This window comes from Lissotriton helveticus, chromosome 2_1, assembly GCF_964261635.1.
Source record: "Lissotriton helveticus chromosome 2_1, aLisHel1.1, whole genome shotgun sequence".
NCBI classification, from domain to species: domain Eukaryota; kingdom Metazoa; phylum Chordata; class Amphibia; order Caudata; family Salamandridae; genus Lissotriton; species Lissotriton helveticus.
The window spans coordinates 2,134,708,512-2,134,780,600 of record NC_136059.1 but is presented as its reverse complement, the minus strand read 5'-3'; positions in this window follow the sequence as shown (position 1 = coordinate 2,134,780,600).

Here is a 72,089-nt window from a genome sequence, read left to right as displayed (position 1 = left end):
AGTCACCCCTAAGGTAGGCCCTAGCTCGCCCTATGGGCAGTGTGCACTGTAGGTAAAAGGTAGACTTAACTGTATGGCATGTCCTAGTAGTGACAAACAGCCATTTTGGTTTCTCACTACTGTGAGCCTGCCCTCTCATAGGAATACATTGGTGATTCCCTGATATGTGTTGCTGTGGTAATTCCTGATTTGAGAGGGGTGGCGTGATCAAGTTTGGCATGCTTGGAATAGTGGTAATAAATGCTGCGTAATGGTATTTGCAGATTTATTATCACTATTTTAGAAATGCCACTTTTAGAAGTGGGCATTTCTGTGTGCTATGTGCCTGCCTGTTGTGTATTGCATGTCTGGCTCAGGATGACAGGGGCTGGGGAGGTGCATTGGCTCCAGAGGGGCTGGGTGAGTCAGTGCTAGGCTGTGCTAGGCTGAATAGGCTGATCTGCATTTGGAGCAGTGGGAGGAGTAGCACCTGGCCCCGAATAGGACTGTACCTGCTTTACACTATGCTGGCTCCGCCCCCTGTGGTCTGTCTGAGGCCAAAGTCTACACTAAGAAGATATATATATATATATATATATATATATATATATGATATGTGTGTATGTTTTTAATGATATTAGTGTGTAACTATAATTGTTTTCAATATTCTTGTACTCACTATTATAAGGATAGGAAATTGATATTTTTGTAAGCAATGTCTTTGACACAATATTATCTTTTACACAATATTATTGATTTTGTTATTATGCCAGTGATCTGAATAAGGCTCTTACTCCTTTTATTGTGTGTTAGACTACTTTAAAGGGGCAAGGCGGGATGCTGAAGCCTGCGACTCCCCCAAAGTCAGAAATGCTAAGCCCACATACCCATAAAATATGTTTGATTTGGTGCTCTAGCTTCAAGCAGGATACACCTAATTGTCATGCCCACTGCTGGAGTGACTTTAATGCCTTGTCCCCGTCCCTAATACAAAGTTAGGATTTTGTTTATTTTTTGATTCTCAGATATACCCTGCAAGGCAAAAGACTGTAGATAACAAGGGCTCCACCGGTGTCAAAAGTTGTCCAAAGATGTGAATCCGCTGAGAGTTTCTGCATTGCAGACTTTTTCTGGAGATACGGTACATTATCATATCTCACAAGAGAAGGAAGGGTACAATGGGAAAAGGGGAGAGAAAATGGAGGAGCACTTGCTGTTGCAGGTTGGTGATGGCAAAACTTCGAGCTGCTGGCGGAGGGATCCATCACTTGCTCTTGAGGTTAGATTGATTGATTGATTGATTGATTGATTGAGCTGAAATAGTGTGTTAAAGGTAGGGTGGTCAGTAAGCAACATATTATATCATTGTAACTGAAGAGGAGACTTCAGTCCTGGAAACTGATAAGCCTACTGTAGTAAATTATCCCGAAAACATGTCAACATTGGCTATATTCTTAATTTGCATATTTAGCTCACTTCAGCTTATGGACTTATGCCCTTAGTACATGGTAATGTGGACCCAGGGCTTTAACGGTAAATGTCACACCCATTGTACCCCCCAGTACACCAACAATGCAAACATGACTGCAGGCCTGCCACCGTAGCCTGTCTACGTAAGTTTATTGTTAAACATGTCCTTACAGTGAGAATGCCCCAAAAGCTATATTCACTGTAGCAGGTTTAGCTGTCCTCTAGGAAAGCTTTGGGATACCATATTTAAATTAATAATGTTATCGCTGCATAGGAAATACCTATAATGTTAATTTTTGGACTTTTTAAAACTAACTTTACAAGCCCAATTCAGTGGTAAAGTCTGATTTGTAATGATATTTCACAAAATGTACTTTTATAAAGTCACCTCTTCCTTGCGTAAAGCCTATAGAAGCCCATATGCATGGCCTTACAACTGTCATTGAGGAGCTCAATAGGCCCCTTGATAAGGTGTGAGCTTGCTCCCAGAGCTGAGACAAAGACCTTGGGTGGGAGAAGTGCTCTATTCCTCTGGCAAGATGACAATCTGGGCTCTACCAAAGAATGCAATTTACTTCAAAGAGGCCCACCCTGTCTCAGGCTGACTGGACCTGCCCTGGACCCTGTTGGTGGTTTTTGCTGTAGTGAGTTTTGACCCCCAAGTACTGTTTTCAAGATCATGGGACCTTTGGTATCTAACATCATGGATCCATCTTCTGCTACAGCTTGCAGCCCACCCCGCAGGAGGAATCTAGGCTCCAAAAAAGTGACTAAGTCCAAATGTAAAACCCTTCACTGAGTGAAATCTCCAAAAGTATCTGGCTGGCGATAGACCTTCCTTTGATGTAAATATTGATGACCTTATTTATGAGAAGTGTTACATCGCTGCGACAAAGCAGCAATGCAACACTTCTCAGTGCACCCTCCTTGAGACACCATGGATGCGCCGTATTTACAGTACGGCGCATCATGTCACAAGGAGTTGCAGATACGTCAGTATTACTGATATATCTGTAGTCGTAAAATTGACACATTGCTGGTTTGTGTCTGAAAGAGCCTCCATCACCCTTACTTAAGGTTTTGTTGCAATGGTGTCCTGGAAGTGGCGCTCTGAAATTTTAGAGATTTCAATGAGCTACTTTTACGAGGCCATTGCATCGGGAATGTCCACCCTGCATATATTATGCCTGATGCAGGGGTTTATGAAGTGATGCATCTGCCTAGATTTGTCACTTTGTCAATATGGCACAACGTGGCACATTATTTATGCTGCTGTGATGCAATGATGGCGTAAATGTGATACAGGGTTTCATAAATAAGACCCTGAATTTCTCCTGCTCTGAGCTTTCTCACCAAAGGTCAATGGCTTCATTATGGAGCTGTGCTCGACCCCAGGCTGGTTCCTTGCCCTGCTGAGGATTTTTTACTTCTATGCCAGAAGGTAAAACTTCTGACCAGGACAAAGCTGGTTCCTGTATCTGACTCACATTCAATTGTGGTTGACTTTACATCACGTCAAGGTAAAATTAATTTCTCTAGTTTACCTTATTAGATTTGTTTTGTTTGTGTAATTTTAGTCATTGAATTATTCCATATTTTTATAAATTAAAGTGGGATTTTTACCATGTTGTGTTTTTTTACTTTTTAACTGTTTTGGTACATTTTAATGGTTTACTCATTTTCTTAACTCATGCCTGTCTGCTCTGTGCCATTGCTACAAGGGGTTGAGCTCAGGTTTAAATTATTGAACGCGTTACTAGACCTAACAAGAATAGTGACATAGATAGACTAGAGTAGTCATGAGAGCAGGCATCAGCCAGGATACTGGTGATGCTCCCCAGGATGCCCAAGCATTGGAGACCACAGTGTAACAGCAGATGGTAAAACACCTGATACAAAGAAGAATACAAGCACAGAGACAATGCAACTACAATGCTTTGCGAGGTTAAATAAGCTAGGGAGTAAAGTTATTAAATAACCTTCTGGCTCTATTGACTCAGAAGAACATTGCTACCCCAATGGTGTTAAGTGGTCTAGTTTGCCAACCTTCCAGGAACCTTCGTCCACAACCTCTATGTCCTTCATGTTGGAGTTTAGTGATCTCTATGCCCGATGCCATGCACCTCACAATCGGCACCATACTTTGGATTTATTTCTGTCACAACGTTGTAATAGCCCCAGGTGGATCTATTTCTTTTATACAAGTTTTATTTTGGAAATAATTGTTTTTAAGTGCTTTTTTATTACATGTATGTTGGAGCTTTGTTGTTTTGGTCTTGTTGAGTTTAGATAAAGATACTTTATTTCTCTAGACTGGTGTGGTATCCCTGTGTGATATTTTCGCTGTGTTACTGTGTGTCTTGAATACAGATACTTTACACATTGCCTTTAGAATAAGCCTGTCTGCTCGTCCCAAGCTACCAGGGGGTTGAGCAGGGATTATCTGTAATGTTTATCCCTCTTACCCTGACTAAAAGCAAGGGTCCTTACTTGGACAAAGGTTCCTAATTCTGCCAATTAGAGACCCCCAATTCTAAGAAGTACCATGCGCCAAACGTGCAGGAGGGCGATTCGCTGTCTTTGTGTTATGCAGATTTAATTCTGATAATGAGTACTGATGGGTGTGTCCTCTACTTCCCTTGCAGAATTAATCTGACTGGTGATTTCTCTATCAATCTTGGGGCCGTAAACAGGCCTACAAATTTAGATGAAAATGTGTATGAGGCCTCAGAATAGTAAGTAATCTATTGGAGAGCCGGGCCCTGGCCCCATGTGGTATGAAGGAGGAGGCCAGTGGTGACATTCAGCACAATGTTAATATTCAGACTTCACTTTGATTTGATGTTGCTGCGCCGTCTTCCTAACACCTTCTCTCTGATGAAATAGATAAGAAACTCAAGACAGAGTGTGACTGGAAGCATGCAGGCATGTCTACCATAAGTGTAGTAAAAGAGAAACAAACCTTAAGAGCTGTAAAGTGATTTTTATGCAAGTTCTGTCAGAGTTGAAAACTGAACCCACTCTGCCTGATGATTTGTCAGAAAGCTTCAAGGATGTTGATCAATTGCCTTACTGGCCTTCTCTGTGTACCTAACTGTCTTCAAGTGATAGCTGGTTGATATGAAATAGTGGAAACTTAGACACTTATTTAGAGTTTGGCAGATAGGTACTCTATCACAAATGTGAGGGATATCCCATCTGCCTCATTACAAGTGCCATAGCCAATATTTTAGTTGTAAAAAGGCAGGTGGGATATTATTTGTAAACCCATTGTAACAATTAAAAGTGCTTGAATCCAGTATATAAAAATAGGTTTGATGGATTGAAGCTTAGTTCCAGGTTAAGTTAATATTAAAGAGATAAGTAGGTGGAATTGTAACCCCACCAGGAGCAGTTCTCCTGTCACTCAGCCTGCCTGCCATTACCTCCTCGTTAGTCTTCCTCGCCATATGACTAACAAAGTGAGCTTCAGCTCCACACCAGAACCCTCCAAAGCAAAAAAAGTCAGCCTCCCATGCCTCCCATCCCTTCCCAATATGACCGACTCATTACACCCTTGACCTCTATAAGAGGTGGGCCGGCCCAACCCTACAGTCTGTTTTTTTAGTTCTGCGCTGCAGATCCTCCTGTGCGAGTCTTCAGGTAAGTGGTTCCTGCTGTAGCTGGGACTGGGGTCCCTGATTGGTGGCCCTGCTCTAGCGGGCCCTAGGACTCTGGGGCCTTCCTCCTTCCTTCCCCCGGTGTCTGGTCCGGGCCGGTTAGGCTCTGCTTTAGCGAGCCATGGGTTTACAGGAGGCCGGACAAGGGGGGGCTGGCCCTTTTCTGGGCAGTCTCCTGTCCCCTCGTCCGTGTGGGCAGTGTGTGTCAGTTCTCTTTCTCTTACCCCTGTCCTGCTCTCCCCCCCCCCCCTGGCTGTAACCATTGCCCTCCCTTGGAGGGGTTTTGGTTGTTTGGGCTGCTCTTACCCTGTTTTGTAGCCACTGTAGGCTGGCCTACTGGTCTTGGGGGTCTTTGGGGGGTGGGGTGCCCGGCAGTCCGTTCTACAGTACCAGGGCACTCCTCCGCTGCCTTGTTGTATTGGTCCGGGTCCCCTGGGGGCTTTCCTGCAGCCTTCTCTGTCTCTGTTCCGGGGGGCTTGTGGTGTGTCCATACCTGTTTTTGCTCCGGTGCTGGCTGTTGCAGGGCTGCGCTACTCCTTGCGTGCCTTGGTTGGACGCTTTCGGTCCTGGTAGCTAGTCTCCTGGCGCTCGGCCTCGATATGCCTGTTTGGGTTGACCCGGTGCTGCTCCCCCGGGCCAGTGTTGGCGCGTGTACTTACGGGGTCCGCGCGCGGCTGCGAGCTGTCTGGTGCTGGGCGCGGCGGCACTTGGATCTTGCACTCCTGGTCCCGATTTTGCCTCAAGCTCTCCCTTTCCTCAGTCCAGGGGCGTGGGGCAGGTGGTTTTTTGGTGTCCCTGGAGTGACACCGTTCCCTGGTGGGTCTCTTTCTGCCTCTTGGCTCGGCTTCAGTCTGTAGCTTTCCGGGGTTTCGTTTTATGTGTTTTTCACACACGCACGCGCGTGCTTTTCCCCTTCTCGCACAGCTGGACTATACGGCGAGTATTAGGTGCGGCTGTGCATGGGTATTGGTTGTGGTGGGAGCCCGCGTCCTAGTGGTTACGGTCTGGGACTCTCTGCCTCATGGTTGCATGTTCTAACCCCGGTGTTTCCATAGGTTTGGTTTCTTACGTAGAACTGGACCCATGGGTGTTTTCCCTGGAATATGTTTTATTTTGCATTCTCTAATCGGCTCGGCTTCAGTCTGTCACGAGTTGTCTGAGGGGTGCTTTTTACTCTGGGTGACAGCTATTTCTCTGTTTTTGGCAGTTCTGGCCTGCTTCTTGGCCCGCTATGACTAAGTGGGGTTGGTAATGGGGCTCTCCCTGCCTGTCGGCTCCTGCTTTTGCCTGCTCTCTGTAGTTGAGTGACTTCAGGCCAGGTTGGTCCCTTGTGGAGAGACGGCATGGGGTTACCAGATGCATAGCGCATTGGTGTTTTGTGCTTTGTCTGTTGGTCTCCCCATGTGACTTGTTATTGCATTCTGTCTTCTTTTCTTCCCTGCTGGTCGTTGCTGTCTGTTTTTTTTGTGTGCGTGGTAGTGTTTTCGGATGACAAGGTACTGTGGCCTAGTGGTTAGGGTTACAGGATCTTACCCTGGAGGTCATGTGTTAAAATCCTGTTTTTGGGTTCTCAGTCGTGAATTAAAGTAATTGTTGTAATCTCAAAGAAGAGTCTCTCTCAGTGTCAGAAGAAGGAAGGTACATTTATTCCAGTCATCCACTCTCTCATGAGTGGTAGAACAATCTCTCAACATTCTAATGCGAGCTCCCGGACATACCAACAGGTAAGGAGATAAAGGGGGGGAAGGGGTGGAATGTACCAAGCGAAAAAGGTATGATACAACACTCCTCTATACCTAGGGGGGAAATGAGGGAGAAGAGGGAAGAGGGAGAGATGGCAGAGCAAGGTGCAAGGAGGGAGCAGATAAGGAACAGAGAATTGAAAGGGAAGCGAGTGATCAACAGTTCGTGGCAAGTCTATCTCCGCGCCAAGTTTGCCCATCATCCAGTTGCACTACATTCCTCCTAAATTTCCTTACATTCTGGGGAAGGAAGTATTTGCTCTGTCCGAATGGTGTATGGGTAGGTTTTTTCACAACCACTGGAGTACCATTCATAATGTTTAAGTCTCTCACCCCATGTTTGCGGTCGTACCAATTCTTGTAGTTGGCTTGGTGTTGACGGACTTTCTGCTGGCTCGCGTCGGTGTTGACTGTAACCGCTTTTCCACCGTCTAACCATAGAGGATTCAACTTGGTGCCTGGCTCTCTTCCCCTTAATGCCACGAAAGGAGAAATACCATTGACAAGATTAGGAGCAGTGTGATAGGCCCATAAGCAGTTCCTGAGGGAGTCCTCAATATTGAACCCGATGGATATTGCCAGTTGGATATGCTCCTTGATCATGCGATTGGTTCTCTCCGCCAAGCCGTTAGCCTTAGGACAATAGAGTGCAGTTTTTTCATGTTTGATATTTAAATCTTTGAGGAACGTAGTCATTTCTTCTGAAGTAAATTGCACTCCGTTGTCCGTCACGAGAATTGCAGGTACACCTTCAAAGGAGAACCGATTTTAAGAACAATATAAGGTTTTTAGTTGATGGTGTAAATTTGGTATTTATCCAGTGAGAAGTGCAATCCACTAGGACAAACATAAATTTTCTCTGTGTACCTAAGGCTTCCATTGGACCAATTGTATCCATTGCGAGCTTTGTCCATGGTACGGTTGGGACTTCCACTGGAGACAACGGAACCTTGTGTAGTATTTTGTTTTTGTAACTTTTAGCACAACTAATGCACTCCTTGACTTTTGCTTCCATCATGGAGTCAAGTTTGGGAAACCAAAAACTATTTCTGATTTTGGATTTAGTAATGCTTCTGCCCAGATGACCTTCATGGGCAAGGTCTATGACTTTTCCTCTGAGAGTTGAAGGTGGGACGACTTTTTTGTTACAATTGATTCTGTCGTCGATGATAGTAAGTTCGTGTCTTACATCCCAAAAGTCTCTCATGTCCTCTGGGACATTGTGACATTTTTCTGGCCACCCATTAACGATCAGGTCTTTCAATGAGTTCATTACGGCATCTTTCTTCATTTCTTCATCCCATTCAGTTTTGGGGAGGGCGGGAAGTTGAATAGTTAAAATAGGTGCATCCAAGGGATTCTTCCAGTGGTCAATCGTAAGTGGTGATCTCGATAGATAATCAGCAACTATGTTTTCATGTCCCGGCGAGTATTCTACTTTAAAGCTATAATTTTCTAGGCCTAGTATCCATTTGGCTATTCTTGGTGAATCACAGTGTGCTTGCTTAGCTGAAAAAATGTACATCAAGGGCTTGTGGTCTGTGCTGATCGTAAATTTGGTTCTCAAAGGAAAAACTTGAAATGATTGATGGCCCAGTAGCACGCCTGGGCTTCTCTTTCAATTACAGAATAGTTCCTTTCTGACTGATTCAAGGTGCGAGAAGCAAAGGCGATGATAGTTTCGCCATCTTTGCTTTTCTGGGAAAGAGTAGCTCCCAGTCCTTTGTTTGAAGCATCGGTACTTAAAATGGTCTTTTTATGATCAAAAGAGCTAAGTGCAGGAGACTCTGTAATTTCTTGCTTTAGCCTGTTGACAGTGATGTTGTGTATTTCATCCCACTTGAATTCCTTTTTGGCCTTCAGAAGTTCCCGAAAATGTTCACATTTATCAGAGAAATTGGGAATGAACTTGGCCATATACTCGATTAGACTTTAGGTCTTCCTTGTTGGTGGGAAAAGGTGCCTCCTTCACCGCTTGTATTAAGCTATATTTAGGCCTGATCCCTTCGTGTGATATTCTATGCCCAAGGTAATCCACTTTAGATGCTTTAACTTTGCATTTGTCCAGTTTGACTTTTAATCCAGTCTCCGACAATCTGACACAAATCTTCCTGAACACCATGTCGTGCTCCTCTTCTGTTGCCACATATATTAGTACATCATCTTGGAAACACGTACTGTTCGTAATACCCTCCAGCACTTGCTGCATAATTTTTTGGAAAACGGCGGCAGCCGAAGCAAGGCCAAATGGCATTCTTCTGAACATATATGTGCCAAATGGGGTCGCGAAAGCCGTCAAAGGTCTTGATTCTGGGTGAAGTTCTACTTGATAGTATGCCATTGAAAGATCAATAACCGAAATAATTTTCGCCTTCCCCATAGTGCTCAAAATTTCGTTGATGTTGGGGAGGGGAAATCTCTCAACCCAAATGTTCTCATTGAGGCTCCGAAGATCGATGCAGAGGCGGATGCCATCGCCATTGGCCTTTGAAACGATGACAATGGGCGCAGCCACTCGCTAGAATCAATGGGTTGAATGACTCCAAGATGGCATAATTTATCTAGTTCGACTCTTAAAGGCTGTCTTAGAAGAAGAGGGACTTGGGCTGTTTTGTGGGTGACCGGTTTGGCACCAGATCTGACTTTTGTTTTATGTTGGGAATTCTTCAGTAGACCCAGGTCGTCGCAAAATAGATGTGGATATTTGTCACAAAGATTTGTTCCAGGGTCAAATTTCTCCACTAAGATGACTTGCTCTCTGTTGTTAGGATCAAGAATGATGCCAAGCTTCTTCTGGTGCTTCCAACCCAGAAGGTTTGAGCCTTCATTCACCAAGTAGATCATCCCCACTGTGGATCTTCCCTTAAAATCAATCTGAGCTTCTATTGTTCCTACTAGGGAATGGGATCCTTGGTGTAACCTTGCGGGGAGATGTCTGGTTTAATTATTTTGGTAAATGGTGAGCAGGAATCAGCAAACATTTCAAAGGCTTTTTTTGTTTAGTAATATTTTGCATTTAGGGCAATCCTGGGCAACCCCGTTACAAGTGCTTTTCACTTGGAAAATACATTTCTGGTGATCATCGCTTTCCACATTAACAACTTTTACTTGGCAATTATCATTGTCTCTACACACTCTTGCCAGATGGCCTCTCCTATTTAATTTCTTACAGAACGCATTTCTTGCAGAGCATAAAGGATTGTTTGCCAAATGGTTACTGCTGCCACATCTGAAACATTTAAGGTGCAATTGTTCTTTAGTATGCTTGTAGGGAGGTTCTTTCTTGTTTTTTATTTTTAAGACATTACTTGATGGTTTCTCCACTTGTACTGTAGCTACTACCTCCTCTGATACCTTTATTTCCTTCATGCACTTGGCAGTGTGTTCGATAGATTGAGCGATGGCCATCGCTTCTTCTAAAGTTGGATTCTTTGCCAATAGCTATTCCTGAATGCGACTGTTGCTAGTACATCTTATTAACTGATCACAAATTAAAGAGTCATTTAGCTCTCCAAACTCACACCTTTGGGTGAGACCTCTTAGCACTGCAATGTAGCTTTTTACAGACTCATTTTTGCCTTGAGCTTGGTTGAAGAATTTATGACGATCAAGTACAACATTAATCTTGTCGCCAAAGTGAGTGCCTAATTTTTGTAATGTAATCTCGTAAACATCCATTTCCTCATCATCCTCCAATTCTGGTTCTGGTAAGGTCTCATACACTTTACGGCCATAAACACCTAAGTTGTGAAGAAGAATATGCTGTTTGCGCACTGCAGAAAACCTTTCTCCCCCCCATAGCAATTAAATAAGATTCAAACAGTTTTGTCCACTCCTTCCAGTGGATCTCAGGTTCCCCACACTCATTTAGGAATGATGGAGGTTGACTAATACCCAGAGTACCCATGCTGGTGTGAGGGAAAAGAGCAGGGGATAATTGCAAAAGGTCCTCTTAGCACTTGAACCGGTGATGTAAGAAGAGGGATAGTGTGGTGCTAGATAGTGGGGTAATGGTGGGAAAAAGGAATAGCAGCTATATGTTGAAGGTGGGGATGAGCAAGACAGCAATTGAGGCACACATTACATTTCCCCAAAAATGTAATTATAGATAAGTAAGGCAGATGATAACAAATAATGCACAATGGTACTAGGAGGAAGGGGTCTCCAGAGGTAGAATAAACGATCACTAGTAAATTGGCATCCTACAACATGAAAAGGGGAACACAGGTAATATGCTGAGGAGACAAGGCATAGTATCTGGGAAATAAAATCACTCCCCTAGGAATCAATAATATTAAAGTAAAGGCAGCACATATTCAAAGAATGAATTAAAAATGAAGGTGGCGTAACCCTTTAGAACTAAAGTCCCGGTCAGTAAGGACATAGACTAACGGAGTCCCGGACCATCAATGGCATATGGAACAATACTACAACAATTCAGGATTCTGTGGAAAATTTAGTCAGCTGAAACGTAGCCCTCTCACAACTTGAGTCCCAGACAGCAGAGTCTCTTACTAACAGAGTCCCGGAGCAGCCTATATGATAACATGAAACACACTTACTTCAGGCAGTCCGGGGCTCTGGGGAAAATCCAGTCAGCAGGAACTCAGCGGAAATTCTGCGCGGCCAAGGGCAGAGGCAAAATGGTGAGAAATGCCTCCGGTGCTGACGAGGAGGTCACAATGGGTTAATTGGAAGTGGCCGGCTGCAGTGAAGAGGCGCTGAGATGGTTAACTCCGGCTGAGGCGGGCGCTGGGTGGCTGGTACGCCGGGAAGCAGGAAACAGCTGAGGCGGCAACCAGTGGGGAAGATGGCACGTCGCAGAAGGACATACAAAGCTCCCAGCACACAATCACCGGCAGAGAAGCATCGGCGCCCCCACCGCCTCAGTCAAAGCAGCCACAGGATCCGGGTATGCTGACAGGGACACTGGCAAAGCACCTCTTCCCAAACGACGTCGAGGAGGTGCGAGTCCCTGAGGGAGAGTGCCCTCACCAAGCAGCCGCCGTAAAAAGTAACGCCCAGAGGACCAGAGGGGCACGTATGGGCAGAGTGTCCTCACCAGCCAGCCACCGTGAAATTTAATGCCCCAGAGGACCCGAGTGGCATCCACAACACTCGATCCACAAGTACAATACTCCTGACGGATCTCGGAGCCACACAGAGATCGACGGGAATATCGAAGACGGGGGTCAAGTCACTTGCAAGTACCCGATGGGTACGATTCAGCAAAACAATGTACTCCACGACAGAAGCGGCACCCAGCAGCGGCAGGAACGTTGAGGTGAGGTGAAACACTCCGGTAATCCGCCAGCAGAGGGAAAGAAATGTCCATTGTGCTTTGCACGCGTGGGTTCGTATCCCATCCTCGTTGCCAGTGTTGTAATCTCAAAGAAGAGTCTCACTCACTGTCAGAAGAAGGAAGGTACGTTTATTCCAGTCATCCACTCTCTCATGAGTGGTAGAACAATCTCTCAACATTCTAATGCGAGCTCCCGGACATACCAACAGGTAAGGAGGTAAAGGGGGGGAAGGGGTGGAATGTACCAAGCGGAAAAGGTAAGATACCACACTCCTCTATACATTAGGGGGGGAACGAGGGAGAAGAGGGAAGAGGGAGAGATGGCAGAGCAAGGTGCAAGGAGGGAGCAGATAAGGAACAGAGAAGTGAAAGGGAAGCGAGTGATCAACAGTTCGTGGCAATTCTAATCAGGGCCGGACTGGCTACCGGGCAGTTTGGAATCCTGCCAAGCTGCTGCCTGATTTTACAGCAGTGGGGGCTGATTTCGTCCGTGGAGACCTGCGTGTGTTTCGAAATACTGAAAGGAAATGAATTTCGATTAGCTCCCGCAGGTCCCCATTAACCACATTGCTGCTTGGTAGTTTCCCCTGCTGTGCTGGACAGCAACGAAAATGGGTGTGGTCATGACGAGCTCAGCTCGTCATGAGCACCTGAGAGGTATATGCCATGACGAGCTGAGCTTGTCATGAGCATGGAAGGGGATAACGAAATCAGCCCACCTGCTCAGCAGCATTCCTAACTGCCCGGTAGCCAGTCCGGCCCTGATTCTATTGCGAGCTCTCGGACATAGCAACAGGTAAGGAGGTAAAGGGGGGGAAGGGGTGGAATGTACCAAGCGGAAAAGGTAGGATACAACACTAATGTTACTATCTTTAAGATACAGCGTCAAGTTGTCGTGCTAACCATGTCTCGTGCACTTCATGACGTGTCATTGGGCCCTCTCTATCTTTCTTTCTGCCTAGGGCCATACCACACTTTTACCCCCTGGTCTCGTCTGTTCTCAGGAGTTACGCAGGTTCGGGCCCAGTTAGTGACTGGATGGGGGTCGGCCAGGGCCTAGCAGATGTTGAAGGTTTTTTAATGACTTGTCTTCTGGGTCCCTTTTGGGTGGACCTACGCGCTTCCAGTGGGTGCGTCCTTGTTTGCCATTAATGTGCATACTGGTGGGGCTCCTTCTTTTGCCTGTTTGACCGTTGGGCCCAGGGCCTTGGGACCCTGTCACACGTGGTCTCCTCTGCACTTAAGGGATTTCACAGGGTCGGGTCTGGTCGGTTCCTGGATGGGGTTCCTCCTGGGTTTGCCAATGTCTGTAGGCTGCTGTGCGTGTGTTCCTGTCCTGGTGTTTTGCGTGGCATTTGGGGGTGTTGCAGGGCCATGGCTACCCTTGTTTGCTGTGTTTGCCCGCATCACCTTCTCCCTTCCGGCTTTGGGCCTGTGGTCCTTGTGTCCTATGGTCTCCTGTTCCCGCCTGATCTCCGTTGTTGTGCGTGGTCTGTCCCGGTCATTCCATCATTGGTCATCCTCTGGGGGTTACAGGGGCTGTGTCCTGATGCGTGTCTGTTGGGCGCGGCTGCGGTTGGCACTTGCCGGTCCATCTCTGGGCTGCTTCGGTGGTCACCTGGTGGGCTCTAGCTTCTGTTTCGGCTCCGGGATGCTTCTCTGGGGCCGCGGCTTGACGCTCCCTCCTCCTCCTGCTCCCTGTCTCGGCAGGCTGCTCTTGCCCCCCTCCCTGGCCGTGCTTCTCCTCGCTTCCTGGGGATCGGGGTTCTGTTTCGGGTCTTCTGTGGTGTTGTCCTGTGTGGCACGGTTCCTTGGGTCCTGCCTGCTGCCGGGCCGCTCCAGTTTTTGGATGTTGGGATCCCCTGCTCCTGTCCTTAGTGCTGTGGCTTTTTGGGTGTTCTGCTTCCTTTGGGTGGTGTCTGCTGGGTGGGGCCTGGAGTTCGGGGCTCGCCTCTGCTGGGGGGTGGCTTTTGGCCTCTTGTTGCGGGTTCGCTGTTGGGCGTTCTCGCTGGTCCTTTCCCGGCGGGTCCTGTTCTTCTAGGCCGAGTAGCTGTATCTCATTTGTAAGTCTTGTGACCTCTAAGGCACAGCCTCTCACCGGGCAAGGCTTGATATCCTCAGTTGGGTAACTTTTATTCCAATTTGCCAGTGGGTGTTCCCCCTACTGTTCTGGTTTTCTGGTTTTTAGTTGCCTTCTTCCTGGTGCCTGTCCCCCTTCGGCTGGTTTTGTTTGCCCCCGTCTGTTCATGTTGGGGTTTTCGGCCTTGGTGGGGTTTTCATACGGGGAGTGTTTTTGGGCGTTTTTTTGTATATGCCTTGTTGACTGGTGGTGCTTCCCCTGCCTGTCCTTTGAGGATCCTCCCCGTCCTGTTCTCTTTCCCCGGTTGCTTGTGGTGCCTCCTTCCCAGATGTGACGGCCTTTGCCATCCTGTGTGGCTTGTTTGGGTTCCCGGCCTGTCCTGGGTCGGTGGGGACTCCTGCTGGCTGTTTGTCGGTCTGGCTTCTGTTGGAAGTTCCTGGGATTGGCTGGGGTTTGCCCCTGCATGACTGGGGCTTCTGGTTGCCACTCTGGGCTTTTTGTCCCTGCCTCGTTGTCTGGAGGGTTGTGGGGTTTTCCCCCTTGGCATTTTGGCACGGTTGTGCTGTCCTTGTCTGGTGTGCTCTGGGTCAGTGTGGGGTTGACTCTCTCTGCTTTTTTGTCCGGGCTGCTGGATTTGCACCTTCTGTGGTCCCCTTCTTTGATGGGTTCTGCGCTTGCTGGGCCTGCCCGGGTCATTTGTCCAGTTCGTGGTCCTCACCCGGGTGCTTCTCCCTTGGTTACGGCGGTTGGGCCTGTGGGATGTTGCTCTGTGGTCCATATTGTGCTTTTGGCCCTGCTTTTGGGGTGCTGGGGCCTTCTAGCTCGGGTTGGCTCCCTGGGCCCATCTGGGTGCTCTCTTCGGCGGCACCTTGCTGCACTTGGTGGGTTGCTGGCCCACTTTTGCTTGTCCCCTGCGCGGGTCTGTCTCGCACATTCAGGCTGTGTTCCCCTCTCTTCCAGGTTCGTTCTGCTTCTTGTGCATGGTGGCCCCCTGTGGGCATTCACATGTTTTTTCCTGGTGGCTCGGACTTGGTCCTGGTCCCTTCCGATCTTAGGCCTCCATGGGGGTCTTGTGGGCTTCCGGCTTTATGCGGTTCGTGTCATTTGCTGCGGCCTCATGGGTCGGTTTTGCTTTGTCCTTACATGACTTCTCTCATTGGTGTCGGGCTCCCTTCCGGGGGGGCCCTTTGTACGGCTGGGGTACGGGTCCCACCTGTTCTCTCCTTGCTGGTGGGATTTAGGTGCCCTTCATTTTTTTTGTTCGGTTGGGGTGCTGGTTTCCTTTCTGCGCCTACTTCCGTTCTTCTGGTTCCTTCCGGTCTAGGTAGTTCCCGTCTGGTTCCTCTGCTTCGGTTCATTTGCCGCCTGGCCTGGTGGGTTTTTGTTTCCGTCCTACCTTCCAGTCTTGGTTTTGGGGTGGTTCGGTGGCTGGTTTCAGTAAGACTGTGTCTCTTGCCGCTGTGGTTTCTTGTGCTGCCGCTGTGGTGGGGGTGCTCTCTCTTTTCTTCGGTTCCGAAGTCTGGGTTTCAGCTTCCTTTGTGTTGGGACCTTTTATCTATTCTCTATTCTGGGGCCTGTTGTTGCCTTTGGCTCCTAGCAGTTTCCTCCCGGTCCTTCTCTGTCCTCTTCTGTCATTGGTTTGGTTTTGGGCCTGCTTCTGGCTGGCCTACTGGTCTCGGGGGTCTGGGGTCTCAGCCCTTCCGATGTCTATTTCCCGGGCTGGTTCTTCCTGCTCGTGGTTGCCTCCCTCTTGTTTTTTTTTTTTTTCCACTTGTTTGTATTTTCGGGTTTGCCCTCTTTCGTGGGCATCCCATTCTGATCCATTGGTTTCTTGTGTGTTTCCATGAAGCCTCTTGCTTAGGTACGTGCTCACTTTGTTAGTCATGTGACGAGGAAGACTAACGGGGAGGTAATGCCCCGGTTACTTACCTGTAATCTTCATTACTCCGAGTATAGTCTTCCTCACCACATGAGTTCCCATCCCTCCCTCCCTGGCTATCGGCTCCATGTTTATGCTTGGTAGTTTCAGGCTGTAGGGTTGGGCCGGCCCGCCTCTTCTAGAGGTCAAGGGTGTAATGGGTCGGCCATATTGGGAAGGGATGGGAGGCAAGGAAGGCTGACTTTTTTTGCTTTGGAGGGTTCTGGTGTGGAGCTGAAGCTCACTTTGTTAGTCATGTTTCGAGGAAGATTATACTCAGAGTAATGAAGATTAACGGTAAGTAACCGGGGCATCAACTGCCACTACACACACAGGCCAGGAACCCAACATTCCATGACGTCATCAGGCATTCTACCACACACACACTAGCTGAGCAACAGGGAAGTAACAGCCAGGGAAATGAAAGACACAAGTTAGATATAACACCCATCTTCTAAACTCTAAATCAGGCTCCAAGACTTTTCATTAATTCTGTCTAAAAGTGGACTGTGAATAGGCACACTCTATCTGAAATTATGGTTTCTGAAAGGCCGTGAAGATGTAAGATATTGTTTAGGAATTATTGGGATAATTCTACAACAACAGGTAAATATCTAAGAGTAATTAAGTGACCCAACGTTCGAAAAAATCTATAACAACAAGACTTCTCTCGATAATCTTGAGAATTTGGCAATTTTAAAATACAATCTGGACAAAGATTTAGATTTTGGTTGTCCAGTAGCAGCTTTGACATTTTATTGAGAAAGCTTAAAGCAGGCTAAATCGGCATTTTTTCGCCAATGAGGTTCCACATTTCAAAGGGAGCTGTCGTGCCTCACACCAATCCTCCAGAGGCCAGAAAGTACACTGTGCCAGTTGTTTATTCAGTAAGAAAGCCTTGGCAAACAGGAGCGTGGTAACAGTGCTGTTAACAATAGAAGGTGAATGTGTGCAAACTTTATTTATTTGTTGGTGACAGCTGAATACATCATTCAGGATCGGCTTCAACTGATTCTAAGTTAAAGATCTGTTTGGGGCAGAAGAAAAGTTACAAAGACAACCTGCAGAATAATTCAATTTAAAAGTTTTTAAAAAATTAGGATTGGAACTCCTGCTTTGCCTTGAATCTATGTACCAGAAATACTTTTCTGGTGGGCACTGCCCAGACTATATAGAAGGAGGTTGCCTGCTTTGAAACCTCTATCCTTATGACTTGCTGGTGAATACATATTCTTGTGTTATCAAAAGAGACTAGCTTTGATAACACATGTAAACTACGGGGACTCGGACTAGCTTTCTAGTCCTCTCTCTCTCTCTTGATACGCAAATACATATTCTTGGCATCTACAATTTCTATGCTGCTCCTTGTTAAAAAAAAGCTTTTTGCATAGAAATCTGAGGCTCCAATGGGACAGTGAAACCAAAACAGCCCTGAAGAACCTTGTTTGAGCACAGATATCTCATTGCCCGACTGATCGGTTTTGTTTTCCAGAAATGTAGCTTGATTATGAGTGGACTTTGACTGGGCCCATCATAATTATTAGTTGTGGTGTTTCACACAAACATTTCAGATGCAAAAATCAGCTAAAACACTGTGGGAAACACTTAGGGAAACATTCGATAGTCAACACAGAACCATGGATTCTCGCTTGTTATTCACCAAAATTCGTTCAATCTCTTTTATTTTCTCAACCCTGGAATTACTGGTATCTCTGGTAAAGGTAATTCCCAGCTGGGTAATAAGAGGACTATTCTGAGTCTCTGAACTTCCAACCTTTACCAGAGCTTCCTCGATGGCTGGTATATGCTGGGCATCCATAAATCCAAGGTAAATGAGTTACCTCAACTCTATCATGCTCCATGGCCACCCGGCCTTGGAGGATGACATGGCCAAGTCAAATGCACCCCATTGGATGAAATTGGATGTTTACTTTTCTCTTGTTTTCAATGGGCATTTTCCAATACTTGTAGACATTCTATTATTTTATTTAGTTATTTCGGTGACATTTTAATTATTACATTTTTTTTATTTAAACTAAATGGGTTTGACTTATTTATTTCTTAGTTATAATCTTGTTTTGATGTTGCTATTCGTGTACCATACATGTTTTTCTCAGAAGACAGCATTGCTGTATGTGGAAAACTTTCAAGAGTAAGCTCAGAATGTCTTATAGAAAAATATTTACTTAAGGTGGATTAGATGCTTGTTGGTTTTGTGGGAACCAAGCTAGGTATATAGTTTTTGCTTCATCTTGTTTAGAAAGTCCGAATGCAAGCTCGAATTCAGAAACCGACTACCTCAGCACACTAGTACTATATCAGGTAGTGGTGCTTCCAGCTTATCCTTTGCATCTGTTTGGCATGTATGTTTATGATATTTGGTTATTTTCACTACAACTTAACATAATTATTGTAAGGCTAGACAAGCTTTTAGGCAGGGCCGCCTCGTTTGGGTTTTCAACGAATTTCTTTAATAGCTTAAAGGCATGCCACTGCCGGTTTCTATAGATAAACTTTATTAATATGCCTTCATATAGTTTTCCATCTTCCCCAAAAGCCCGCTCTAATTACAAATTCGTTTATTAGCCTCGATACGCTCCCTTTCCTCAATGAAGCAAAGCTTCTTTTCAAATTTATGGCTTAACATATATATATTGATAATTCACCCGCCCTTGTATTAGACTTTTGATGTAAATTCCTTTGTATTATTATAATTTATGATAATCTGCTCCCCAAAAACTCACAAAGAACTATTTTCATGACAGAATACTCATTTGACAGCTAGAAATTAAGAATATAAATGGTTTACCTGTGTATTGGTCTGAGTATCCTCTCTGGTTTTACAAAGTACTGACGTGTTCCATGTGATGGTTATTGTCAGCTTAATTCGAAAGCTCATCCTCCTTTTTAAAGTAGTGGGCGCTAGGACCACCTACTTAGTAATAATAGGTTCACACACACAGGTATATAGTTCTGGAACTGGCCCCAAGCATGTGCCCTGGGGCTCTTTTATTAGCAGGGTCACCTGACCGGTGACTCCTGTGTTGGATAGGTGTGGGGGGTGTAAGGACTGGCCCTTGAGGGAGAGGCTGGTAAGACACTAGACTCTGTCCAGCAGGACACAACATCCTTTTTTTATTTCAATAGAAGTTTATTAAGCAAGATACATAAGGCATCAAACAAAATACAATAAAAGAAATATGGGGAAAAAGGGGAGGGAAGTGGGAGCAGGGAAGGAAAAATCTGAAGGAACTTTATGGTTTGAGGAGAGGGCAACAAAATTATCATGGGCGTTAATAAGTAAGAAGAAGGAAATAATGATTACAATAAAGCAAATGCAAATGGGAATACGCAAGTAACAATGTTATAAGAGAAAGGGAATGACAAGGGCATCAGGGGGTTTGGAAACCTCCTGCTGAGCAGGTCGTGGGCAAAAAGAGCGAGTTGTACAAATATCTAAATAACATAACAGGAAACCACAGATCAGCCCGTTTGGCTGCCAACTGGGCAGGAAAAACGAAAGCGGTATCATGCCTGTGATTATAACATACATTATTCCACCATGCTTTGAAAGAAATGGTAGAGGCAGACTTCCAGTTAATAGTAATCTGTTGAAACGCAACAGCTAGTAATAAATCCACAATACGAACATTAAGGTCAGTGACGTCCCAACAAGGGGAAAGACTCCCCAAAAAAGAGATGAGTGGGAGACAAAGGAATATTGGTATGAAAAATAACATTGATTTAAGCCCAAACCTGTAACCAAAAGGCGTGCACATGCTGGCAGAGAAATAACATTGGAAACAGGGTAGCATTAGGCAAGGAGCAAGACCAACAAACATCCTGAGTGGCAGAAAATCACTTGCTAAGGGTAGAAGGAGTGAGGAGCATACGATTGTAAATGAAAAGCATGGACTGCGTCAAAGACGCCGCTCTAGATGTTTTACGGACCTTTGTCCAAATCTTGTCCCAAAAGGAAACCGGCCAAGACATGGAGAGGTCTTGTTCCCACTGCTCCTCAACCTTAGACTTGGGCCTGGGAGTTGTATGTGCATGAAGATGTTTGTAAAGGACACAACATCCTTTAACAACGCATTCTTCTAAAGGGTCTCTCCACATTCTCATTTGCACATTTTGCAGAGCCATATTTCAGTCCAAGTTTCTTAATTTCATGAAGTATCTCACTTTATTGAAAATAGAAGTGTTCCTTTCTGCTGGATTCCACTCATCAGCTGTTAGATCTTTTGGTGATCAAATAAAGAAGAGGAGAATTGACGGGTGTGAAGTTGGCAGAGGCAGACAAATACTTGACTCTTGTAATTGTACAGAAAAACAAACTGTATACCCTTGACCACTTGATCAAGGGAAACAGAGATACTGGAGTTCCTGGACTTCTCACCCATTATGACACTTTTGATCACATTGAAATAGCCAGTGCACTATTAAATGAAGTGAGAAGCAAAGTGGAGTGAGGCCAGGAATATTAATTTGATTGTGTTCTCTTAAATCAGAAGTTGTTTTTTATGATGTCCTCTTTTATGGCTTGGAATGTAGCCGAATAAAGATTTCTGACTGACTGACTGGAGTGAGACATAGGATTATAATTTGAATAACCATACCAGTGTTACTAGTAACCTGAGGCAAATGAAAATCAGGATTTTGCTGCTTTTCTGAAGGGCAGGTGATAGCTGATTATCCTTATTTTCTTCAGGAGGATGTTGCTTACGGTTCAAGTATGAACAGAAAACCAGGTCCTGCAGATGCAAATGGTGAAAGTGTAATGCTTAACATATGATGGACGTGTATGAGGCCTGGTCATCAGGAGCATCACAATGCTTTCAAGAAGACATTAATGTTCTTGCTTGCCTTCCTTTTAATATTGTTGGGATTTCCATACTCTTCACTAAGGAAAGCAGAGACTGCAGTTGTTAAAAGTGTCTACACAGTAATGACAGTTTCTCTCACTCTGATTTCTATTAGAGAGTTCAGCTGCCAGATAATATGCAAATGGTGCTATCGACCTGTTTAGCTGTCAGGGGCCGGTTTTCTACTAGGGCAGGGTGCTGTGTGTCTGTCCTGTGGCTTGGGAGATGTCTGTATAGCAGTTATTCTCTCGACACCAACAAGATCGGACTTTGGCTCATCCCACACTGACTTGTGCCCAAGACAGCTCTGCCCAATTTGGCGGATCTCTTTTATCTCTCTGGACCTTGATGCCTATGCAATTTAAAAACTGTTGTAGCCTCCATACAATGCAGGCAGATTGGTGAATCCTCTACTACTCTTGTACCCCGTGGGAGCATAACCTGTCTTATTTCCACAGTCTTCCTGGACTGGTCACATGATAAATACATTGAGGAACATCAATGTCCAGTTGTAAATGATTGTGGAAATGTCCAGCCTTGGAAAAAGGTCTAGTCCCGAGGTCTTCAAACTGTTCACCCCCTGTCTGTCCGTGGATGGTTTCCCATCGAGGAGCAAATGCCACTGCAAAGACTTCTAAATGAAGATGGCCTGGAAGCAAGTTCTTGATGTATCTCTAGGCTGTCTTCATTTGCACACAGCCTTTTAAGAGCATAAAAAAGGAAACTGTGATATGGAGTGCTGTGGGGCTGAGTAGGGGGGGAGTCAGTGTGGTGGTGGTGTCGAAGAGCTGACTAAAAAGAAAAGAACATTATAGTTAAAGTATTTTGTGGCTTACTCTTTCTGGTAACTGCAGGTAAAATATTGTGCAAACAGCTTAATTGAAGAACAAATGTAAGCTAAACTAACCCGTGGTAAATGTGCTCCACTGCAGATATATATGTGTGTGAAACCTAAGAGAAACAGAATTGCCCACCAATTGGCACATTGGGGAATAATGACTTTCGTATGTATAGTGCCACGACGTCCCAGTCTGTGACAGAAAGCAGTGTGAACATGTAAATCAGTATTCTTAATATAGTTTTACACACTGTTTAAACTAGGCTGCCTCAAAAGTAATCAATGTTTGAGATAAAACATGTGCCTAAATTATATAGTTTTTCGCAAGTAATTAGACTGTACCCAGTGCAAACATTTTTGCGTTTTCATTATTCCAGAACTCAGCTGATAACATCCCTAAATGACCTCTCAAAAACAATACATCTTTCTCACCTTGAAGCTTTAAAGCAGGGCCAGTGGAAATATGTGGCATGAGAGTTCAAAAAATTATGCAACAGGGTTGACTAAATTGTGCAGCAAAAAAGGTAAATTGTGCATCATAATGCGGCACAGTTTGTGGTTAGTACTAACTTAATTATTTTGTCCATTTTTTCTCATGTAATACTGTTATTTCACTGCACTAGTACCAGTTTAGCACCCAAATACAGCAATATGCAACTGAAAGTTGACCAGTCAACCTTTGCGAAGGACCTTCGACTACACCGGAACACGTGTTGCCACACTTTTAGTAACCTTTAATTTATTTGAGCTAAATTCAATTTTGTTGGTCAAAATCTACAGACTATGCAGCAGATTATGGATTATGTTGTAAATGCTGTAAACCCATACTTAAGCGAAAAGCACTGCTGCAGCAGAATCTCATAATTTCGGTGGCCCTGGTTTTAAGTGACCCGGTCATTTAAGTGCTGGTGAGAAGGCTTGTTTAATCTTTAGTTCTCTGCAACCACACTACACCCTTAGCTTACAGTCAGAGGCACCTCAAAGTCAGCATTAACAAATCAGTGACAGTTGTCTTTGTTACTGAGTTCATGGAGAGTTGCATTCGGATGCAGAATCCTGATCCTCTCAACCCATGGTGCCTCATAGTAATGTTCCAGGAGAAAGAACAAAGGGGCAAGATTCATAGTTATTGTCAAGGTTTTGGACCAAAAGAGAAAATACTGTGTGCAGGCTCATATTTCATATTTCTTTTTAGGTGAGTCTAGAGTCAGTGTGCATGCGCTGCAAAACTTGTTGTACTGGAGTAGGGATTAAAGCCCGTCCGCTCTCCACCCATATTTGCCATTGGCTTGTGTCATTGTCCTTCCTAAATGTTGACTTCTGATTCGTAAATAGAATTGTTAGTCTCTCCTTAGTACCGCCTCGTCTTCATTTGTCACCTCCCTTAGTGACTTGACCTTTTACTTTGGTTGTTACACGGTATATGTTATTTTGCTTTTAAGCACTATTTTCTTTATCAAGTTTCTCTCACTGCAGGCATGATGTGCTTTGGTGCCTTCTTTACAACCCTGCCCTCCCTCCTGTTGTCTGTGCCTTCTTTATACCATGCCTTCTTTACACCCATCCCTCCCTTTGTCCTTGCCTTCTTTACAACTCGCCGTCCCTCCCGTTATCATGCCTTCTTTATCACACCCCGCCCTCCCTCCCAATGTCTGTGCCTGCCCGCTCGCGAGTTTGAACTATTGGCATTGTAAATGACAATGCCTTTTATTTATGTTTTGGTTTTTAAACAATAAATAAAATACATTGTCATTTACAATCCCAATAGCTTAAACTCACGCAAATGCGAGACCTATTGCATTGCAAATGCTTGCAGACAGGTTCCCCAAGAAAGGGAATTATATCTTGGGGCTTTTAAAAGCAATACAAAAGAGCCATTCATTAGTGCAGTAGGTACTGCTGCCAGGTGTGAAAGTGGCAACCTCTGCTGAATTATGGCTATATTACCATGAAAAAGTGGAATTGGGGGCCATTTTTCTTACTAGCATTTGAGCCCAGGTCACCCGTGCTACTTTTTAATACAGAGCAGCAGAGAGTATCATTGGCACAATGGCACCAGGGCCCAGCGGTATGAGGAGCCAACTTAACCCCAATTAAAGATGTATTACCACGCTTACTTGCCTTCATTAGGGCCCACTGCACATTTATTGAGTCTTTGCAGCTTTGGGCCTTCAATCAATTAATTAAGGCACTTATAGAGTACGCTACTAACCCGTAAGGGTCTCAAGGCGCTGTGGGGGGGGGGGGGGGGGGGGGGTGGGCTGCAACTGCTCGAACAGCCAGATCTTGACTAGCCGTCTGAAGGTCAGAAGGTCTTCGGTCTGCCGTAGGAGGATGGAGTGTTGTATTTCTATCTAGGACCCTAATTCGATATTCCCGATCTATGCCCTTATATGGTTATAACAAACAATATCCTTATAAAGGCATAAGAATCATATCCATATTTAGTAATAGCCCATGCAGTCCAAATACGGCAAGGCTACTCCCCTAGACTCCTAGAAAGTACAACGCCTTCTTTAAACAAACCAAGCCTCCAGCAGCCCGGGAAATCCCCCTGCTCTTGTTTTGATTTGCACAAGAACTCCTGGAGTCCAGAAAGAACTGTTAGTTCTTAGTGACGTCTTATGTCCAACCTTACGTCAAACCCGACACTTTTCAGGTATTAATATACCAATGTTGCCTTAAGCAAACACACGGTGGTTTGGAGCAGAGCGGCTGTCTACTTGCCCAAGAGCCCAGCTGATGCGAGAGCCCACGGAAGCCGCCCCTCCCATTTGACGCACTGAGAAAGACGCTGTCTTTTTCTTCAGCGGAGAAAATTCCAGCTCCTGTGTTCCCAGTCACCCTTGCGGGTTTCTGGGATATCGAGTCCTGAGAGAGAGATACCAGACCTCCTACATTCTATTACCAAGGTACGAAGCTGACTAAACCCTTAAGAGAATTCTTGATTCAGATTCTTGGCAAAAACCAACTTAACTTAAACTGCTACTTACTTACTCCTTCCCACGTATTAGGCTTAGGTCAGGTACACAGGGGTAGGCGTATTTAGAAGCACGTTAGTGAATGTTTTTATGTATATATATATTTTATCCATTTTAAAGTATCATATGGCTAAGAAACCATATCAATGCTTTTACAGTATTATTTCATAATACTACTTTTACTGTACGCACTTTACTTCATGTTAAGTATTGCAATTGTGGCAATTCATTTCTCTTGCTTGAGAAAGAAGACTGCTCAATAAATAACACCTTTTATGGAAAACGCCCGTCTCTCTATTTCTCTGCACTCTGGTGAAACTAAGTATGCACGATTGACTGAGTAAAATAGCTGTCTATTGTTTTCACACGACTCTAGAGATACACTTTCATTCTGAGGGAGCAAAGTTGTCATGTTTATGCGGTTGTCAGAAGCTAATCCCTTCTTGTCTAAATCCGGAGAGTTAACTCTTGCCTGAACATTCGAGAAAGTTTCTAGTGACCTCTAAGCTAGCTGGCGAAACTAATTAAGTCTAATATAGTCAGTAGAGACCTAGTTGACCTCAGTCCTACGTCTACACTACTGTTTATATTATTCCAATTCACAGAGCCTATTGGGAATATAGGAACTACACTACATGGCGCCCAACGTTTGGTAAGGGCGATAATCTAACGCAAGACACTAGAGTAACTCAGTCGTGCTTTTTCACACAGAACCCTTTTCCCGTAAAAACTCCAAAAGACGTCTGGAGTGGGTAAAAGGTTAATATCCGCCGAAACTTAGTAGGAAGAGATTCCTATGTATAGTTTTTGGTTTAATCAACGTTGAAGGATACAGTGTTCCAAAATATTGTGCACCTAATCTTTGTTTCCTTGAAACTTGATCTGCAACAAAAACCTTTCAGTCAGTAAAATGCCGGAAGGCGATGAAGAAAGAGATGCTTTAGCGTCTCCATTGTTGTTGGATGACACAACTATCCAACAGAACGACCCGAATGCTATAATCATTCCGGTAAATGTAAGAAGAACTATAACTCTTTTTTGTAAAAGTTTTTTTTTTTGTAAAAGGAACTATAACTCTTAAGCTTATAGCAAACGGACTATCATCACGAGGTGGTACAGTCATATTCGTGGTAGAGGCCCATGAATTCAGCAGACAGAGGTATTCTATTCATGGATACACTTTCCAGCAGCAAACGCTGTGACACAAGACTTTCACTATTACAAAATAGAGGAACCTCTGGATGAATACACTCCTTTCGAGGTCGTTGAAATCCCACTAAATTGCCAAGAGCACCTGCTCTGGTTTAATGGCGCCCTAAAACATCAAAATCACATCACCAGGCTGGGTGCACTAGGTAGACCAGGAGCAACGCGGCCGGTTCTAGCCAGCTACACACCACATCCAGACATTGGTTTTCACCCCTTCTTTCACTTCCTCTGCCAGACCGCTCAAATGGGGAGTCCCACAAGGCTCTTCCCTTAGCCCGCTTTTGTTTAATGTTTATTTTACCCCCTTGGCCAAGCTGATTGCTCAGACTGGGATTAAATCCATATCCTATGCCGATGACATTCAGCTACTTTTTACGTTTGACACCTCCTCCGCCTCTGCTTTCGATCCACTGAAATCCTGCCTTAGAGATATCTCTAATTGGATGGACGCCAATTCCCTCCGCCTCAACGCAGGAAAAACGGAGATCCTGTTTTGTAATTCACCATCTCCCCTGGATTCTAGTCTGTGGTGGCCCGAAGACCTGTGCCAAGCCCCCACGCCCAAAGTCTCGGTGAGAAACCTAGGAGTACGCTGGGACAACCATCTCAGCTTCAACACCCAGGTACAAACAGTTGCAGCCTCCTGCTTCGCCAAAATCAGAACAATTAAACGGCTCATTAAATATCTGCCGGAGGACTGCCGTAAGACTGTGATCCAGGCACTAATCATTTCCCATCTTGATTATGCCAATGCCCTCTACCTTGGTATCACAGCTGGCCTGTGTCACAAACTACAGACCGTCCAAAATGCCGCTGCTCGGCTGGTGGAGAGAATCCCTGCCAGACACCATATCTCTCCACATTTCCGTAAACTTCACTGGCTACCCATCGTGAAAAGATGCGTCTTTAAAGCAATGACGCTGGCCTTCCGTGCCTCTAAAGGCAACGGGTTGGCCCATCTGAAAAACACCCTACGTCCATACGTTAAATCCAGGGCACTACGCTCCAACTCCCTACTTTTCCTGGAAACTCCCAGATTTAAACGTTCCCGTGCAGGTGGAAAAACCTTTGAGGTCTGTGCCACTCAGCACTGGAACAAGCGCCCGCTAGCTCTTCGTACCTGCCCAACAGAACCAGCATTCCGCAAATCCCTGAAAACCCATCTCTTTTCCTCCTAGTCTGGTTCCCCGACCTAATTCCTCCTGTCGTCAGAGTTTTCAGCGCCGGGATGCCCCATTGGGGTCGCTGCGCGCTTTATAAAATACACAAATAAATAATAATAATTGATAAAATGTCAGACCGGGAACTTTTAGCTCAGCTAAAACTATTAATTAAAATACATAGACAATTGGTCCAATATGTAATGCGGACTTCAACAGTCCAACCAGCGATTAACATTCCACAGCTGACCCCTCATCAGGTGAACACAAACAAAATTACACCACAGAACATACAATCATGTCTTGGTAAAATACCCTCAAAACGGGAACAAATTCCATTCTGGTTAGCACACAAAATCACTCAATTAGAGGCAGTATTTCCTGATACTACTACTGAGAAACACAGAATTCTGACTATCTGTCTTCCAATGGGCATCGCACCACATGTGAAGGACTGTGACACTTGGGGCACAGTCTTTGCTTCAATATACACAAAAACACACGGTGTTCCGTCTATGGCGATAATACCAGATGTGCTAAGACAGATTCAAAATGAATACGGTCCAGAACCTGCTTTAACTCTGGGTATGAAATTACTGAAAGACTTCAAGCAGGTCTCGGCTATATTATTAGCCAACATAAAAGGAGAAGCAGCATCTGTGACGATCCGCCAGAAATTAAAAGAAACAGATATAGCGGACCAACCATTTGAACTTGCCAGATTCATAGAAAAATCCTATGAAGAACTAGGTAGAGATAGTTTGGGTGGGAAAACAGTAAAACCCCAACTAACTGAAAAACCTGAAAAAACATTTATTAAAAACAATCTAAATACTCCAAAAAAGAGTTGGAATGGTAATAAACAATCCACTCCCAGAGAAAAACGATTCCAGTCCAGAGGAAGGTCTCCTCAACGGAGAGAAAGATCTCCTGACCGAGGAAACAAGTCTCCCCAGAGGGTGCCCTCTGAGAAAAGATATAACCTTAGAAATAGGGATAATTTGAGAAAACCTGATAGATATCAAGATATTGATACACGTCGATCTTTTCAGGCTTCCTCACAGAAATCGGAAAGAAGAGGACGGTCAGAACACAAGGAAGAGCACGTCAAGTCCAAAGACAAGGAACCTGCTCATCAAAGTAAAAAATTAAGATTTCCAAGAAAGAAGGTAGCCAGCATTAGAATTAAACATGCCAAGGATTCTGAGGACACAACTGTAAAACGGAGAGTGGGCCCAGACAATGCTAGACAGCGCAGCAGAAGTGACCATAGCTGCAAGATCCTGATGAATCTTCTGGAGACAGTGGACACGAATGAATACATTCAAGTGGAAACTGCAGATACCAGAGTTAGCAAACCTCATAAAATATACGAAATAACATTGCCTATAGAGGGGGACAAGACTAGGAAAGTAAGGGGTCTCTTTTGGGATAACCTTTCGAAAGGCTATGACATCCTTCTAGCCGAGAAAGACTGGCAACCAGAGTTTGTCAGGGAGTGCCCTCATGGCAAAGAAATGATTATGCCTGCCTTCTCAAATCATATTTTAACTCATAAATAATGCATATATGCAAGAAAATGGGAAGTGGCCCAAGCTCCTGCATTATACAAAAATCATGTAGGATGGGATGAGGATTCTCCTCCTCACAAAATACAGTTAAAAAGTCAACCCACTGCACAAAGGCTGTACCCAGTTAAACAAGAAGCTGAAAAGCAAGTCAGGGAGATCTTAGATCAACTTGAATATCAGGGGGTGATTGAAACATGCACCTCACAAATGAACAATCCTTTGTTTCCTGTCTCCAAGCCAGACGATTCATATCGTCTAGTTTTGGACTACAGACACCTAAACTCCTGTTGCAAAACATTTGCAGTACAAAACTGACACAGTGCAGCACTAATGAATAACATCGTGCGCAAAAAATATAAAACAACATTAGACATCTCTAATGGATTCTTTTGTCAAAACATTGCATCTGAAAGCAGGTATTTGACTGATTTCTCAATAATGGGGTCTCAGAACACTTCTGTCGACTCCCACAGGGATTCAAGAATAGCGCAGGATTATTCTCAGCAAGGGTAACAGAGTTACTACAAATATATGATGATGAGGCATTATCTTATGTCAATGACATCTATCTCACAGATGATGACCTGGAGACTCACTTGAAAAGAGTGAACACCATAATACTTGGGTTTGCAGCTGAGGGTTACAAATTCAACTTTAAAAAGTCACGAATTGCCCATCTAACTGTCCTGTTTTTAGGATATGAATTATCAAGTGAAGGTAAAAGCCTAGCAGACAACTTCTTAGAGAAGTGTGCTGTACTCCAAGCACCAAAAACGCTGAAGAACTTACAATCAATACTAGGTTTCCTGAATTTCGGAAGAACGTACATTCTAAATTATGCAGAGAGGGTTAAACCTCTCTATGAATTAATAAAACCTGATTTCAAACAAATTAATTGGACTCAGAAACACACAGAAATTTTAAGATCATTGCAAACAGACATGTTGGCCTAACGGCTAGGGCGCTCGACCTCGGACCTGGGTTCGAGTCTCGGTAACGACGCCAAAACCTCCTGTGATTCTGGGCAAATCACTTAATCTCCCCGTGCCTGAAATGAATGTGTGTCCTCATGTAACGTAACTGGTGATATGTAAAGCGCTCTGATACCTGATTCGGTTTGGGTCTAGTTCGCGCAATATAAAACTCTGCACAAAAAAAACCCATGTTAGTTAAAACAAAATTACAAACACGCAAAAACGTAGGCAACCTTGTAATCCGAGTCATCCCAGGAAGATGCGGATTCACGTACCTGACCTCTAATGAGGGAGAAACGGTACCAATAGCTTACAAATCACACTTGTATACACAAGCTGAAATGAAATTCAGTTCTACTAAAAAGATTCTAATAGCGGTTCAAACTGCTGTAGCAAAAGAAAGAGCCCAAGCCTAAGGCAGGAAGATAACTGTTTTAACAGCAGAATCAGCCCTTGAGGCATTAACAAGCCCACGCAATTTGAATGCTGTGGCATTAGATCCAAAATGGATACAATGGGAAAACTCTCTTGCTGCAGAAGACGTGAAATACTATTTTAACACGAAAATGAAAAAACTAGAAAATCTGGAATATGAAAAAGAATATCCTCTGCCAATCAAAATTCTGCCTCTCGAACAGTACACATGTGTAATCTACATGGACAGATAAGCACAACATTACGATGTAGAGAAAAAATCCTACAACGCAGCGTGCGCGATTGTTAAAGGTCGCTGGCGCTTTGGTAAATTCAGACCAATAGTCACCAAAACTGAACCACTCAGAAACTGTTCAGCTCAGCGAGCTGAAATCAGATCTTTAAAGATGGCACTTGAAAATGCCGATCGTGAATTCCCGACACTAATAGTGTGCGATTCGCATTTTTGCGTCAGGTCTTACAATAATGACTTGCAGAACTGGGTTCAAAACGATTACAAAGATGACACAGGTGCCACAATAAAGCATAAAAAGCTTTGGGAACAAGTAGTTCTTTTACAGAAAGAACTACGAAAGACTCACGTGATACATACACTGAGTCATAAGCATGATGGCGTTCACGTTGCAGGGAATTCATTGGCTCTCAGAGCCACAGCGGAAGCAGCTCAACCGGCTTCCGTAGCCACAAAAAAGCATTCTAAAAAACACATAGACGGAGAAAACATGTTGGCGGTAAAAGCCTCATTAAAAGGCATCTATGCAGCATTACCTCTCGACTATCCACTCAATAATACATACATAATTGATGCAAACTCCGTTCCTTTTGCTCAAATCCCTGGAGTGGGGGATGGAGGGATTCCAAACACGAACCGGAGAGTCTTCTTGATTGAAGCAGCACATATGGGATTGGGTTTAAGGCACCAAGAGATCGTGAAATTTCTAAAAGAATTACAATCAGAATACTGGTGGCCGGGGATGAGCCTGCAACATTACAAATTTGCAAAGAGCTGTCCAGACTGCAACAGAGATCGCAGTCGCGAACCGACCGGAGTATTGCTAGGACCCCTTTATTAGAAAGCATCAGGCTATCTATACGCGGAAATCCAGCAGGAAAAATGCGTCCCCCATAATATTTAAGACTAGATTCACTTAAAATGTAGACACCAGCACTCGGCTGATGCCAGAACTGTTATAAAAGATTTGCGAGTCTTTATCGGCACATACGCAATTGGCATATTACATTCTGACCAGGGTCCTGCGTTTAGCTCTTGGGCTTACAAGGAGGCCATGGCCAGCATGGGCATTGCATTGCGGTACTGTGGAAAAGTAAATTTTGCCATGTTCTGTGTCCCTACGTGTCATCCATCATATGTTATGTGTGCATGATTAAATATGCATATGCATTCCCTATGTTCGATTAATGACGCAATTACAGTTGTGTCCACCTCTAGTATGCCAGTTTCCAGTTCTCGTGAATACTACGAATATCAGGCCTATGTAAAGCTACGTTGCCACGTTTCTCAGTGTGCACGTTATTCTATTGTAAAGTCCCCGTTTCTAGGCCTCAAAAGGGCCCGGACACCAGATTCAGCTCCTGTCTCCTGAAGCCTCGCTGAGGAGCGATACAGCCCCCACCTGTATCCTCGACCCTTCACTTACTTCCTGCCTCGCAGTGCCCGGCTCACCCTGGCTCTGCCTCTGAGTCTGCCAAGAATATGTTATGATTCCAGTTATCAGTTCAGTCCTCCTTCTCTGCATTCCTAAAGCTACTGAATCGCATCGATAGTTTCCGTCATTGTCTAGCCTTCACGTCTCCACGTTAGAGAAATACTGCATTTAATGGTCATTTAATATTCTTCATCACGCACTACATGTAGAATAATGCATGGTCCAGTCTTAGAATCAAGTTAGCCTTTCCCCTCCTGACTTCTAGTTTATATCAACATGTTCTCTAAACATCAGATACTAGATACTGTTTAGGTACATGTCGCCCTGACTCTCCAGACTTCAGTCTCTGCTCCTAGCACAGAGTTCATAGCCCCCAGCTTCTCCTAGTAACACGTCATTGCTAGTTTGCGCGCACCATCAGGTTAGAGGTCCCGGCTCCTCAGGTAGCCCCCTCCATGGTTTCCGCCCCATTCATGACATATTCTGTTACGTTTGCATCACATGTCTATGTATACGCCCTGTTACACCTCTTTTCACCCTTATCTTTCGCGACTGCTACGCGTCACGCCTTTTGCTCCACCCACTGCTACGCCTATTGCAATGTAATGCTATGTGTTTGCGTTATGTATATATGCTCATGCACTGTTATTAAAAAGTTATTCCCCTTGTCCCGATCCTGACCCCGGCAGCGCTGCTGGGCCTTGCCATCCTATTCCTGTATTTGCTGTATTAAACCTGCAAAACTCCTACTACCTCGAATCTTGACTCTTATTTATTGAGCTATCTGTTATTCATTTATTCATTCAAAAATAGGGTATTATTTATTTATTTACCACATAATGGCGCCCGAATAGGGACTTGCCCTTTCCCCACGCGTCGGTGAAGCCACGCCGACCCCCTGACCCTCTGCAGTCGTGACGGAACTCTTCTGCGCACCGGCAGATATTTCTGCTTCAAGTATCCCTCAGGCCCACGGAGGAGACGGAGGAGGCGGTCCAGCATCCAGACGAGACGGTGGAGGAACGTGGCGAGTCCCGACCAGAGCCCAAGCCGAGAGTCCAAGGTCCGAGGTATCCGGAGGCCCACCTGTAACAGAAGTCCGAAGTTCGTCCGTCCGGCGTCCAAGCAGTCCCGTCCAGTCTGAGGCCTTCCATTCTTGCTGCCCGGTGAGTACCGTTACTGGGGTAGTATCTAGACAGGGTCAATTTAATTGACTCTGGTCCGTGGGTTGGTGGTACACAGACCCACAAACGAAGTGTCCACTTCGGTGGATGCGGGTCCTGATGTGTCTCTTTATGAGACCGGTAAGTTTCGTACTGTTTCAGCAGTGCACCTAGTTTCTGTTCCAGTCAGTTCTGTTCTCGAGGAAATTCATGTATTCTGTGTTCCGTATTCCAGGTAGTATTCTGTTCGAACTGTTATTTTTAAATGTTCTTCATGTATTTTAATGTCGTGGTATGAATGGGGAATAAGTATCGTGTTCATTGTGTATTGTATTGTGTCTAGATTACAGTCCAGTCATGCCCTTGTTTTCTAAGTTACGTCAGTTAAAAACTAGAAAGGGTCTGCTGGAAGCAGCAGTTCCAGTTCCGCCTAGGGACAGTCCAGGTCATTTTATGTATCAGAAGCATGGCATAAGCGCCATTTTGTATCTAGACTTATGGGTAGATTATACCAAACAGTTAGAAGAAAGTATAGATGGCCCGTATCGGGTACATGGGATGCCGAGTGCATCATGCGAGTAGAAGAGGCATTATGGAAAAAGAAAGCCAGACAGTCACAGAAAGATGCCATCGAGTTATGGCGCAAAGAAGCTCATAAAAGAACTGAAAAAGAAATCAGAAAGTCAGAATTAAGTAGAGAATCCTTAGAACGAGCACAAGAAAAAGAACTAATCGAGATAGGTGAACAAGTCAAAGCCGAACAGTCAGACAGACAGAGGCATGCCCTTATTAGGGGTATGTATCCTCTCCTTGCCGAGGGCTTGCCAAAAGCGACCCCAGAGGCATCCAGTAATTTCCCGCCACCATTAGTTCCGACCAAGCTACGTCACAAACAGACCGCAGCTGATATTTTTATTTCGTCCTATTTGGACGACACAGTCCCAGAATATGCAAATCCTGTTCGCGCTCCGCCAGTCCCTGTAAATCAGGCACTTCCCGCTCCTCCAGACACCGGAGTACCTGTTACGGTACCCCCGGTCCAGCCCGCCATACAAGTCCAGCCTACATTTCCATTTCCCACTCTGCCAGGACGAAGAGCCTCAGTAGACGACTCTAGTTTAGGGGCCGCAGGGGGAGGTACTCCTCAAACCCCGCCGCCACACAAGCGTTTAACGACAGCCGAATTACATATGCAAGCATCACAGCGTACGCCCAGACATCAGACTGTAGCAGAAATAAGAAAATCCCTTGCCGAATGCGGCTATGATCCAGTCCCAGGCGAGGATAATATGGTTTTATATTCATTCCGCGTAAGAAAGGTGACCGAGTATCTAGTCACCTTACCGAATATGAAAGAAGATCTAGACAGAATATATCGTTTCATCCGTACAGGGGATGATCCAGAAAGCATTGGCGAGGCCATGTCTCAAAGGAAAGCTGAGACCCAGCTCATGATATTAAAGTTTCTGATCAATTGTCTAATAAGAGAACAAGATTACCCGTCTAAAGATCCGGCTGAAATGAAAACCCTGACAAGGTGGAGTGATAATATAGCCGAGGGTAAGCACAAGACCGTCGGTGCTATGGAGAGTATGTACAAGAAAATCCGTAAAGAAATAATAAAGTTACACGAACAGCGTAAAGCAGCACAAGTAAGCGAGAAAGAAAGTAACTCTGATCTTGAAGAGTTAGACGACGAGAATCCCGACAGAATAGCGTATGTAGGAAAATCTAGATTTCCAGATCGCCATTTACGCCTAGAACACAAGTCTATTTTTCATCATCCAGCACCAGAACAAGGTTCTCTAGAACAAGTGTTTCAAGCTACCGATCACATTCTGAAATCACGAATCGGTTACAGTGAGTTGAGTACCATGCATGAACAAGAACTAGCCCGATCAGCAGTCCGATGGATTACTGATTCTACCACTTTTCCAGACGAAATAGTGGCACAAATGTTTCTGAAAATGCCCCCAGCCGAACAACGACTGGCGGGTATGTATATGATTCAGCACCTCATTACATTGTATGAGGGTCAGCACTCTGATCCAGGCCCGTTACATGATATCCTGAACGAGTTACTCCAGTATAGATGGAAAGGTTTAGGTACCGACTTAATTAGTGTCATTCTAGAACAGCGTCACAAATATAGAACGTTTCTGAACCCGCATTTTGTTCATGTCTCACCCCCAGAAAGTAAACCATTTTACATAGAGAGACAGAATCCGTTACGAGAAGTCCACCCAGTTAGAGGAACGGGTGGCGAACTAGAACGAGTGTTTGTTTACACTCCGATTACAAAGATGGAACTCCTAGAGATGAAGAAATTAATTCCCTGTCATGATAAAGATCCAGCAGGGTTCCCTAGAGAATTAAAAGACATGCTCCGTATGGGAGAATACACGTATCCAGATATAATTAAAATGTTAAAGGTTCTGCTGCCCGCAGGGGTGTATGAAAAGCTCAAGGAAAAAGAATGGGAGGTGGGAGAGAAAAAGATCGATTGGGCAGTTCTAGAAGCTGAAGACAAGGCACGAGTACCAGGTACCGGTCTTGGAGCGAAATGTAAAGAATTACCAGAATTATTAATACAAGTCTTACCTAGATTATTGACAACTAGAAAAGAAGACTGGGATGCAATCTCAGCCTGTAAACAGAAACAAGACGAAGATATTAGTGATTTTTATTCCAGATTTGAGAGATGTTTTAGCATCAACAGTGGCCTCAAGACAAGTAGTGAGTCATACCCTCACCTTTTTGTTACTAAATTAGTCGAGAATTCAAGTCCACAAATTAAAAATCGAGTTTTGAAAGTCGAAAGTACCTGGCAAGCTAATACCCCGTCCCAGATGTTGCAGATGCTCCAATACCACCAGAATAGGATCAGGGAAGAACAAGAACACGAGAGAAAACGTATGAAAGACACAAAAATGAAAGTACTAGTTGCACAATCTGTTCCTCAAGACAGTCAGAAGAGGGGTCCGAATCAAGCCAGTCATCCTGCAGCTCCCGTTAAAGGGAACTGCAATTATTGTAAACAGCCAGGTCATTTTATAAACGAGTGTGCAGTTCTGAAACACAACATAGCTACTGGTAAGACTAAAGAAAGACCACGTCCGCCTAGACAAGAACAAGTTTCACAGACTCCTCAGCCACAGAATGCACCACAGACAGTTACAGCACCGCAGCCTATTGCTGCAACACAGCACGTTACACAGCAGATGTACCAGTATGCACAGTCTGAGTATCCAGAGTACCAGCAGTATTAATGAAACAGCCTAGAGAGGGAGGTAGGCTTGCCTCTCATCGAGATACCTGTAGATCAAGAAGGTCCCTATGTTCACAGTCAACTATTAGGGAAAGACAGAAAGTTTTTGATTGATACAGGGGCAAGTAGGACCACAATTAGTCACGCCGAAGTTCCAGGGGCTCCGCTCTCAGGCTCAAGAAATGTTTCCCTTGGATTTTCAGGAAAACCCATTGTAAATGAAATATCAAAGCCAGTTACTCTAGAAGTAGGTCCATTGTCCCGCACTACTGATCTGTTACTTACTAAGTCATGTCCAGAAAACCTATTAGGCATTAAAACACTGAAAGAGTTAGGTGCAGTTATATGCTGTTCCCCAGAGGGAATACGATTGTTCCTACGTGACTTTAAGGGTCACTATGTATTACGAGATTTTGATCCCAGATTGTCTAATGTTCCGCAGCATCTATGGGCGCAAGGTCCAACTGATGTTGGTTATATGCAAATCACACCCTATCGTGTGACTCTCAAGCCAGGTGTGGTGTTACCACGAATCAGACAGTACAGATTGCCACCTGAGGCTGTAGCAGCCTTATCCAAAATTATTGACGAGCTCATGGCTCAAGGAGTGGTTGTAGAAACTGACTCCAATGTATGCAATTCCCCGATCATTCCAGTCATGAAACGTACTGATCCAAATGCACCCCCAGTATATCGATTAGTGATTGACCTACGAGAACTTAATAAATGTATTATTCCTCAGTACCCAGTCGTTCCAGATATCTCTTCCCTATTGACAGCCATTGATTCCGAAGCCACGTTCTTTACTGTAATCGACCTCAAGAACGCGTTTTTCAGTGTCCCTATTCATCCAGACAGCCAGTTCCTTTTCGGATTTTGTTTAAATGGAAGGAGCTATATGTTCACACGCGCTCCTCAAGGTTTCACAGAAAGCCCTAGCATTTACAGTCAAGCACTTAAAAGACAACTAGACAACATTCACATGCCAACTGACACTGCCCTGCTCCAGTATGTCGATGATCTCCTGATCACAGCCCGTTCTGAACGTGCTTGCGAGCGAGCATCCCTTACAGTCTTGTATTTCCTAGCCGAGATGGGGCACAAGGTGTCCCCTTCTAAGCTTCAATTCTGTGTCCAGCAAGTGGTCTACTTAGGACACTTACTGTCCAAGAGGGGTAGGCAGTTGACACCAGACCGTATCCAGTTAATAGCGAGTCTTCCTCAGCCCAAGACCCAGAAGGAGGTACGTGCTTTTATCGGCCTTACTTCTTACTGCAGACAATGGATTCCTCAGTATGCATTTCTAGCCAAGCCACTGATACAGTTAACGACACAGGAGGCAGCCGTATCGACTGTCCTCCCTTGGACATCTGAACATACACTTAGTTTCAATGAGTTAAAGAAAGCCCTATGCCAAGCTCCAGTTCTAGCGACACCGAACTACAGTAAGCCTTTTACACTTTTCGTCACTGAACGCGAAGGTACAGCATTATCTGTTCTCACACAAGATCAAGCAGGACAATACAAGCCCTGTGCTTATTTTTCGAGCACATTAGATCCTGTAGCCCAGGCTCTGCCTGCGTGCCTCAAGTCAGTTGCAGCCACAGCCCTAGCTATCAGACAAAGTGATTCCATAGTCTTAGGACACTCCTTGACAGTACAAGTTCCACATTCCGTGGAAGTTCTTTTAAACCGAACACAAACTCAGCACTTGACAATTGCACGTTTACCAGGTTATGAATTGACACTGTTCCAGCCACACATAGAAATCAGACGCTGCAACATCCTGAACCCTGCTACACTGTTACCATCAGTTACTCCGAATTCTGCCACACATGACTGCGTGGAAGTAGTTAACATTACGACAAAGCCAAGACAAGATCTGACAGATATTCCGTTACCAGACCCCGACCTGACACTTTATGTGGATGGTTCATGTATGAGAACAAGTACAGGAGAACTAGTCGCCGCGTATGCAGTGACTACTGACACTGAAGTTATTGAAACACACCGTATTGACACCCTGTCCGCTCAAGCAGCAGAGCTAGTTGCTCTGACACAAGCCTGCATACACGCCAAGAACTTGAAAGTTAATGTTTACACAGATTCACGCTACGCATTTGGAGTTGTACACGACTTCGGAGTGCTCTGGCAGGAGAGAGGTTTCATGACTTCTCATGGAACCAAGATTCAGCATGGTCTCCTTATTCAAGCTCTGTTAGATGCCATACATTTACCGACATCTATCGCTATCATGAAGTGCAAAGCACATACGAAAGTTACTGACACCATTTCTCAAGGTAACGATCTAGCAGATCGCACAGCCAAGCTTACAGCACAGACTCTAGACATTCCAGTTAACATGACACACACTCCAGATCCGATTACATGTATGACAGTTAAAGACCCTACACAAGATGTCATAGACATACAGTTACATGCTACTCCCGAAGAAATCAAGAAATGGTCCGAACAAGGAGGGGTCCAGACAGATCAAGGATGGTTAACGAAGGGTAGAGCCACATGGTTTCTCCCCGACTCTATGGTTCAAGTCATTATTAATACCGCACATAGTCCAGCACATTTAGGAGAAAAAGCTATGTTAGACAGTATCCAGAACATCTGGTTCAACAAGCATTTACGAGCTGCAGCCAAACAGAAAGTCCGTACCTGTATGATATGTTGCCAGTTTAATCCAGGTAAAAGTGTCCCGGTGGAACAAGGTGGATTCCAGCCCCCTGACCACCCTTTTGAAGTCCTCCAGATGGATTATATTCAGATGGAACGATGTCGAGGTTTCAAGTATGTCCTTGTAGTTGTATGCGCTTTGTCCAGGTGGACAGAAGCATATCCAGTCCCAGATTACACAGCCGCGACCACTGCCAAGCAGTTGGTTCGTGAGTTCTTCCCCCGTTATGGACTCCCTAGAGTCGTATATTCTGACAACGGCCAGCCATTCTCATCTGAGTTAATGAAGCATGTTTCCCTTTTGTTGGGGTACCAGTGGAAGTTTCATTGTGTACGCCATCCTGAAGCAGCCGGTCTCGTAGAGAGACATAACCAGACTCTGAAAATCCGTATTGCAAAAGTATGTAAAGAGAAAGGTGTGGACTGGCTAGTAGCTCTGCCAGTCGCTTTATTTTATATGCGCATGGTCGCACATTCCAGATCAGGTCTGTCCCCGTATGAGGTCGTTTTCGGCCGCCCCCCTAACATGTGGGGTACTCCTAGACCCCGAAGTATTACCGATGTTTCAAGTAATATGCTGACAGATTACCTAGCTTCCTTGATGTCTGCCCTCAACTCTTGTCGTTCACAGGTTGCCGCCGCATTTCCAGACAATACCGAGGTGGCACCACATGAAATCGTTCCAGGATCCATGGTCTTGGTCCGCAATTTTGACCGCTCAAGTCCGCTGGAGCCACGCTGGAAGGAGCCCCGACAGGTCCTCCTCGCCACCCGTACAGCCGTGAAGTTGGAGGGTCGCAAAGGCTGGGTGCACCTTTCACATATAAAGAAGTTTTATGGACTGAAACCCGTCTCAAAGAACATTTCCCAGGATTTGAAGGATTGCCAAAATATTGTTCTCAAGGACTGTCCCGCAAAAGACATTGCTACAAACCCTCCCCTGTTAAAGAAAACTCCGCAACAGGAGTATAAGTTGAAACTCCGGTCTAGTAAAATAAGTCAGCCAGTTTGATTGTCTAAGTCCTCCCCTAGGTGAAACGGTTAGACTGTTTCTGACATGTATAAAATAGACCCCCATAGTGAGAGAGTTAGTCAAAACTCAATTCGATGTATCGTTTTTCTATGTTTCATATTGTTTCTCAGCATTATGATTTCCTGCACCAGTTATGCATTTTTCTTGTATTTCCCAGTTCTTCATGTAAATAAGTCTGCTAATGCTACAGTAGAGCACACGTTTAGTGATCTGCCTCCTCATGAACTCTCTTACCGCCTCGCTATGAAAAATAATTCTTTCATCCGCATGTTACATTACTCACATCAGACCAGCAATGCCACTAATTGTTGGGTGTGTGGTCGACTCCCCCCTTTCCAGATACCGAAGGGAGTTCTGCCACTTTTTCCTTATCCATTTTCACATAATGGTTCGTGTGGAGCATGGTCCACGTTAACGTCATCCTCAACAGATATGTCTTTTCTTAACAGTACATGTTTTCCAGACAAGCAAGGTCTCCCCCACAGAACCGGGTTAGATCTAGAAAATGAAGTGTATAATTTAGGTAACTATTCTTCGAATTTCATGGTCCTGAATGTTCAGTCTGATACTACTCCAGACTTACCTGCTATTTCAGTACTACCAGTTAAAGGCGAATTATGTGTCCGAAATAATGGTTCCGTACATGTAGGACATAGTGATTGTACTACTATTGTCAAGTATAGTGACAGTGGGAAATCCATTTTCAAAGCTTCACGTCATTCTTATTTTATTTGTGGTCAAACTGCATATGTTCGTCTGCCCCTCGATTGGGAGGGAACCTGTTACATTGCCTTCCTACTGCCACCAGTTTTCCTAGCCCCACCTGATTATCATAGAAACACACATCTAGTACACATTAGACATAGAAGGGAGTCCCCAATTGTCGATTATACTGAAACTGCTCTAGAACAGTATACAGATTTCAACAGAGGTTTCTTTTTCTTTATAGGACCTATCCAGAATAGTAAGCTAATCCGTAGGTTAACCAGAACCCTCGAAGCTGTAGTAAATGAGACTGCCTCTGCTCTAGGTAACTTAACTGAAGAGCAATCTGCTATGAGATTTGTCGTTTTACAGAATCGTCTCGTCCTTGACGTCATACTGGCCGATAGGGGCGGGGCCTGTAGAGTCATCGGATCTAGTTGCTGCATTTTCATTCCAAATAACGCGCCGTCTGTTTATTCAGCTATAACCAGACTCCATAAAATTGCCCATCTGTTACACCAAGATCCAGGCACCTGGACATGGTCCGGTTGGTTCTGGAATATAATTTCCGCCTGGGGATGGAAAGTCTTGTCCTTTCTAGGTATTGCAGTAGCGATCATATTCAGCTGCTGCCTCTGTATACAATGTGGCCCTGCGATTTGCGGCATCTGTGCTACCTCTTGTATTCCTAGTCCCAAGCCCCGTTCTAAATCCCGTTCCAGGATAATTCGAGACGAGCAAATGATACTGTATGAAATGATAGATGGTATCATGAATATTGATGTTTCCTGATGGAAACGTAGTGACAAGGAGGGAATGTGGAAAAGTAAATTTTGCCATGTTCTGTGTCCCTACGTGTCATCCATCATATGTTATGTGTGCATGATTAAATATGCATATGCATTCCCTATGTTCGATTAATGACGCAATTACAGTTGTGTCCACCTCTAGTATGCCAGTTTCCAGTTCTCGTGAATACTACGAATATCAGGCCTATGTAAAGCTACGTTGCCACGTTTCTCAGTGTGCACGTTATTCTATTGTAAAGTCCCCGTTTCTAGGCCTCAAAAGGGCCCGGACACCAGATTCAGCTCCTGTCTCCTGAAGCCTCGCTGAGGAGCGATACAGCCCCCACCTGTATCCTCGACCCTTCACTTACTTCCTGCCTCGCAGTGCCCGGCTCACCCTGGCTCTGCCTCTGAGTCTGCCAAGAATATGTTATGATTCCAGTTATCAGTTCAGTCCTCCTTCTCTGCATTCCTAAAGCTACTGAATCGCATCGATAGTTTCCGTCATTGTCTAGCCTTCACGTCTCCACGTTAGAGAAATACTGCATTTAATGGTCATTTAATATTCTTCATCACGCACTACATGTAGAATAATGCATGGTCCAGTCTTAGAATCAAGTTAGCCTTTCCCCTCCTGACTTCTAGTTTATATCAACATGTTCTCTAAACATCAGATACTAGATACTGTTTAGGTACATGTCGCCCTGACTCTCCAGACTTCAGTCTCTGCTCCTAGCACAGAGTTCATAGCCCCCAGCTTCTCCTAGTAACACGTCATTGCTAGTTTGCGCGCACCATCAGGTTAGAGGTCCCGGCTCCTCAGGTAGCCCCCTCCATGGTTTCCGCCCCATTCATGACATATTCTGTTACGTTTGCATCACATGTCTATGTATACGCCCTGTTACACCTCTTTTCACCCTTATCTTTCGCGACTGCTACGCGTCACGCCTTTTGCTCCACCCACTGCTACGCCTATTGCAATGTAATGCTATGTGTTTGCGTTATGTATATATGCTCATGCACTGTTATTAAAAAGTTATTCCCCTTGTCCCGATCCTGACCCCGGCAGCGCTGCTGGGCCTTGCCATCCTATTCCTGTATTTGCTGTATTAAACCTGCAAAACTCCTACTACCTCGAATCTTGACTCTTATTTATTGAGCTATCTGTTATTCATTTATTCATTCAAAAATAGGGTATTATTTATTTATTTACCACAGTACTCTTCTCCATTCCATCCTGAGGGAAATGCGGTAGTGGAAAGAAAAAAACGGGACATAAAGCAATCTATAACGGCGAGGGTATTAGGTTCGGGTGATGGGTGGGTCAAACATTTAACAAGTGTCCAACATAGTCTTAATAATCTGCCAAGAAATTCTCTAAAAGGTCTCACTCCATACAAACTATTGTTCAGTACTAGGATGTACATTCGGGATCTTGATAGTTACACTTCAGTGGTAGAAAAAAAATCCTTTGATATCAAAGACCGTTTGGCTGTTTTACATGACTTAAATGAAACAAGAAGAAGCCTGAGTAACATAAAGTTAAAGCAACAGCCAACAGCCACTGAAGAAAAACCACCTGTCCCAGCAAGACCTGTCTGGATTCCAAAGATTGGGGATCCGGTCAGAGAAAAGATCGCAGTGAAGAAGGAATTTGGGCCTTCTTACAGAAAAGCAGTACCTGTCTTAGCTGTCAGCGGAACAAGATCAGTTGTACTACCGCCCCTTGCTGGTAAAAAGGAGAACCGAGTTGTATCCATCGACCTGGTAAAACCACAATCATGTGGCCAATAATAAGTAGTAGGGCCAGTGGACTCCCAAGAAATAGCAGAATACCAAAATTTGCTACAATCCAAGAGGTTCAAACTGAGAGACTAATCACATTTGATAAACCTGCAGTGAATAAAAAAAGGACTATGCAACAAAGCAATGGAACTTGTGCCTCTTGAAACCCAAATTACAACAGTTCGTCAAGAAACACCTGTCTATAACGATGTAGCCTCAGACTATGCTAATGAAACAAAGAATGATCCAAAGACAATTGAAAATCCGGAAGCAATTCCAACAATTGACAGAACTGCATCTGGCTACTTCATCAATTTAGATAACTTTTCTGAAGATCCAAGTGATGGAAAATATAGTACAATGGACACAGCAAGTCAGAACATCAACTTGGTCCTAAAGCCTCACACATCCTCTCACATCGAGAAAAGAGAACTGTCATCAGTGAACATCACAGGCAATCCAATACTCGGTGGGGTAGCATGGGACAGAACTGATTATGACATTTTGGGCCCGATTGAGCTCTTGAAATATCCACACCAGTTTAAGTTTTCCTTAAGTGACTTTGTGACACCAAGTACTTTCTCTGATGATTGGGACTTTGAAAACATTAATAATATGATGTCAGATTTAGTAATGTCAGCAAAATTTACAGAACATGATTATTTGCAGGGTTCATCAAATTATGAAGAGTTATATTGTTATAATCATTTTGGTGATCACTATTTGCATAAAACTGCTCAGCCTAGAAATGTTTTATGTTATAACCAATGGGAACATTGTCCAACTCCGCCAAAAGGCAGCTCGAAAACATTGTATGAGAAATTCCAATACTTCTCAGGGTTTAATAACAGTGATCCAGAAACGTTTTATTTCAAAATGTTAAATAAGACAGGAATGAAAACAATGTTGACAAATACTAAATTGATTTATTCTGAAAAGTTTTATGACAAAATGTCTACATTTGGTTTTTAATTTTGGAAAAACAACATTGAAACAAAAATCATCTGGGGTACCAAAGATTGGCAGGTACAAGGCCTAGAAACATTATTTAGGGCCTGCATGATCCCAGAACAAATTATATTTCTGAATGATACAATTCATCAAACTACTTGTCTTGGCTTAGCTAAGATAAAAGACTTAAATAAACCGTCTATTCCAAAGCCAACACCTGACAGTAATAGCACTACAGATGTCGAGATAGACTTATCCCATATTTTACACCAAAACAGAACACATCCTGATTGGAAAAAATGGTTGATCTGGCCCACAGACACAAATAACTGCCAAGATAGATTCCTGAACAAAACACAGGGGTTCAAAATGACCAGGCCAGACCCAAGATACTCCCAGAGACAACATCCAGGGATAGTTACAACATACAGTGTAGGTAAACTATGCCTTGAGTGGCTACAGAAATCCACACTGGCTGAAATTAAGCAACACTTTACTTTACTTAAAGACGGTGCTGACTTGCGTGATTTCATACTGGGACCACGCAAACAGCGTCAAAAACGTTTCATATACGCCGGTATATACGCTGCTTACAACGAGCCTTGGAAAGTAACACAAATTGAGACAGCAGAAAAAATACGAGAAATTGATCGTATTAATTTGGAAAAATCACTTTCTGTAGTGGACAATGGGTTAATGACTCTGTCCTCCAGAATATATTCACTGGACAGAACTGTATCATCTGCTATTGATATAATAGAGCAGGACTTGCTAATGTTACAACATGGTCAGTCCCAATTACGTTTTATTGTAGAGCTTGGCTGGACGTTGCAAAATTTGCGTTCAGGCTACGTGCCATGGCGTTTAATCAACACAACGTCATTATTTTCTATCTTTAACCTTACTGATAAACAAATCAGTTTGGCACAAAAAGGAGCAGACTATACGGTTCTGAGCATTGAAAAACTTGAGAGATTACCATTGACAGTGTCAGAAAGACCTGTCATTGAATGGATAATACACGGAATAATCACAATTCTGATAACAACTTTCCAGTTAAAATATTGCCAGGAGTATATACCAGCAGGCCTGTATGAAAGGTTGGGTAGAGGATACATCAAATCAACCTGGGATTTACCTTACACACACAAATGTTACAGTGGAGGGAAAAAGGAGGTATTCCTTAGTGGAAAAAGTTGTAAAAAATCACTAAGTGGTACACTTCTATGTCAAGGTATTAACTTGCATGGAGCCTGCGAAGGGTCTTCAAATAACCTTTCATGTCACCTGCATGGCACTCCTGCAAAACAGATAGAGCCATGTTTCAGACAGGTTTCCAACGGCAGCTACGTTCTAATAAGTGACCACAGCTGTTGTGGAATGGTGCCAGGAAATCCCTATCTCGTAACCGTTAGCTCCAGGGTCATTTGCTGTATGCAAGTATTGTATCCACACAGTAATCCAGACATGGAGGCTGCGTTGTGGCCTTATTTGAATATCTCTTCTATTCAAATTGATACTTTAAGCAGAATGAAGTCTATTCTTTTACAGACAACTGTGCCTTTAACCTCATCCAAAGAGACGTATGATCTGCAAGTTGCAAGGACAGCGGCAGAGATACATTCCCTATTATCAACAAATAGCCCCGTCCATTTCGTAGAAATGTTAAGTCAAATCTTAAACATGTCTGATACCAGTGGCATCGCACATGTATTTAAGACAGTTTTTTCGGGACTGTTAACACCCTTTGAAACAGTTCTGGGCATCTTTCCGAATTTTGTCCATTCTGTCTTTGCGGCCTACCTCTACTTTTGGGACTCGTAGCAGGAATTTTATTTTTGATCCTTCTGCTTCGATATGGCAAGCCAAGCCACAGACAAGACTCCAGCAACGATGGGAGAAACGATCCTAGCTGTACGCTACCGGGACCGCATCACTAAAGTCCTCTGATTAGCCCGGCTAAGAGATCTGAATACAACCTGGTTTCTTTCATTCAGACCAATTTGGCAAGATTGCATCTTACCTGTGCTTTGATGTATGCTATGCAGAGAAGAATGCGTGTTGGAAGTCTGTCTTACACTACCATGAGCAGTACCAATGGATATAGATTCCTTGCTAGGTCCGGTAACGACTCATGCATCGTGTTGTCCCCAGCGGTTACCTATTCTGATGATGGCATTTGTTGAGACTTTACCACTACGAGTATGTGGCAGTGGAGTACGAGATGAGAGCAGCACCACACAGGTACAACCTTCTGTGAGCATTGCTGATCCTGACATCGATGATAGCAATCATTCTCACATATGCACTGTTTCGGTATTTTCGAACTTGGTCGAACTTTCACCTGATGTTGTAGACCAATTTTTTGTAAGCCTGTCTGATATGATGTTCTCCCCTGAACAACGAGAATAACTTTTTAAAAAACAACGAGCACACAGCGTTCCCTGAACTCTGAATTCGGCCTCCAGTTTTGATAAACACAGCCACTGAAAAAATTTTTAACTATTTTTCCCCTGAAAGCGAAATTATTTTTCTTTTACTTCCAAAATATTTACCCTTTTTTTTTTGGCACATGTACTCTGCTTAAAGTAGAACTATTCTTAGAGAACAGAGCTTCTATTTTAGGATACTAGAGACAATATTTTACCTCAGCCTCTAGCACATGTACAGCATTTGTATAAATATGTGATGAAATGGTCTCGACCTTCTTTTCTGTATTCAAAGCCATTTCATGTGTAATTTTCGCAATTCATTCAGCTGATATATATATGCATTTTAACTGAATGATAACACTGCTTGTAAAGCGTACAGTACCAATACTCATTTTCGTGTATTTACCATATATCATTTCAAATGCGATTTATGTATTTTGGGGTGGGTTGGAAAACACACATGCATCGTTATATGTTTACTATTGCTTAGTTTTAGTAATGATGGACATTAATTCGTGGAGTGGGTGTTGTATTTCTATCTAGGACCCTAATTCGATATCCCCGATTTATGCCCTTATATGGTTATAACAAACAATATCCTTATAAAGGCATAAGAATCATATCCATATTTAGTAATAGCCCATGCAGTCCAAATACGGCAAGGCTACTCCCCTAGACTCCTAGAAAGTACAACACGTTCTTTAAACAAACCAAGCCTCCAGCAGCCCGGGAAATCCCCCTGCTCTTGTTTTGATTTGCACAAGAACTCCTGGAGTCCAGAGAGAACTGTTAGTTCTTAGTGACGTCTTATGTCCAACCTTACGTCAAACCCGGCACCTTTCAGGTATAAATATACCAACGTTGCCTTAAGCAAACACATGGTGGTTTGGAGCAGAGCGGCTATCTACTTGCCCGAGAGCCCAGCTGATGCGAGAGCCCACGGAAGCCACCCCTCCCTTTTGATGCACTGAGAAAGACGCTGTCTTTTTCTCCAGCCGAGAAAATTCCAGCCCCTGTGTTCCCAGTCACCCTTGCGGGTTTCTGGGATATCCAGTCCGGAGAGAGAGATACCAGACCTCCTACATTCTATTACCAAGGTACGAAGCTGACTAAACCCTTAAGAGATTTCTTGATTCAGATTCTTGGCAAAAACCAACTTAACTTAAACTGTTACTTACTTACTCCTTCCCACGTATTAGGCTTAGGTCAGGTACACAGGGTTAGGCGTATTTAGAAGCACCAGTTGAGTATGTTAGTCAATGTTTTTATGTATGTATATATTTAATCCATTTTAAAGTATCATAAGGCTAAGAAACCATATCAATGCTTTTACAATATTATTTCATAATACTACTTTTACTGTACGCACTTTACTTCATGTTAAGTATTGCAATTGTGGCAATTCATTTCTCTTGCATGAGAAAGAAGACTGCTCAATAAATAACACCTTTTATTGAAAACGCCCGTCTCTCTATTTCTCTGCACTCTGGCGAAACGAAGTATGCACGATTGACTGAGTAAAATAGCTGTCTATTGTTTTCACACAACTCTAGAGATACACTCTTATTCCGAGGGAGCAAAGTTGTCATGTTTATGCGTTTGTCAGAAGCAGATCCCTTCTTGTCTAAATCCGGAGAGTTAACTCTTTCCTGAACATTCAAGAAAGTTTCTAGTGACCTCTGAGCTAGCTGGCGAAACTTTTTAAGTCTAATATAGTCAGTAGAGATCTAGTCGACCTCAGTCCTACGTCTACACTACTGTTTATATTATTCCAATGCGCAGAGCCTATTGGGAATATAGGAACTACAGGGGAGGGCGTTCCAGGACTTGGTGGCGAGGTAGGAGAACGATCTGCCACCGGTGGTCGTTCTTCAGATGCGGGGGATGGTGGCGAGTTCGGCGGAGGTGAGGTGCGATGGTAGCGCTGGCTTTGTTAAAGATGTGGTGAGGCATGGGTCTGACGTGGAGCCTGAGTGGATGGTGGTCATGATTTTGATGGTATCATCATTGTTGATGTTAGTCCATGTGAGCAGGGGGTCGCTGTGGGTGGTGGCCGTGGGGTCAGAGGTGTCATTGGCTGCAGTGGTGGTCTGATTGTCAAAGCGGTCGTGGAGGTCTGCGATCTTGCGGTGGAAGAAGGAGGCAAGGGAGTTGCACAGGTCTTGCGAAGGTGGGATGTTGCTGGTGGTGGTGCTGGGGTTGGAAAGTTCCTTCACAATGTTGAAGAGCTCTTTGCTGTTGTGTACGTTGTTGTCGAGTCGGTCCTTGAAGGAGGTCTTCTTGGCAGGTCTGATGAGGTGATGGTGTTGGTGCATGGCGTTCTTGTGGGCTACTTGGTTCTCCGGTGTCTGTTCGTAGCGCCATTTCCTCTCCAATTTTCGGCAGTTTTGTTTGGAGGTCTGGACGTCTGCGGTGAACCAGCTGGCATTCCTGTTGGTATGTTTGTTAGAGGGGTTCTAGACCGGGGCGAGGGTGTTGGTGCAGGTCGTCGATCCAGCGTCTGAGGTTGCTGGTGACGGCGTCCGGGTCGGTGGGTGGACTCCGGGGGAGGGTGGTGGTTAGTTGGTCTTCAGTGACTTTGCTCCAGCAATGGCTGGGGATCTGTTGGGTGTGGTGGATTTCCAGAAGATGAAGTGGATGCAGCGATGGGCGGTCCAGTGGAGTTCGGAGGTGTGACTGAAGGAGACGTCGGAGCTTGTGGAGAAGATGGGATCAAGCGTGTGGCCGGCGGAGTGGGAGGGCGTTGTCACGAGCTGTCTGAGTCCAAGGTTAGCGAGGTTGTCGATCAGGGTGGTGGAGTTGGTGTCATTGTTGTTTTCGAGTTGGAAGTTCAGGTCTCCTAGGAGGATGTAGTCCGCGGAGGTAAGAGCGTGCATGCTGACGAAGTTAGCGTTGGAGTCCTGAACTCTAGTTGTAGTTTGGGTGGTCTGTAGATCAGGGTTCCTCTGAGGGTGGTGTTGGGATCCGTGTGGATCTGGAAGTGCAGGTGTTTGGCGGTGTTGAGGGTGTCGTCAGAGTTGGTAGAGACCTTGAGGGTGGACTTTTGGACGATGGCGATTCTTCCCCCCACTCCATTGGTGTGGTCTCTGCGTGTGATCTTGTAGCCATCGGGGATGGCTATGGTGATGTCGGGTGCCAAGTAGTCGCTCATCCAGGTCTCTGTCAGGAAGGTGACATCTAGGAAGGATGTGTCGCGCAGGTCCCAGAGTTCAACGGCATGTTTGCATGAGGAGCAGGTGTTCAGGAGTATGCAACAGAGGTGGTTGGGTCCTGTCCAGGTGGGCGGATTGGCTTCTCTGGTGCTGGTGAGTGCATGGAGGAAGCTGGCATCGTAGCGGAGTCAGGCGTTGTGGCATTCGCGGGGGCCAGGGGTTCTGGCGCTGGGCGTGATCCAGGCATGGATGGACACAGACGGGCGTGCCTTAGACACAACTTCGGCACACCAGCGGCGCGTCCGCCATAAGAAGGGGAGGTGGGAGGGAGGAGCAGCTGGTAGGGGGGAGCGGGCGAATGGCCGAGCGGGGGGGCAGGCCGCAGGGGATGCAGTGGCGGTAAAATGGGAGGGAGGAATGGCAAAAGGGAAACAGAAGGCAAAGGGGCACAAAGGAAGGGGAATGAAAAGACGATCACAGAAACAATTAACAACAGTGTAAATTCCAGAAAAGAGCAGCAAAATGATAAAAACTAAATACTTTGCAGAACTAGTAAGCAAACCTATGGCCTACCACTGGCCACCAGGGATGAGGTGCAGGTGGTAGCCTGCGGGTGGAGGTGGGCCTCAAACTCAGTCAGCAGGAGCGGCAGCTGGGCACAGCGCATGGGCACAGACAGGTGGAGCTGTGCGGCATGTGGAGCGACCTGCCTGGAAACAGGGTCAAGGGTCGCTCCCTTCACTCCGCAGCGGCTGCCAAAATAAGGGGAGGTGGGAGGGAGGAGTAGCTGGGAGGGGGGAGTGGGCAAATGGGCTAACGGGGGGCAGGGCCGCAGGGGACACAACAGCCGGAAAACGGGAGAGAGGAATGGCGAAAGGGAAACAGAAGGCAAAGGTGCACAAAGAAAGGGGAATGGAAAGAAGATCACAGAAACAATTAACAACAGTGCAAATACCAGAAAACAGCAGAAAAACGATAAAAACAAAATACTTTGCAGAACCAGTAAGCAAACCTATAGCCTACCACTGGCCACCAGGGATGAGGCGCAGGAGGTAGCCTGCGGGTGGAGGCGGGCCTCAAACTCAGTCAGCAGGAGCGGCAGCTGGGCACAGATAGGTGGAGCGACCTGCCTGGAAACTGGGTCAAGGGTCGCTTCTTCGAACAATGGTCCAAGGAAGGGGAAAATTGAAGCAGATGAGAAACCTTCATTTGTCCTCAGCGAGATGGCATAGTGGGGATGTATGGATGCTGACTTACCCAAACAACGTAGATGTAGATATTTCACTTCCACTATTAACAATGTTTTCTATCTCTCAAAAGGTCGATCCATCACTGCACCTGCACAGAGGCTTGAAACCAAACAAAGTTCCTCCCCACCGTAGGATGAAGCCCCCGTGATAACAGCGCTCCTGAAGAGATGGACTTGGATAACAGTCCTAGCAGTCTGGTCAGCCTCGGAAGACAACAGCATTGGGGATCACTGTACTCACAACCACACCGTCCACCACCCCTACAACATCAGGCTCATCTACTGCTCCCCACAGCCTGTGCACTTAACCTTTTCCATGCGTCAGACGGCCGGCGGCTGGCCGACGTCAAGGTGGGCATGTGCAGAGGACGACCCCCGTCCGTCCAAACTGCGCATGCATCATTTTATTATGCACCGGGGTGGAATGTCTGTCGAGGTGAAGCGGTTAACACTGTCAGTACCATCCTGTGCCCCTGCAGTCTTTGATGGCTAACACCACCCCAGTCACTGAGGAACCAGGACCTAGTGGGAGGGTGCGGTCTTTGCCAAGGGCACAGGGCCATGGGGTTCGGGTAGTGGTAGGGTAACTGTGGGCCTCAGAGTGAGCCCACTGAGGCCACGGACACCCAGGCAGCCATCACCCAAGTCCTGGAATTCTACCAGGACTCCCAAAGTGTCATAGCCCGGGTTTTGGCCAAACTCCAGGAAATGAAGGAGCTGTAGAGGGACACATACCTCAATGGTACCACATAAACTATTACCAAATCTGCCCAATGCATCTGCACACATTTCCATGCAACTAACCAAAGACCCAAGCATCACACACACACTTACACAAGCATCACCCACAAAAAGAAATTGCACGCATCCAGAGACACAGACACTACACTCACAATTGACAACACCACAGCCACATACTCAAACCACTCCCCATGACATCTCCACATAGCACAGAGAACCACACACATGCATGCACATACCACACCCCACCACCACATCCCCACACAGCACAGATACATTCACACCCACATGCACTATCACAACCCCATCACATACAAACAACACAGACATCCACAGCTAGTCACCACCAAATCAACAGTCACAACACACACACCATGCACTTCCACTGCACCCACATCCACAGACACACTCTCACACTTTACACAACTAAGAAACTCAGACAGAAACAGACACGCACCAAACAGACACCTGACAAAGAAGACACACATACTTGCAGCACATACAACTGACCCACATGCAACTGCAACCGCAACAGTCCCAACCACATCAGACATTGCCACTCCCTCTACTTCCAAGATCATATTCCCACCAAAAGCCTTTCCAAAGTTTTCCACTGTGGATCCAATTTTTTACCTGGCCCTCTTGCCTCCCAACCCACCTACCTCCCTTTCCACACATGTCCCAACCCGCCATGCACAAATCCACCATTACCACCCCCAGTCCAGACCCTTTCACCTCTTCCAATGATCCCCTTCAAAACATTGGCCTACCCCTTCTGACTCCAAAACCCTTCCTTGTAAACGTCAATTTACCCCTTCCTCTTCCAAACACCCACCTTTTGAACCCAAGGACATCCCTCCCAAACATCCCCATCCAAGGTGCCTGCCCCATTGTGAGTAGGTTCCCTAGCAGTGTCATGAATTGTAGGTTTAATGGCAAAAGAGTGTGCTGGAGCACACATTGTGTACAAGGACTGGCCATTAGCTTTTGGATTGCTCCATCTAGTTATTTTGAAGAAACAGAAATCTTTGGTTAGTTTATAACACATTAGTCCTGCTTTGGGTTGTGTGACTACAGTTGTGTGTCTTTGACCCTGATTTCTGATCAATTTGAAGTGGTTAGTATGCTCTGACCTTGTGACCAGTGCTGGAGTCACACAGGACAAGGGGAAATGTTTAATGGATGGATATGTGGGATGAATTCCAATTGGGGTTAACACTGCATTGGGTGGTATTCCAAATGGTAAGTACTTCAGCTTGGGCAATGTCAACATTATCTAGCTTGCACTTCTCCCTATGATGTAGGTTGGATATGAGTTTGATTTGTGCAAGATAGAAATTTGTTTATCTACACATAAAGGGTGTTACATTGTCATACCTTTGTGGACACTTATATGTGTTCATTTTTGTCCATTTTGTGTCTGTACCTTACACCTACTTTATCTAAATGTGTGACCGTAGTGACCGGATAATTTGTTCCATTTTCTGAATGGTGGTGACTATGGTCTACTACCATCTTAGTATAGTGGATAGATCCCTATTCTTAGCTTCTTCTTAGAGTTTGCCTATTGAATTTGACATAATTCAGTGCCCCTTTCATTGTTTTCGGGCCTGAAGGCTTATATTAGGAGGTAGATGCGTTATTCCTGATTCAATATTACCTATTGGTAGGGCTTGCTTATGTACTTTGACGGAGCTGTGCGTCTCTTTCATCTTTATCGGGCCTACAAGGCCCCAAATGAGAGAGACTCCATTTTCCTTTCTGCCTCGGCTGCCCGAGGCGCTTGTAGGTCAAGAGTGATATTTTAGTTATGAGCTGTTGTTAGCTGGAGAAGAACCGGTCAGATCTGGCCCTTATCAGAGGAATGTAAACGGAGCTCGGGTTTAAGACGCAACAACAGGTGGCCACTGTGGGAGCGTCGAGAGCCCGGGGCCTGGTACAGAAGTCTGGTGGGCGGCAGGTTGCTGTCTTGAAATTTCCACGAACGAAGGGCTCTCTATATTATCGAAATGCAGAGAGGTAGAGTGATGAGATGATTCTTGGTAGAGGAGGCAGACGATCTTTGGGAGAGAAACTACGGAGACGATTCTTGGACACGCAGAGGATCTTTTGGAGAGACCAAAGCTCTACCGTTAATTGGTCTGTGAGAGCAGTTGGAGTTAGTTTGTAGCCAGAATTGATATAATCAGAGTGAAGAAGTTAGTTGAACGGATGGTTCTCAGAGTAGTGGAAACTATACTATTGGATTGAAGCTTAGAAGTGAAGACAGTTTGTGGGAGAGAAGAAGTCAGTGCAGATTGGACGGTGCAGAGCTGAGAGACAGAGACGAAGACCAGAGAAGGGTTCCAGTGCTTTGGAGGGGTGACGAAGGTGAAGGAGCATAGCGGTGCAGACGTGTATCCGTGGGTGCAGAGCATAGTCTGAGATGAGCCGAGGCACAGATGAGAGAGGGACCCAGACGACAGCCAGAACCGGACTACGTAATTATAACTTGAAGTCTGTCTTGCTATTATAGTGCGCAGATGTATATATATATTAACTCTTTCCTTTACTTTACAGGCTATGCTTAGGTTGCTAGGTGCTATTATGAATGCAATGTTTATTTTTATTGTTTAATAAAGGGACCCCAGTTCTTAATAAATGCATTAGAGTATTGTTTCCATGATAGAGTTAACCTTTCTTTTTGGCCAGGTGCTGACGAATGGAAGGATGGGACATTCCCTTCTGAGAAGGTAACTGATGAAAGAGGAGAGTGTAAATCATATCAGGGAATAATTCTTGAATGTAATAATTTGGCAGTTCTTGTGTGTGAGGATCGGATCTCCTATCCATTATAATAATTGATATGAGATAGATACTTCCAGTAGATATTAGGTACTTAGGAAATTCCCAATAGAGAGCAAGAGGGATTAATAGGACAGTGGGGACACTTTAAAGAGAGATCGCTCAGGATAGGGCGTTATATACTGGAGTTTCTCCCCGAGGAGCGAGGGGGTAGAGTAGTCCGGGCCGGATCGTCGTGGGACTACAAGTGGGGACACTTTAAAGGGAGATCGCTCAGGATAGGGCGTTATATACTGGAGCTGCTCTCCGACACGAGTGAGAGTAGATTAGCCTGAGCCAGATTGTTGTGGGGCTATAAGGTGAGATCATAGGATATATGCTGGAATTCAGTAGTCTCTCTAGGATTTAGTGGTATATTAGCTGTGCAAGCTTGTATATATTGTGGGTTCCCCATTCCCAGGTAAGTACCCCACATACTGTTGTAAATAGGGTCTGGGAAGGGATGAAGTTACGTGATGACTGGGTTTGTGGTCTTTGGGTGAGCTGATAACTTGGTCAGGAAATCCGGTCATTACATTTGGCGTCACGAACAGCTTTCGAAAGCCTTGTAGCGTGTTTTCTTGTTATCTTGTCTGTTTGCGCTCGGCGTGTGCGGAAGCTCTTTTTGTATATATTTTGTTGATATGTGTATATATTTCTACTGTTGATACAATGTTTTTGAGGAGGTCAAAATCTACTCTTCGATTGCCTATTGAGATTCCAGGGTGGGAATCTACGCCTTATGAGGCGCTAGCTCATGAATGGGCTGATTGTACTGGTTTGAGTGAAAACTTGATTTCTTGTTTGGAATCGGCGGACCTTGCTCAGGTGATTGCTTGCTTACGGAAAGCGCCGATTGTGAAGAGTGAGGAACTTCCTATATTAGGAAGAAGAGGTTGGATTTTGTTGTATGCGTACAGGCTTGTACATGAGAAACTTGAAAAATTGCAGCGACAGTGCAAAGAATCTGAAAACCAGTTTGTTGAAGTGCAGAATGCTTATACACTTTTGAGAAGTCAGAATAAATTGCTTGCCGACAAATTGGATACATATCAGACTATTGCGGAAAGGGCTGCAGTTCGAATTGCCAGATACAAATACAAAAATCGACGTGGTCGAGTCAGTGAAAGGAAAGTGCGTTTGGTTGTGGCGAAAGCAGGGCTCGATTGGAACCCTGATCAGTGGGATGGTAATATCTGGGACTCGAATTAATCTGGCTCCTCGGCTGAGGAGCATGAAAATCGAGAACCTTCTCGTACTGGACGTCACTGCAAATCGAGTGCTTCTTGTAAATATGACGATCGGTGTAAGTCTGATGATGGGTGTGAATGTGCTGGTCGTGTGGAGGTTTCTGCACATCCTGTCTTTCGGAGAAAATTACAGAATGCTCCTGGTAATCCCAATGGGATTTCTTTGGATAGTTTGGAGGACTTTACGCAACAGGAAGTTAGCGACATTTTGGAGCGATTTCGACAGAGGCTGGTGAGGCCTTACTTACTTGGATGGTGCGTCTTTTTGAATTGGGTGCTGCTGGCATCATGTTGGACATGGGAGATTCACGGAAGTTTTGTTCTTTGAATTCCGATTCTACTGTGCTAGATAATTTTCGGACTTATGCTAATCCTGGTCAGGTTAGTTTACTTCAATTGGCGACGGAAGGTTGTAATCACAAGTACCCTACTGAATCTGATTGGCCCTTGAATGACAAGCCGTGGTATACCTTGAGAGATGCCTCGCAGAGACTGAAAGAGGAAGTGATGAAAACTGCGATTTTTCTGAATACATCTGACACATTGATGAATGGTTTGTTGACCTCTTCGGTGCGGAATATTATTATTCGTTCCACCCCTGTTGCTTACAAGCAAGTTATGATGACATTGTTGATTAATCAAACTGGTTCTCCTTTGTCTGATGTGCTTGAATCTGTGCGTCAACTTGGTGAAGTGGGTGAATGGTTTAAACCGGAAAGGCAATCTAGACCTGACGGTCGTACTGGTGGTAATTATCGATTTACTAGACGTGACATGTATCTCGCCTTATTGGCTGATGGTGTGAAAAAGAGGACATTGATGGTGAGCCGAATAATAAATTGTGGGCTTTGTTCCGCAAACGTGGTTTGGACAAAAAGGAGGGAGCTAGGCGAGTAAGTAAATAAGATCGTACCCATAATCGTTCTAGTGACAGTGAAAATGACAATTACAGAAACAGTTCTGACAGGAATGATAGAGGTCGGAATGAGAGGTATGTGTCTCCCCGTTGTGTACGAGAGGGAGTGAGAGAAGGGGAGAGAGAGAGGGGGAGAGATGAGCGTTTTGAAAGCAGACACAAGGAGGAGAGGGATGAATCTCCTGAATTCAGACTGAAAAATATACGACACAGGTTTTCTGAGCGGAATTCACAATACTTTTGAGGGTGACAAAAATCCATTTCATGAGGGAAACAGTATGAGCAAGAGGTGACATTACCTAATAAATATGAGAGTCTTTACCCTGATTTGTCTTGGGCGTCAGAACGCTATAAAACTGACTAGGAAATAGGTCAAGCTCTGGTATGCAAATGGGCTCATAGAGACAACAGACCCTATGTAGATATCGACATTTTTTGGAGACATCGTAACATACAGAGGGCCCGAGCATTAGTTGATACAGGAGCGGAGGCCACCTTAATTTATGGAAATCCGAAAAGATTTAAAGGACAATTTTTCACAATTACTGGCCTAGGAGGTAAAGAAACCCCTGCAGTAGAAACTGATGTTGAGATGAAAATAGGTAGAATTCCCCCAAAACAATATTCTGTATTGGTCGTCCCCCTTTGTGAATACATAATTGGAATTGACATTTTAAAAGGCATGACATTATATTTAGATGATGGATGTTATCGATTTGGAAACAGGAACTACATATCATCAAAGTCGGTGAGAGTTGGACGTTTGAGAATTCCGCAAGCTCAAATGTACAAAGATTATACTAAAACTCGTAACAAGTGATATACAATTTAGCTTAAGGAAATATAGAAAGTTGAATTTGTTGCTATTTCTATTTAGGCAAATAATGACATATGGTGCTAGTAATGGGTTGATTGCTCAATATCTAAGATGGGGAAGCTAAAACTTTATTGCTGGAACGTCGTAGGTCTCAATGATAGGGGTAAAAGAGCACAACTCTATCAGACAATTCGACACGGCTCATATGATGTGCACTGCTTACAGGAGACCCACATTTCTGTGGGGGACAAAGAGCTGTTAAAGATACCTGGGTATAACGTTCTTGCTCTAACAACACAAACGTCCAACACACAAGGGCTTGTTATTTTAGCAAAAACTGCTTTGGGTCAACCCAGACGTAGATTAGTTGATTCCCATGGTAGGTGGGCGATAGCTCAATTGTAATTAGGTATTACCATCTGCTCACTTTATGGGTCGAACCAAGACGATCCTCAGATATTTCAGGATCTTGAGTTAGAATTGGCGTCCTGGCCAGGGTTATTAGTGGTCGGTGGTGATTTTAATATAGCTCTGGGGTTCTCACAGAATACACAATTACAGCAGACTTATAAGGGTCGTAAGCCTAAAGTCTATAGGGCAGTAATCCAACTCATGGATAGCCACAATTTAATTGATATTTGGAACCTGAAAAATTAAAACGATCCTGGATATACATATTTTTCCTTTCCCCACAATAAATAAGTCCGGATCGATTATATAATGACATCTATGGAAAACGCTGTAACCGCGGTTATAGCTAAATCCCCCAAAACACTGTCAGACCACAATGCACTTACTCTCCCCCTTGATATCACCAACTATAAGAGGCCTTACTCTCAGTGGTCATTTGACCGGAAGCTTTTGGTAAATAGGGAGTATATAATATATATAACGCTATGGGCACAGGAATTTTTTTACTATAATCAGTACAGTGCCCCTAGATTGGTGGTCTGGGATTGCTTTAAAGCAGCCCTAAGGGGGGAGACTATCGCTTTTGTTGCTAAACGTAAGAAGGACCAGGATAGGGCAAAAGAACAACTTAGCTCAGAATTAGCAAACTTAGAAGAACAACATGCCACGCAAATTCACCGTGTGGAGGAATGCGAGAGCACTATGCGTAAAATATTGGTTCTCAAAACAGAGATCAATAGCGGCCTGATGCAAAAAGCAGCTGAAACCTTTCAGGCGAATCAAACACTGTTTATGGAAGTGGGGAAAATGTGGGGAAACAGCTTGCCCTGCGTACATGCCAGAAACAATCTTATAGTGCTATACAATCAATTGAGTTTGAGGGGCAGAAACATACGTCACCTGTAGATCAGGTGCTTTCCAATGTTACTATCAAAAGCTCTATCAGAAGGAGGATCAAGCTGTAGTAGCGGCCACCAAAGACTTCCTAAGGGACTGGCTAGGTGATTCTGACTTAGCTAGGACGATCGATGAATTAACTAGGGAAGATCTGGAAAAAGAAATCTCAATTACCGAGCTTGAATTAGCACTCTCCGAGCTTGCTAATGGTAAAGCCGCCGGTCCAGATAAAATTCCCCTGGATCTTTATAAAATACTTGGAAAGCAAATTATGCCATATTTATTAGACTTGTTCCTTGGCGTGCAATGCCATGGCAATCCACCTGAATCATGGAAATTTACAAATATAGCAATTTTTTCAAAAAAAGGAAAATCTCCCGAGTTGCCGTCTTCATATCGGCCCATTTCTCTTATAAATTCCGATTTGAAGCTCTGTGCCAAGATTCTCGCCAACCGGCTCAGTAGGATAGTCGAACATCTGGTCTCCCCGTGGCAACATGGCTTTATCCCCGGAAAGGGTACTACAGAACACATCCGTAGAGCCATCTCCCTTTTTGACATCATGGGAGTGTCGGGAGGCCGGATGTCAATGATCCTGCTCGATGCCGAGAAGGCTTTCGATCGAGTATCTTGGCAATTCCTATGGGGGGTTTTGGAACTAAACAACTTCGGACCGAGCTTCGTTAAATCCATCAAAGCACTACATGTCGATCCAAAGGCCAAACTTACCATAAGGGGCATCGAATCGGAAGCTATCAGTATTCAAAGGGGCACGAGACAGGGTGTCCGTGCTCCCCAATCTTGTTTGCCCTTTACATCAATCCACTAATCTCAAAACTGCTTATTTCCAATTTAATTTAACCCATGACAGTTGGTATATTTCATACCAAGATTCTAGCTTATGCCGATGATGTGGCGGTATTAACACCTAACCCTACTGAGGCAATCCAGGAGATCGAACAAATCACCAAGACCGTTGGCTCCTACTCAGGGTATTCCCTGAATAGGGACAAGACAATGGTTTTATGTACAGAAAACACTTCTTTCTAAAGTCCGTATAGAGTCAATCAAGCTACTTATCTCAGAGTTTGTATTTCTCCTAAGGTGAAAGAAATTAACCAACTTAACTACGATCCACTGATTAAGAAAATTAAAAAAGATCTTTCAAGAGTGAACCATCTCCATCTGTCAATCGTAGGTAGAGGGAATTACCTTAAAATGAATGTTTTCCCTAAAATATTATATTTATTTCGGGCAATTCCGCTGATGGTCGAGGATAATATCATTAAAGTCATGGACTCTTGTATGTCCAAATTTGTATGGAGCTATGGGAAAATTAGGAGGGCAATGCCATACTTGACTTTACCACAGCATAGGGGAGGGTTAGCCATTCCAAATTTGACTCTATATCTATGGGCGACTCTCCTTCAGCAAATGGCCCCTCTGTTTAACATCAAGCCAACAGCAGCTGCTGTATTAGATTATAACATACCCTCGATATATGAATTGGCACTAGGGGACAAAGCTAGAGGGTTGTTATTAAGGCAAGTAGAACCTTCATACTTTAAAAAAATGTAATTTAAAATTAATATTGATTCATGGAGGATCTGGAAACGCACATCAAAGCATCTAGCAATTCCGAAATACACCAACTATACTCCTCTCTGGCATAGCTCGATTTTACCATCTCGGCTTAACGATTTCATTTCTCGAAAATGGGAGAATTTAGGGATTGCTATTGTGGGCGATTTTCTTGGCCAAGGATCCACAGCTTCATTTGGGGATTTACAACAGAAATTCCCGATCCCTTCCACTGACTATTTAAAGTATATACAAGTTTTCACTACTATTCAACAACTTTCACCAAAAATCCAGTCAGAGACTATCCCCTTCTTTGAAATCATAGCTAGGCGGGCCACCAGGATAGGGGCTATATATGAACTTTTGACAAAGAGCCACCGCGATGATGTGGAGCGTGTTGAGAGAGGATGGGCAATAAAACTAGATAATCCCAATATAGATGTTGACATGTCATTGATGTTATCCTCTAAATTGTTTTTAGCATCCAACTTAAAGGCACAACACTATAGAACTATATATGATCTTTATTATACACCCTCCAAATTATTTACATGGGGCCAAAGGCCTAACGATCAATGTCCAAGTTGTGGTCTGTCTCCAGCGAACCTTATACACATGTTTGCCGATTGTCCCAAACGAGATCTAATTAAAAGAATGATTTCCGATTATTGGACCGAAATCTTTGGACATAATTTAAGAACTTTGTTGACTTTGTATATATTTGGCCATGAAGACTCTTTGGGGTATAGCAAGGAGGAAGTAATGTCTGTATTTTTAGGCATGGCTGTGCTTTGAATTATACTTGCTGCCCGTTGGAAAGATCTAGAGGCACCTACCTTTCAAATGTGGTTGAGCCGGGTTTTGGGGACTTATAAACAAAAAACAGCTATCTACGAAACAAGAGGGAAGAAATCGAGGGGCATATTATCAAGGGGGTTTATCTCCGCTTTTTTGGCTTTAAAAGCCAAGAAAGCGGAGATAAAATTATCTCCCTATTACCTAGCTGTGGCTGACACCAGTTAGCGACAGCTAGTAGGAGATAGCGACCATCTTGGGCCCCACTTTGCATGTCAGTGATATTTATCACTAATGACATGCAAAGTGGGCGTGCCAAGATGTTAGCGACTGGAAACAGTCGCTAACATCGCTATCTCCTATTACCAACCTTTGGAGATATTCGCGCTAAGCGCGAATATCTCCAAAAGCTAACACCTGCCCTGAGCAGTTCTTAGCCATGTCATCCAATGGGAGGTGGATAACATGGCTAAGAGCATTAGCTCGGTAATGCATGAATATCGCTGACTTTTCAGCGATATTCATGCATTGCGGCCGTTTTTTATCGCATTTGCGATAAACCTTGGTAATACCAAGGTTTATCTGCGATAAAAATTGCCGCAGCTCAGCGGTAAAATTTTGTCTCTAACCAAGCAATAGCGATAATTATCGCTATTGCTTGGTAATATGCCCCCTAGATTGCTCGGGCCCAGATTCGGGATCCTATCACTCTCTGGTATGAGAATAAAAGGGGGTCCTAAAATACCCATGGGACAAGAAATTTGAACTCTATACTCTTATTGTAACTGTGCATTTGATTATTATTATTATTATTTTTTTCTATTTTTTTCTTCTTTTTTTCTTTGTTTAATCGGAGGACACGATTTGGGAACCTTTGATGTATTTCTGTATTATTAATCATCTATGTTATTTGTTACATATGAATTGAATTTGTTTCCTCGCATTGTTGTATACTTTAGAACTTGCTCAAATAAATATAAATTATTTAAAAAAAAGAGAATAACCCCCGTACAAATTCCTCAAGCTACATAGGTAGTTTCCCAGAAACAGTATCGCATTCCAGGTGGGCATGAAGAGATTAGTGACACAATTCAGGATTTAGTGGATGCAGGAGTTATAACCCCAGTTACGTCTGCCTGGAATAATCCCGTATGGATGGTGCGTAAGAGTGATAATTCTTGGCGCATGACAGTTGATTACCACGAATTGACTCTTGCAGTACCTGACATTATTACTTTGATCGAGAGAATTCAAAAGCATTCAGGGACCTGGTATGCTTCTATTGACATTACTAATGCTTTATTTTCCATTCCGATTGCCCCTGAGTGCCAGAAACAATTCAGTTTTACATGGAATGGACGTCAAATGACGTTCAGATGCCTTCCCCAGGGCTACGTGCATAGCCCTACGATCTGTCATCGGCTGGTGGCAGAACATTTAACTGTAGTCCCAGTGAATCCACAAATACAGGTGTGTCATTACAATGACGACATTTTAATTCAAGGTGAAACACAGGATGTGGTTCAGACCCAATTAGACCAAATCGTAGCTCATTTAAAAAACAGATGTTGGGAGATTAATCCAGACAAATTGCAAGGTCCAGCACAAAGTGCAAAATTTTTAGGTATTAATTGGCATGAAGGAAATCGAGAAGTGATTCCACAAGTGAAACAGAAAATTGCAGAATTTGCAGTCCCGAAAAATAGAAAGGAAGCACAGAGATTTAGTGGTTTATTTGGCTTTTGGCGTCAGCACATCCCACATTTGAGTCAGATTTTAGCCCCTTTGTACAAAGTTACCCGTAAAAAGAATGTGTTTGAAAGGAATAAACCACAGCAAGATGCGTTTGACTTGGCGAAAGAAGCAATTCAGCATGCTTTGGATTTATGGCCTGTACGTGATGGTGATGTGGATTTGAATGTGTCTGTGCAAGGTCCGTATGCGAATTGGAGTTTGTGGCAAAAACAAGGTAGGACAAAAGTACCGTTAGGTTTCTGGACTAAAAAGTTACCCGATGCTGGTGAGCGTTATACCCCATTTGAGAATCAATTACTTGCATGCTATTGGGCTCTGGTGGATACCGAGCAATCGACTTTAGGACATGATGTGATTTTGAGACCTGAAAATCCTATTATGCAATGGGTTTTGAGTTCACCAAAAACTCACAGAATTGGACATGCTCAAGAGGCGAGCATAATCAAGTGGAAATGGTATACACAAGACAGAGCACGTGTAGGACCGAAGGGTGTTGCAGCGTTACATGAGCAAGTGGCGCAGGCGCCGTCAGGAGAAGAAGAATGTGATTACTCCATGCCTATAGTACAGGAATCCCCTGTTAAGTGGGGTAAGCCGTTCGATGATTTGTCCGTGGAGGACAGAAAACATGTATGGTTTACGGATGGTTCAGCGAGGTACATAGGAGAGAAGAGGCATTGGAAGGCAGTATCCTACAATCCGATCACACAAAAACTGCTGAGTACCACAGGTGAAGGGAAAAGTAGTCAGTTTGCGGAGTTATATGCTGTTTATCAAGTTTTGAAACAAGAATTGCCTGGTACATGTCATATTTTTACTGATTCTTGGTCCACTGCTAATGGTTTAGCGGTTTGGTTACTGACATGGCATTCACATGACTGGAAACTTCATTCAAAAGAGCTGTAGTGTAGTTCCTATTATCCCAATAGGCTCTGCGCATTGGAATAATAACTTCAATAGTATAGGCCTAGACCAGACGTTAACTAGGTCTTCTATTGTCGATATTAGACTTAAAGTTTTGGGTTTGCCAGCTAGCTCAGAGTTCACTAGAAACTTTCTCGAATAGGCAAGGAGGAGTTGAACCTCCCTGGATAGACAAGAAGGGATTTAGTTTCTGACAACCATAGAACATGACAACTTTGCTCTCCCCTAATCAAGAGTGTATCTCTAGAGTCGTGTGAAAACAAAAGACAACTTATTTTACTCAGTCAGTACGTGCATTCTTAGTCTCACCAGATTGTAGAGAAAAGGAAGAGACGGGCGTGTTCAATAAAAAGATGGTATTTATTGATCAGTCTCTTTTCTCATACAAGAGAAATGAATCGATATTATCGCAATACTTATGCTTAAGTAAAGTGCATACAATAAAAGCAGAAGTATAAAATAATACTGTAAAAACATTTATATGGTTTCTAAGCCATAAGGTGGTTTAAAATTGATAAAATAGATACATACACATATACATTTGACCAATCGTACTCAACTGGTGTTTCTAACTAAGCCTACCCCAGTGTACCTGACCTAAGCCTAATACGTGGGCGGGAATAGAAAGTAGCAGTTTAAGTTAAGTTTGTTTTGCCAAGTGACTGACTCAAGAATTCTCTGCAAGGGGTTATTCAGTTCTGTACCTGGAATTTAGGATGAATGAGGGATGGTATCTCTCGTCTCTGGTCTCGATATTCCAAGCTGCCTGCGAGGGCTGCTCGGAAGTGCCGGAGCTGGATTTCTCGGCAGGAGAAAGCAGCGTCTCGTTCTCAGCGCGTCAGGAAGGCGGGGCTGCGCCAGCGGGGTCTGCTCTGCTCTGGGCTTCGGCAAGTCTGGCTGCTCCGATCTCGTCATCACCGCGTGTGTTTGCTTAAGGCAATACCGGTAATATTTATACCTGTAAGGTGCCGAGATTGACGTAAGGATGGACATAGATACGTCAATAAGGATGTCATACGAGCTGGTCGTTAGCACATTCTTTTGCTGAAGTTCTCGGTGAAATCAAAACAATGGCCGCAGGGTTTTTCCCAGGTTGTCATAGGTTTGATTTGTTTTGAGAACTCCGTATGCCTTATCAGGGGCTGGAGGAATATTGCTTGTCTAATTAGATGGCAAGCGTTATGACCTAATCAGATAACACGTTCCTGTGCCGTGGTGTGGCTTAATCAGATAACGGTTTCTGCATCATGGGATGGCTGCTAGTTAACTTGTTAACCAAAACAGGGTCAGGAATAGGGGGATCGATACAGAACCTATAGGAATACATCACACCCACTCCACGCTAACTATGGCCATATTTACGAATCTAGGCATAGTAAAACATACTGTAGAGTATCGTGTATACCTTACCACCCCAAAATACACATAATGCATTTCGAAATTATCTAATATACGGAAAAAGCAGTCATATGTATTATATGCACTCACGCTGTAGAATAATGCTAAAGTAATCACGCATATGTATACACTATTGCTAAGTTGTATATGAGAATTTACACATGAAATGGCTCTTAATACAGAAAAAAAGTTCGAGACCATTTCATCACAGAATAAACATAATTATGAACATACCAGCGGGCAGCTAATGTCTATAAAGTTTCTAAAAATAGAAATTTTAGTTCTCTAAGAATAGTTCTTACTTTAAGCAGATGATTAGTGTCCCGAAAAAATTGTAAAAATATTTTGGGGCTGCCGAAAAATTTGCTGTCCGTGAACTGGAGGGAAAATTGTTCATGTAATTTTATCATTAAAGTTGAAGGCCAAATTCAGGGTGCTTGGAACGCCGTGTGCTAGCTTGCTCAAAAGTCTCTATTTCTGCTCTGGTGAGAACATCATATCATTTAGACTGTCGAAAAAGCTGTCAACAGCTTCCTGGGAGAGTTCCACTAACTCGGAAAAAGGTGTAACCATGCATTCGTGCGCATGATTGTCTCCATTGACGTTTTGATTAGTATTGCTGACAGAAGGTCGTACCTGATCGATGCTGCTTTCATCTTGAACTTCACTACCCCTAAATCGTAGTGGTGAAGTTTCCACGAATGCCGTCATCAGGATTGGTAGCCGTTGAGGGCAGCCCAAAGCATGAGCCGTTATTGGACTCAACAATGTTTCTGCATCCATTGGCGCATCTGATTGTAGCGTCAGACAGGTGTCCAACACGCATTCTTCTCCGCACAGCAAGCACCTTAATACAGGTAAAACACATCGATGCCATATTGGTCGAAATGAAAGAAACCAAGTCATGTTCAGGTCTCTAAGCCGGTAAAGTCCCAGGATTTTTGATATCCGGTCCCGGTATCCAATGGCTTGGATTGTTTCTTCCCTTGTCGCAGGTGTTTTGTCTGTGACATGGTTTGCCATAACGAAATATAAGGACTAAGAATAGGATTCCTGCAATTAGTCCCAAAATGAGGGGAAGTCCGCCAAAAATCGAATGGACGAAATCTGGAAAAATACCCAGTATGGCTTTGAATGGTGTTAATGCCATTGAAAATACTGTCTTAAATACTTTTGAGACTCCACTGGTATCAGAAATATTTAAGATTTCATTCAGGATTTCCGCGAAATGTATGGGGGAATTAGTTGATAACAATGAGTGAATCTCTGCAGTCGTCCTTGCGACTAGGAGATCATACGTTTCTTTTGATGACGTGAGCCTGGTCGGCGTCTGAAGAAGCACTGTTTTCATTCTGCTTAAAGTATCTATTCGAATAGAAGTAATTTTCAAGTTAGGCCATGCCCTTGCCTCCCTGTCTGGAAAGGAGCTGGGGAACAATAAGCGTCCACAGCACTTGACCTTCGCAGTCGTAGTTACGAGATAAGGAGTCCCGGGCATAAGACTACAACATCTGCGGTCCACAATTAGAATGTAACTCCCATTATAGAGTCTTTGAAAAAATGGTTCTATCTCTGTTGCAGGTGTGCCTAGCTGGTGACATGAAAGGTTATTTGAGTTCCCTTCACAGGCTCCATGCAAACTAATTCCATTACACAGAAGTGTACCGCTTAGTGACATCGCACAATTATTGCCACTAAGAAACACTTTCTGTCCTTTATTACTGACACATGCATGTGAATAGGGCAAATTCCATGTTGTCTTAATGTACCCTTTTCCCAATTTTTCGAACATGCCAGCCTGTATATATTTTTGGCAGTATTGAAACCTGAAGGTTGATATTGGAATATTAATTATCCCATGTATTATCCATTCACTGACAGGTCGTTCTGACATTGTCACTGGTAATCTATCGAGTTTCTCAATGCTCAGGATTGTATAATCAGCACCCTTCTGTGCCATACTGATTTGTTTATCAGTAAGGTTAAAGATATTGAATAGTGACGTTGTGTTGATTAAACGCCAAGGCACATAGCCTGAACGCAGATTTTGTAACGTCCAGCCAAGCTGTACAATAGAACGCAATTGAGACTGACCGTGTTGTAACAACAGTAAGTCTTGAGATATTATGTCGATTGCTGAAGACACAATGCTGTCCAAAGAAAAAATTCTGGAGGACAGAGTCATTAACCCATTGTCCACTACAGAAAGTGATTTTTCCAAATTAATACGGTCAATTTCCCGTATACTTTCCACTGTCTCAATTTGAGTTACCTTCCAGGCCTCGTTGTAAGCTGCATATACAGAGGCTGCTATGAAGCGTTTTTGACGCTGTTTGCGCGGTCCCATAATGAAATCACGCAAGTCAGCACCATCAGTAAGTAAAGTTAGGTGTTGCTTAATTTCTGTCAGTGTGGAAGATTGTAGCCATTGAAGGCATAATTTGCCCACACTGTAGGTGGTTATTATCCCTAGGTGTTGTCTTTGGGAATATCTAGGGTCTGGCCTGGTCAATGTGAACCCCTGTGTTTTGTTCAGGAATCTATCTTGACAGTTATTAGTATCTGTGGGCCAGATCAACCATTGTTTCCAATCAGGATGTGTTCTGTTTTGGTTTAATACATAGTTTACGTCTATCTCTTCATCTGTAGAGCTATTGCTGTTCATTGTTGGCTTTGGAATAGACGGTTTATTTAAGTCTTTGATTTTGGCTAAGCCAAGACAGGTGGTTTGTTGAACAGTGTCATTTAAAAATATAATTTGTTCTGGGATCATGCAGGCACTAAACAATGATTCTATACCTTGTACTTGCCATTCTTTTGTACCCCAAACACTTTTTACTTCAACATTTTTGTCCCAATAATCAAAACCAAAAGTATTCATTTGTTCAAAAAATGAGTCTGAATATATCAATTTCGTGTTTGTAAGCATGGTCTTTGTCCCTGTCTTATTTGACAATTTGAAATAAAATGTTTCAGCATTACTTGTGTTGAACCCTGAAAAGTATGAATATTTGTCATAAAAGGTTCTTGAGCTTCCTTTTGGAGGGGTTGCACAATGTTCCCATTGATTATAATTTAAAACATTTCTAGGTTGTGCCGATTTATGTAAAAAATGGTTACCATAGTGGTTGTAACAGTACATACTATCATAATTAGTCGAACCCTGCAAATAATCATGTTTGGTAAATTTAGCAGACATCACTAGGTCAGACATCATATTATTTATACTTTCAAAGTCCCAATCATCAGCAAATGAGCTTGGTTTTACAAAGTCACTCAATGAGATCTTGATTTGGTGTGGATATTTCAGGATTTCGACCGGACCATAAATTTCGTAGTCAGTATTGTCCCATGCTACCCCACCCGGTATAGGATTGGCTGTGAAGTTGACTGAAGAAAGTTCTCTTTTCTCGACGTGTGAAGATGTGTGTGGTTTGAGGATCAAGTTGATTTTCTGACGTGCTGTGTCCATTTTAGCATATTTTCCCTCAATGAAGCGTCCCAAAGTTAATACCATGATGACCCAAAGTATGAGGATAAATGCACCAAAGCCCACCCAAAATTCAATCCATGGAGAAATCAGATAGGTTTCTTTCAGTTGTTTCAAAAGTTCTTTAGCTTTATCTTTAAAGGTTTTTGTTGATGGCTGTGTTTTTGATTCACTGAGGTCTTCAGAGGAATCATCGAAGTTTATGAAGTAGCCGGATGCAGTTCTGTCAATTGTTCCAATTGCTTCAGGATTACTGTTTCTTGCATATTTGTTTGTTACTTCATTGTAGGTTGGTGTGTCTTTACTAAATGTTTTTATTTGGGTTTTCAGAGGTTTAAGTTCCATTGCATTGTTGCACAGTCCTTGTTGTTCTTCTGTAGGCGTTTCGAATGTGATTAGCCTCTTAGTTAGGACCTCTGTATTGGTAGCAAACCTTGGTGTTCTAATACTTATCGGGAGTCCACTTGGCCTACTGTTTGTTATCGGCCACATGATTGTGGTTTTACCAGGTCGATGGATACAACTCGGTTCTCCTTTTTACCAGCAAGCGGCGGTAGTACAACTGATCTTGTCCCGTTGATAGACAAGACAGGAACTGCTTTTCTGTAAGAAGGCCCAAATTCCTTCTTTACCGCGATCTTTTCTCTGACTAGATCCCCGACTTTTGGAATCCAGACAGGTCTTGCTGGGACAGGTGGTGGTTCTTCAGTGGTTGTTGGCTGCTGTTTCAACTTTATGTTGCTCAGGTCTTTTCTTGTTTTGTTTAAGTCCTGCAAAATAGCCAAACGATCTTTGATATCAAAGCATTTTTCCTTCACCACTGAAGTCTGACTGTCAAGATCTAAGACTAACATCCTAGTTCCAAACAATAATTCGTACGGACTGAATCCCTTCAGAGAATTTCTTGGCAGGTTGTTTAGACTACGTTGGACACTTATTAGATGTTTGACCCACCCAGCTCCCGAACCTAATATCCTTTCCGTTATAGATAGCTTTATGCCTTGGTTTTTTCTTTACACCATCCCGTATCCCTCAGGAAGGAAGTGAGAAGAATCCCGCTGTGCTATGCTCATTTAGCCATGTTTCCCCACAGGCTTGAGGGCTAAAGTGAAAACATTGGTCAAACGTAGCATGCTCCTAGCGTATATGCGATTTAGACTCGCAAATCTTTGTATAACAGTCCAGACGTCAGCCGAGTGCTGGGGATCTACATTATAAGTGGAAACTAGCCTGTATATGTTAATCGGACACTTGGCTTATTACTGTTGATCCTTTCTGGAGAGTAACGCCACGGTAGTATACCGTTTCTCTCGCCACTGCGATTTCTGTTGCAGTTCGGGCAATTTTTTACAAAAATGTGATACTGCAGGCTCATGCCTGGCCACCAGTACACTGATTGTAATTCTTCCAGAGAATCTTTTAGTTTGAGGTGTCTGAGACCCTCGCCCATATGTGCGTCTGCTATTAACAACGTTCTCCTGTCCTTGTTTGGAATTACCCTATCCCCCACTCCAGGGATTCGAGCAAAAGGGACGGAGTTTGCATCGATTATGTATGTATAATTGAGTGGATAGTTGATCGGTAGCGCTGAGCAGTCGCCTTTTGATGACGTTTTCACCGCCAGCATTGTTTCACCGTCAATGTATTTCACTGTATGCTTTTTTCTAGCTACGGAAGCCGATTTAGTTGCTACCGCTGTGGCTGTCTCAGCCAATGAATTCCCTGCAACGTGAACGCCATCACGTTGATGACTCAGTGAGTGTATCATGTGAGTCTTTGGTAGTTCTTTTTGTAAAAGAACTACTTGTTCCCAGAGCAGTTTTTGCTTTATTGTTGCACCTGTGTCATCTTTGTAACCGTTTTGAATCCATGTCTGCAAATCGTTGTTATATGATTTGACGCAGTAATATGAATCGGACACTATGAGTGTCAGGAATTCGCGATCTGCATTATCTAGCGCCATTTTCAATGCTATTATTTCAGTCTGTTGTTCTGAATTAGTTTCTACTGAGTGTGTTTTTGTTAATAGAGGTCTTAGTTTACCTCCGCGCCACACTTCTTTTGTAATCTCACATGTGGGGTTGTATGCTTGTTCTCCCCAAACGGAGGGTTGAGCATGTCCGTCTGTATAGATTACACAGGCGTATTGTCGTAAGGACAGAATGTCGATTGGCAGAGGAAATGTTCTTTCATATTCTAGATTTTTCAATTCTTTTAATTCTGGATCAAAGTAGTATTTTACTTTGTCCGTTGTAATTGAATTCACCCATTGTATCCATTCCAGATTCAATGCTGTTGTTGGTAAATTACACGGTGTTGTTAATGCCTCAAAGGCTGATTCTGCTGTTCTGACTGTAATACGTCTACCGTCAGTTTTATCTTTTTCTCTAGCTATTGCGGTTTGAACTGCATGAACAATGTTTTCTTTAATGCTGAACTTGTTTTCAGCTTCTGTGTACAAGTGTGAGTTGAATGCAATTGGTACCTTTTCTCCCTCATTAGAGGTCAGGTATGTGAATCCGCATCTTCCTGGGATGACTCGAATCACAAGATTGCGTGTGTTATCACGTGTTTCTAATTTTGTTTTTATTAACATGTCTGTTTGTAAGGATCTCAGAATTTCTGTGTGTATTTGAGTCCAATTGGTTCTTTTAAAATCTGGTTTTATTAGATCATAAAGGGGCTTGACCCTTTCTGCGTAATTTGCAATGTATGTTCTTCCGAAATTTAGGAAGCCTAGAATTGACTGTAGGTTTTTTAGTGTTCTAGGTGCTTGGAGTACGGCACATTTCTCGAGGAAATTGTCAGCCAGGCTTTTGCCTTCACTTGATAATTCATATCCTAAGAACAGGACTGTTAGATGGGCAATTCTAGATTTTTTAAAGTTGAATTTGTAACCCTCTGCTGCGTCATCATATGTTTGTAGTAACTCTGTTACTCTCGCTGAGAATAATCCTGGGCTGTTCTTAAACCCCTGGGGTAACCGACAGAATTGTTTTTGAGCGCCATTTATTGAGAACGCGGACAAATATCTGCTCTCTGGTGCTATGTTTTGACAAAAGAATCCATTAGAGATGTCTAATGTTGTTTTGCACTGCAAAAGTTTTGCAACATGAGTTAAGGTGTCTGTAATCCAAAACTAGACGATATGTATTGTCTGGTTTGGAAACCGGAAACAAAGGGTTGTTCATTTGTGAGGTGCAAGTTTCAATCACCCCCTGGTATTC